Consider the following 72089-nt stretch of genomic DNA (forward strand, 5'->3'; position numbering starts at 1 on the left):
CATGTCCATCGAGGTGACTCCCACTCAGGGACAGAGTAGAACTGGCACATAGGGTTTCTAAGGAGCCGCTGGTGGATTCAAAATGTCGATCTTTCCTTTAGCAGCCGAACTCTTAACCACTGTGCCACCGGGACTCTCAACACCTTAAAAGCACCAAATAAATCCTGTCAAATAACCGTTTGAAGACTGGCCCCATTATTCGCTGAGAATCACTGAATTTTGTAGTCTTTTGAGGCTGTCAGGGGTTTGAATAAAATGGAAGAATAAAGTGGTTTTGATTTCCCCAATAAACTGCAAGCCTGTTTTATCCTTTATCTTCCTCACCATCTCATGAAGAAAACAGAACTTTCTCTCCCAGCTTCGGCTTTGATGGTGCCCAACCTGCACATGTCGGTGCAAGAAGTTTTCAAGTCATACATTCATTTATTCAGCCGACAAATATTTCTTGAGTACATATCTTGTGTCAGGGACTGTTCTGGGAGCAAGAATTTCAAGAGTGAGTAACCCACAAAAATCCCATCCATGTAGAAATCCATTGCCATCAAGTCGATTCCCACTGATAGCGAACCTATAAGACAGAGAAGAACTGCTCCATAGGGTTTTCAAGGAGTGGCAGGTAGATTCAAACAGCTGTTAGCACCCTGAGCTCTTAACCACTGCACCAAAGGGGCTACCCACCCTTGGTAGAGCTACATCCTAATTCACAGGGCAGGTGGCAGGTGGGGGGGGGAAATAGACAAGAACCAAGAAGAAAAATGCCTTCAAATGTGGTGAAGACATAAAAAAGTAAATAATAAGAAAATAAAGAGATTAGAAGTTCAAGGTGGTATACTCAGCTTGCAGAGGAAGCGACAGGAAATTTGTCACCTTGAAGATGCCATTTAGTCTTTTTTCCTCCAGCCAGGTCCTTTAACACTGTCATTAGAATGATTTTTACCTATCAAGGCAACTGGAGGTTATGAGAGCTTCTTTCTCTAAAGGTTTGTTGGCTTAGCTGGATGAATGGTGGTATAGGAGGCCTGAGGTGGAACTCCTTCACATGTTTCTTCATTTGGAAAATGAGGACTAGAAAACTCCCTGGGTGGATTAATACCTAGAGCATGACCACAGCAATAGGAGCTACTTCTGTATTAGGTGCCATTTCCCTGTACAACACTGGTCTCTGGCACAGACCTTGTAGCATAGGTGCTCATTAGGGACTAGACAAATGGATTTACAGATGAAGATTAGAATCCACCAGGGTTCCTGTTACAGACTAAATTAAGCTCACCACCTCCCAATACTTGTTGGAGTCCTGACCCCTATAGTTACGGATGTAATCCCATTTGGGAATAGGGTTTTCTTGGTTATGTTAATGACACCACATCAATGTAGGGTGTATCCTAAACCTAATTACTTCTGAGTGATGTAAAGAGTAACATAGACACATAGACAAGCCAGCACAAATGGGGGAAGACAGAAGCACATGTGAGGATCACCAAAGAACCAAGGAATGAGGAACGCAGAAGATATAGAACCCGAGACAAGGATCTTCCCCTAGAAGCAACAGAGAAAGAGCCTTCCCCTAGAGCTGATGCCCTGAATTCAGTCTTCTGGCCTCCTAAACTGAAAGACAATTATTTTACGTACTTTAAAGCCACCCACTTGTGGTATTTTGGTTACAGTAGCACCAGGTAACTAAGAAAGTTCTCTTCCCGGAAAGAACTGGCTTTCCTCTAAGGTTGCCGATATTCCCAGGTGAGGAAAGAATCCTAAATTGTCTTCAAAAATTGAGCATTTTCTGGAAAAATCAGGAAGCCCAACTATAAAAACCAAAGCCAAACTCAACAGAGTAGAATGGTCCAGGAGGTTTCCCAGGTGGCAGCTGGAGGATTCAAACTGCTGACATCTTGGTTAGCAGCTGAACAACTAATCACTGGGGCCACCAGTGCTCCAAGAAGCACTACTGAAAACAAACAAACAAAACCAAAACCATTACCATACCATACCATACCACGCAATTCATAGCGACCCTACTAAAAAACAAACAAACCTTTGTCCTCCATTCTATTCAGACTCATACCAACCCTACAGAAGGGTATAATTTGACCCCATAGAAAGAAAGGCCTTGGGAAAAAAAGATAATATCTAGGAAGATCAAGATTAAACTAGGAAAAGTTACCAGAATAAGATTTCTATGGTGGAGGGAAACAAGTGGTCAATATGGCAATTTTAGATCCAAAATTTGAAAGGCAGATTTGCCAGAATTCTTGTCTATTGATCCCAGAAAGAAAACGAACAAAAGAAACTTGTCCTACAATCCAGGAGAAAGAAAGACCTTCCCTTTGATTTTTGCCTAAAAATGGCTAACAGATAATTAGGATCAAAAGGGATTCCGACCTTGGAGTATCAGTGTTCTCTCTGTCAACCTTTCCTTCAAAACTAATTCTGAGGAAAAGCCATGATTTCCATAGCTTTAAGATGTCTTAAAATTCTCCTGACCCTCCCTCAACTTATCCTTCTCCCGTGACCTTAAGGTTTTCCTACCTTGATCCTGTCTTTCTCTGGAAAATAAGTCAACAGTTGAAGCCCTACCTATCCATCTTGGCCACACTGGGAAGGATGATTGTACAGATATGTGGGCCTGAGAGGCTGCCCATTTCCTCCTCCAGGGCTGTGACATTACCTAAATCAAGTGACAACCAAAACCTTCTTTTCTGAAACACAGTAACATAAGCTTTAAGAAAGCCGAGTAGTTCTGACTGAAGATCCCACCCAGCTAGAACTTGTCTCTTCCTTTATGCAAATCAAGAAAGTAAACTTGTAGTGGGCTCAAACCTTTCCGCAGCAAATTTTCTCACACCAACTTTTATTAGGTGTTCTTTTCTCCACATTCTCTGAGAGAAACAGTGGTGTTCATCCCATTTGTGTCTGAGGCTGTGTCTGAATTGCTCTGCCCTCACTTGGGTCCTGGTTCCTTTTTAGTGGGCTTGAGTTTCACTGTGGTCCATAGTAGACCCATGCAATTGTCAGGGCACATCACATCTAGAGTGATCACAGGTCAAAAAGAAAGCAAGAGGATGGCCAATGAAGTGAAAGGATGGAGTGTTTGCTTTGCACTCAGAGGTAATGGAATGGATGCCTGCTTTCTCTAGTTTTGCTCCTTCTTGGTAAAAAAAAAAAAAGTAAGCACCCACCAACTCAGAGCTTCTCTTCTGAACTCAAATCCAGGAAATACTGAACTTCTTTCAAAAGTGATCCTGGTTCTTTTATTTCACACACAGGACAGCTCAGGTACAATATTTGACCAACATCAACTGTCACTGGGATGTAGACAAAGAAGAACCCCTGAAAAGAGCTATGGAGAGGGAAAACGTCACCTGTGCTGGGCATTTTCACCTCAGGATATGGAGTGCTCTTTGGTATTGGAAGGGCCGGCTTTTTACTCCTGACCTCTCAACCCTGTTATTGGACAGAGAGAATCTGATTTTTCAGGTGAAAGGAAGACCTCTTCTCCACTTGGGATTGAGATTTATGGCGACCTTTGAAATATTTAAAGACATGAAGCAAGAAACAAGGAAAGCTGAGGAAACAAGGGAGGCTGATGAGGGACACCTAGAGAGACAGTACATACAAGACAGTTTGTGGATCTGAGATCTCAGAGTACAAGTTTCTCAGGAGAGGGACACCAAGTGCCAGAGAGTCAGAAAATGAAGTTATAACACCCAGAGGAATTCTTAGAGAAAACCCAGATCCCAAGAATGGCTCAGACAGCCAAACAAATCCTTACTGGCAGCCAATCAAAACCTTCAGAAACTTTAGCAAATTCCAAGGAACTTGTTTACAATGTCTATATTATTTTAGACATAATTTCATTTCCTGTGTACAAAGTATCACCCGTATATCTACAATGAAGAAATTGTGTGCACCAGAAATAAATTCTTTGAAAACTGAAAAAAAAAAAAGACCCTTCAGAAACATTTGCCACTTTTTTAAATAAATTCCACACACAACGGAAGATATGTTTTTCCTCTTTGCAGAAGCAGCTGAAATGTGATTCCAATATGGAAGAAAAAAAATCCCATTATCTCAAAACATTTTAAGTCTCCTTTAAGATGAAGCATATTCCGCCCCCCACCCCCACCCCCGAAAAAAAAACAAAAAACACAGAGCTCAGGGAGTGGAGAAGTTTTCACTTTAAATCAATTACAACTCATAAACCGTATCACAGGAGCTGAAAATTTTAATTTCTGGTGAGACTTTTATTTAGAGTGGGAGAAATCGCAGGACTGCCTAAAATGTCGCACTTGAAAAAGAGAAAAATTATTTCTATCAGAAGATTTATTAAAATTAATAAATTTTCTCCTTTTAGTGTCCCCATTCAGACTTCAGGGGCAGTCTGTGGCAGAGAAGAAACAGTAGTGCCACCTGAGGCTTTTTGTTGCCAGTTTCCAAAATCCATAGGGGAAATAGAAAGTTGCTGAAAAGTTAGGAAAGTAGAAAAGTTTTGTTAAAGAGGCAGACTGACTTAAGAAAGAGAGCCCAAGACTAGAATAAGGAAAATTCCTTTTTGTCTAAGGTAAAGGCAAAGAGGTCTGAGGACCTATAAGAATAAGAACATGTACATTTACTTGGTAGAACTTCCCTAAGTGGCCAAACAAGTGCTAACCCAGATGCAGGGCCACCGCCTCTGCAGATAAATGTGTGTCCCTGGCAGAACACAGCATGGAAGCTTCAGATCAGGATTTCTCAGTCTGCACACTATTGACATTTGGGGCCAGATTAATTCTATTTTAGGAGTCTGTCCTACACATTGGAGAATATTTAGCATCATCCTCGGCCTCTACCCACTAGATGCATGACCATCCCTGGGTGATCTGCTCTGGTGATGATTACAGCCTAGGAAACCCTGTGGGGTAGTTCTACTCTGTCTTACAGGCTCACTATGAGTTGGAATCGACTCAACTGCACACAGCAACAATTCCATGTCTCTACTCCCCTCCGAAATTCATTATATTTCTTCATATCAGGGGCTTATTGGTTCATTCTGATGGTAGAAGGATTATTAAGGTTAAACAGTATATGTTCAAAGTAGGCCTGGCAATACATAAAAAAAAATAACTAGGGGTAAATTTTAAAGGGTTGGTTCCCGAGTCCCACTTCCAATATTTTTATATAACCCAGTGCCCCCGTAAATAGGGAATAAAAATCTCCATACCTGGAATTCATATTTAAGAACCGCAAATCTAGATTACAAAACTGAAAAGAGAGCTGGTTTAAAGACTTTATATCCTAAATGTAACCCGGGATAAGCTCCAAAAACTGTTTTCAATGGAAGCGCATAGTTATTATACATATGAGTTTAGAGTGGTTCTAAAAAAGTTTAGCCCAGTTTAGGCCATTTCAAAATTGATTAATTCTGTACCTTAGATATTGTTTCACGCCAAAGCCTTGGATGTGATAGGAAGGGATGTGTTGGTTAGTATAAGGTCCAGGAAATACCCAAACCCTAGATACCAATGCTTATGTATCTGCTGTTCTCTCAGTGCACCCTCATTATTACAATAAGCCTTAATTAAGACTGAGATCATTTGAAGGAGGGCAGCTAATCATCTAGTTATGGAAGGAGGCAGTGAGAGAGGAAAGTTGTGCCTCAAGGGATAGATTTTCTGCACAGGGAGCCCTCTCTCCCGCCAAGCCTCAAAGTTACAGCAGCCTTGGCAGCAGACTACTTTTACCATGACATCTAGAAATCCAAAAGGTATAATTATGGCCTACGAAGCCCTGATGGAAAGACCAGTCTAGATCCATCTCCATGCTACTGCTAAGGTAAGCACCTGTGATAAATGTGGCGCTGACTTCCATACGGAAAGAGAGAGAGGCAAATAGAGAGAGACATCAGATGGCCTGAAACGTAGACAGCTGTGCAGACTCTTAAGCCTAAGGCCCCTCCCGGATGACCTGGCCTCAGGTGGCCAGCGATGTTTTGACACAGCTCAGGAGAGGCAGGAATGAGGTCTGATATAACTCTGGATGGTTAGGGGCAGAGAGTAATTGGCATAAAAGTGGCTGGTGACAAAGGGTGGAATGTGGAAAAGTGAGGCCAGGACCCACCTCCAGCTAGGAATTGGACTAATACTACTGACCTTTGCTATAGGGTTAGTGAAAAAGTTGTGTTTTGCTCACTTCGCCCCTTTGTTATGTAGCGTTGCATTCATATAATTGAGTAAACTTCAACACAATCTAATTTTAGAAGATTTTCATCATCCCAAAAAGAAACCCTGTACATATTAGCTGTCCTCCATATCCTCCACTCTGCCCCAGCTGTAAAAAGAACAAAACCGTTGCTCTAGAGTTGATTCCAACTCTCGAAGTGACCTTATAGGACAGAGTAGAACTGCCCCGTAGGGTTTTTAAGGAGCACCTGTTCCCTGAAACTACTGACCTTTTGCTTAGCAGCCATAGGTCTTACCCACTACACCACCAGGGTTTCCATTCCTGCTGTAGGCCAACACTAATCTACCTCTGTCTTTATAAATTTGCATATGCTGGACATTTCCTATAAATGGAATCATAAATACATTGTTTTTTGTAACTGCTAACTCACATTTCTCATAATGTTTTCAAGGTTTGTCCATGTTTCCTGAAAGGTGCATTTCTGGATACGTCACATTTTGTTTACCCATTCCTCAGCTGATGGACATATGGGCTGTTTATACATTTTGGCTATTATAAATAGCACTGCTATGAACATTTGTGTTCAAGTTTTTGTGTGAACCTATGTTTTTATCTCTCTTAGGTATGTGCCTAGGAGTGGAATTGCTGGGTCATATAGCTGATCTATGTTTAATGTTTTGAGGAACTGCCAGGTTGTTTTCCAAAGAAGCTACAACATTTACATTCCCACCAGCAGTGTATGATTGTTCCAAGTTCACATCCTCACCAACATTTGTTATTATCTGACATTTTCATTCTAGCCATCCTGGTCGGTATAAAGACTCCCTGTGTGATACAAGATGTTAATATGCACTGCTGTTAATGGAAAGGTTGGAGGTTCAAGTTCATCTAGAGTTTCTTTGAAAGAAAGACCTGGCAATCTACTTCCAAAAAATCAACTACTGAAAACCCTATCGAGCACAGTTCCACATTCAGACACATGGAATTTCCATGAGTTGGAATTGACTGTACCGCAACTGGCTTGGTTTTTGTTTCACTTTGTTTTTTAAGTGGGTGTGAAATGTTAGCTCAGTGTGGTTTTGATTTGTATTTCCCTGATGACTAATGATGTTGAGCATCTTTTCATGTGTTATTGGTCATTTGTATATCATTGTTGAAGAATATTTAGCTCATTTTAAAATAGCTTTTTAATATTTTGATTATTGATTTGCAAGTGTTCTTTATATATGCTAGGTACAAATTCCTGATCAAAGACATGATTTGCATTTCCTTCGGAAATAGTATCTGTTGTGTATATATTTACCTCAGCTAAATCTTCAAATAACATGTCCTATTATTTAAGCAGTGTTATAATGCAGTTGGATAAATAAATTTACTCTTGAAGTAAAGTATACTTGTTGCCTTTGAGTTGATTCCAACACATAAAACAGCCCCATACGGTTTCCAAGGCTGAAATCTTTACAGAGACAAACTGCCACATCTTTCTCCAGTGAAGTGGCTGCTGGGTTTGAATCACCAACCTTTAGGTTAGTAGCTGAGTGCTTAACCACTGGGCCCCCAGGGCTTCTTGAAGGAAAGTATAATAAGGTAAAAATGTTTGCAGACCCAGGATCTTCCTGGAGCAGAGAGAAGAGAGGCATCTGAGCCTGACTCACATGTCAGAAAAGCTTAGCCAAGTATGTGCTACCTGGCTAAATTTGAAACAATGAGTAAAAGTTTATTTGTTCAAAAAGGGAACAGGATAAGATAGCCTTCCAACCAGAAACACAAGCATGCGAAATCACACTGTCATGTGAAACAGAGTGATATATTTATTTTTAACAAAACGCTATGACAGTTAGTGTGCTCTTAGCCACGATGCTATCTATCTTGCACGCAGTTACATCGATTGAAGTGTATCCTTGTTTCCTAAATATGTAGTGTAGACATGAGAGTTTAAGGAGTTAGAAATGGGGCCATTAAACTATGGTCAAAGCATCCGCCCCATCTGATTTTTGTAGTCAACCTTATAAAGTGTAATTTAAAAAAAACCTACTGCCATGTATAATTTACATAGAGAAAATTTTACCCTTTCTAAGTGTCCAGTTTTATGAATTTCGACAAATGGTAACAGTTATGTAACAACTAAGAAGTCAAGTACCAGAGTATTTCCATTTTGTCCCAAATCTCTTTTCTGCTCCTTTGAGCTCAGTCTCCTCCATCCACTTCCAGCTCCTGGCAACCAATAATCTGATTTCTATGCCTCTAGTTTTAAAGTTTTCATAATATCATATAATTAGGGTCATGTACTTTGTAGCCTCTTTTACTTTGCATAATCCTTTTAAGATAATTCAAGTTGTTGCCCAAACCAATACTTCATTTCTTTTTATTGCTGAGTGGATTCTCATTGTATAGATATGCCACAATTTACTTATCCATTCACCAGTTGATAGGTATTTGTATTATTTCCAGGTATTGGCAACCATGGCTACATGTGCCATATATATCATCATACAGGTCTCTCTTTAGTAGATATATACATATATATATTTATTGGATAGTATATAGTTTTTTATATTTTTATTTCTTTTGGATAAATATGTAGGATGGAATTGCTATGTCATATGATAAATTATGTTTACCTGGTAAGAAACTGCCAAATCTTTTTTAGGAGTGGTTACACCATTTTCATTCGTACTAGCATCATATGAGAGTTTCTATTTTTCTGCACCCTCACCAGTACTTAGAATTGTCAAGTGTATTTTTGGTGTATTTGTTTTGTTTTGTTTGTTTTTCATTCTAACACGTGTGTGGTGGTATATCACGGTGGTTTTAATTTGCATTTTGCTAATGACTTATGATGTTACATGTCTTTTCATTTGCTTATTTGCAATCCATATTTCTTCTTTTTACAATGCCTGCTCAAGGCTCTTGTATGTTTCAGATCCTGTTGTCTGTTTCTTATCGTTGTAGTTTGGGGAACTTTTATATATTCTGGATTCAAGTATTTTATGAGCGATTTGGTTTGTAAATATTTTCTCCCAGCAGTTATCTTGTATTTTCATTTTCTTAAAGGGCAGGCGTTTTTAATTTTGGTGAAGTCCAATTTATGAATTTTTTTCTTTTAGTGTCTTAGGAAAGAAATCGTGTCATAATCCAACATGATGAATATTTTCCTCTACTATTTCTAGATATTTCATATTTTTAGGTTTTATATCTTGTCTGTAACCAAATTCATCTTAATCTTTTAAAACTTTTGCGTATGAATGGCCAATTGTTCCAAAACGGCTTGTTAAAAACACTAGTCTTTCTCTAACAGTTTACCTTTGTATCCTTGGAAAAACAAATCAACTGACTAAGCATATATGGGTTTACATCTGAGCTCTTCTGTTCCATTGATTCATATGTCACTCCTTTCACCAATACCACACTGTCTTGATTACTCTAACTTTATAAGTCTTAAAATCAGGTATTGCGGGTCCTCCATCTTTGCTTTTTATTTAAAAAATTGGTTCAGCTATTCCACATCTTTTGCTTTTCCATGTAAATTTCTGAGTCAATTTCTATTTCAAAACCTTCTTCTATTTTCATTAGGACGAATTAAGTATATATAGCAATTTGGGAAGAATTGACATATTAATAATATTGAGTCCTTCAATTCATGAACAACATATATCTCTCAATGAGTTTCATTTAATTTATCTCATTAATGTTTTATGGTTTTCATCATACAGTCTTGCAAATATTTTGTTAGTTTTATCCTTTTTTGTTTTTCAAGCTATTGTAAATGGTGTCGTGGTTTTTAAATTTGAATTTCCATTTGTTCACTGGTAGTGTATAGAAATACATCTAATTTATGTGCGTTGACCACGTATCTGTGATTCTTCTCAACTCTCCTATTAGCTCTAGTAACTTCTACAGATATTGGAATATAATGCGTAGACAATCATGTCATCCATCAATGTCGCTACTTTTGTGTGCCGTCGAATTGATTCTAACTCATAGTGACCCTATACGACAGAGTAGAAATGCCTCACAGGGTTTCCAAGACTGTAATTTTTACAGGAGCAGATTGCCAATTATTTTCTCCCACAGAGTGGCTGATGGGTTCGAACTGCCCACGTTTTTGTTAGCAGCTGAGCGATTAACCATTGCACCACCAGTTTTCCTTTGATCATCAATAAAGACAGCTAGTTTCTTCCTTTCCAATCTGTATGCCTCTATTTTTTTATCTTCTCTTATTGCATATCCTGTCTACTTTTCATTTTCTCTTCAATGAAGCCTAAATGACTTATAAGCTGATCTCCTTTCATGTCTCTTTATTTTCTACTTCCATGTCTTTGTTAATGTAACTCTTTAAGTCTCCCCTCTTGTGCCCTCCACATCCTACCCCTATTCCAGCAAACAAACTTCACCAAAAATCCTATATATACTTCAAGGCCCAGTGCAAATGTTACATTCTCTATGAAATACATCCTGATTTCCTATCTGAAAACACTCAATCTAAAGTGCACATGACTTTTTTTTCCATGTATGTATAATATACTCCAGTAGCACCCATTGAACCTGAATACTTTGAGACATATGACTTCTTTTTTTTATCATAATGTTGCCTACTGGTCCAGTTGTGAAAATTTTTATTTTTTTTATGTTGAGGTGCAATCCATATAGAAGGCTGTGGTCTATGATCTTCATCATTAAGTGCTTCAAGTCTTCTTCACTTTCAGCAATCTAAGTTGTGTCATCTGCATAACACAGGTTGTTAATGAGTTTTCCTCCAATCCTGACACCCTGTTCTTCTTCATATAGTCCAGCTTCTCGTATTATTTGCTCCGCGTACAGATCGAATAGGTACAGTGAAAGAATACAACCCTGATGCACACCTTTCCTGACTTTAAACCAACCAGTATCCCCTTGTTCTGTCCGAACAACTGCCTCTTGATCTGTGTAAAGTTTCCTCCTGAGCCCAACTAAGCATTCTGGAATTCCCATTCTTTGCAATGTTTTCCATATTTTGTTAAGATCCACACAGTCAAATGCCTTTGCACAGTCTATAAAACGCAGCTAAACATCCTTCTGGTATTCTCTGCTTTCAGACAGGATCAATCTGACATCAGCAGTGATATCCCTGGTTCCACGTCCTCTTCTGAAACCAGCCTTAATTCCTGGCAGCTCCCTGCTGATATATTGCTGTAGCCACTTTTGAATGATCTCCAGCAAAATTTTGCTTCCCTGTGATATTAATGATATTGTTCTATAATTTCTACATTCGGTTGGATCACCTTTCTTGGGAATAGGCATAAATATGGATCTCTTCCAGTCAGTTGGCCAGGAAGCTGTCTTCCATATTTCTTGGCATAGACGAGTGAGCACCTCCAGTGCTGCATCGGTTTGTTGAAACCAAAAGGGAAGAACACATTGGGCGTTTCTCAAGCTGAAAGAACTGAAGAAAAAATTCAAGCCACGAGTTGCAATAGTGAAGGATTCCATGGGGAAAATATTAAACGACGCAGGAAGCATGAAAAGAAGATGGAAGGAATACACAGAGTCATTATACCAAAAAGAATTATTCAATGTTGAACCATTTCAAGAAATGGCATATGATCAGGAACCGATGTTACTGAAGGAAGAAGTCCAAGCTGCTCTGAAAGCATTGGTGAAAAACAAGGCTCCAGGAATTGATGGAATATCAGTTGAGATGTTTCAACAAATGGATACAGTGCTGAAGTTGCTCTCTCTTGAAATTCCTATGTGAGGAGTCAATTCAGAGTGAAGAAAAGCATTTGTGAAAACATTTACTTAAAGCAGGAAATGAGGAAAATATAATTTATTTTGTGTTTTACCTCCACATAACTAGTCTTCAAAACTCTATGCTTGAATTATATCTCTAGTGTCTCAACATTCATCAAAATAAAAATCATAATTTTCACCTTTCATGTTGGGAAAAAAACACTTCAGGTTAGTAAGGCTGTGTTGAACCAGTTATTCTCCTGGGCAGCTTAAAACAGCAGAAATTTATTATCTCAGAGTTTTGGAATCTAGAAGTACAAAATGAAGGTGTTGGTAGGACCAAGTTCTCTCTGAGGGCTATAAAGGAATTCCTTGCACTAAGTAGATACTTTCTGGAAGCTTCTGGTAGTCCCAGAGATTCCTTGGCTTGTGGCAACATAATGTCTGTCTCCATCCTCACATAACTGTTTTCCCGCTGTATCTCTCTGTGTCTGTATTTCTTTTCTTCCTTTTATAAGGCCACCAATCATATTGGATTAGGTCCCACCCAACTCTAGTATGACTTCATGTTAAGTAATTACATTGCAAAGGCTCTATTTCCAAAGATGTTAACATTTGGTTATGGGGCTAGGACTTGACCATATCATTCTGGGGAACACAAATCAACCCCTAGCACTGGGAATAGGAAAATAGGGGAACAATCTAAACGCCCATTATTAGGGAACTGCTTAAATAAGCATGGTATTTTCTGTAACAGAATGTTCTACTCTTCATCTTTAAGAAGAACAAAGCATTCTATATTCTGATATGTAAAGATTTCTTTGATTACATTTGTTATAAGCTTATATGTACAATCAAACCTCATGGGATCTGGTTTACTGGTTTCGAAGTTTAGGGTCATGTTTTATGGGAATCCCAGTTAATTTGCGTAATTATGTGTTTAGCGCTTCTGTTCTGTCTCCAAGTTTTTGTGTTTTCTGAAGTCTTAAACATTTGTAAATGGCCATCGCAGTTATAACAATTGGTCTTCTTTTATCTGGAGGAACAGAAGAAGAATGTACCTCAGGAATAGGAGGAGGAAATGGAATGTGTGGCTAATTGCCCCATGAGCAACTGCCTCTTTTGCCATGAGACTAGGACTGGATGGTGCCTGCCTACAGTTACTGAATGTTTTGATCAAAGATTCTATAGAAGAATTGTGTTAAAAAAGAAGAAATTGCAGAAGAGAATTTCAAATTCTGATGGGATCCGGAATTTCTGGAGCCAGGGAGGCTAGATGAACCCCCGAAACTATTACCTTGAGGAAATGTTGAAACCTTAAACCAAAAATATCCCCTGAAGTCTTCTTAAAACCAAACAACATTTCAGTTTAACAAGTAAACAATGTCTACCTTGAGCATTGTTCTGTTTTAAGAACTATGTCTACGGGATCAAACTGACAACACCAACCTGAAAGATTAGATGGGAAACTTAGGGGGTTGTGGGTTTATGTTAATAGAGGAGGAACAATTCAGAAAAGGAGGGTGATAATTGTTCTATATCTTGAAGAATGTAATCAATTTCACTGAACTGTGCATGTAGAAATTGTTGAATAGGTGTACGTTCTGCTGTGTATATTCCCAACAAAATAAATAAATAAATTCCCCCCCCCCAAAAAAGTAAGGTGAAGAGTAAAAAAAAAAGGTGAAGAGTAGTCCATATAATATGGGACTCTTTTTACAAGTCACTTATTTTATAACAATGATGGCATGTGTGGAAAGCCAAAGTTCATTCGAACTGAAAAAAAATGGCCAAGGAGCTATTGAGAGACTTTCACCAGAAAGTATTCTCATCCAAACAAATGCAAAAGTCCAGGCAGCATTGTAAACCTAGATCAAGCCCAGCAAAAAATCTTAAAGAACTGCAAAGATTACAACCTGACAACAAGTACAAAGTAATGCCAAAATACCAAGGATTCTAAACAGAAATGGCAAATATTGCCAAATAAACAGATCATGGGTACACTAAAGACACAAAACAAGTGTAATAAAAAAATAACCTCCAGAAATTCACCCAGTACATCAAAATGCCAGACAGGTCTGGAAGAGTGGGAGTCGTCAAAAATGCCCTATACCTTTCAGAAACTCTAAGTATGCTAAGTTGGTGAGCAAAAGCCATATCCCCACTGACTGCTTATGGTATTTGCATATAATGCAATTTTCTGTAGCTATTCACCTGAGTAGAGCCCTCGTTGTGCATTGGTTAAGAACTCAACCCCTAAATGAAAGTTTGGCACTTCAAATCCGCCAGCTACTCCTTGGAAACCCTATGGGCAGTTCTACCCTGTAAGGTTGCTATGAGTTGGAATCAACTCCACGACAATGGGTTTTTTATTCATCTGAGTAAGGCAGATCTATATAGATTATTGGAAAATGTCCACGATGTATTAAGAAATGAATATGCATAATGATATGTATTATGATGCTATATAAGTTTTTTTTTTTAAAAAAGCATGTATTAAAAGCTTTATATGCTAATTTGTTAGTAAGTTCTATTATTTTGATGAAAAAGCACTTTATGGGTTAGAATCAATTTAGAATGAAGAGACGTACAGAAGAAAAAAGATACGAAAAGAGAATTTGAGGGGATTCTGTGTGAAAAACTGGGAGAAGATACACTTAAGAATAACAAAGTGGGTAAAGGGTTCCAGCTTTCCTGGAACATGGCATGCTGACTAGCAGGCATGTGGCCAGAGAAGAGAATGTAAGAAGCTTCCCATGACATAGACTTGACACAGGACCTTCCTGCTTCCTTTCTCACTAACAGGAAGAGTGTCAAGTGGGGACTCTGTAATGGCCCAAAAGAAGTTTCTCAGTCACTGTCTCTACATTCTTTTCTCCACACACAAACTGGCCCATGTTCTGTGTAAATCCATGAAGCTGATCAGTTTCTAAGATGGGACTCAGTTTGTCATAGTGGAGATCTGGTTTAGCCTGTTCTTCACCTTCTCCTGCCTCTTTAGCTTACTTGGAACCTGGTTTCATAGAAAAACTCCCACAGGGAGATCAGAGCTGCTCCTCATAACTGTTCTCAACAGAACCATAACAGCACTGGTATTACAGAAAAGAGCAAAGATGCCTTTCAAGAAGCCGAATGTTGTTTACCAACAACACAAGCTTAGCTTTTGGAACTTAATTTTATGGCTCATCGAGGATGAGACTGCTTTCCCTTGGACTTCTTCCTACATAGACCTTATCTATTTCTGTTGTTAATGTATGAATTCCATGTGAATGTGTTATTGGAGACACCTCCAGCCCGTACACAGAACACGGCAAAATTCAGTCCTTCTGTAGGCATTAGTTTTAAAAGAGCTTTTTTCAAAATAATTTTTTATTGTTTTTAAAGCAGAAATTTATACCACAAATTAGATTCCTGTTTAACATTTTCTGCACAAATTATTCAATGATATTGGTTACATTTTCCACAATGTGTCATTCTTCTCATTCATTCTGTTCAGGTTGTACTGTTTTTATTTCAGTTTCACTGCCACCTTACCCTATCATCTTTGCTTTACAATAATTTTTGACCGTTTGGTCTCATACACGTATTTTTTTTTTTTTTTTTTTTGAAAAAGAAACTCATTACTCTTGAGTGACGTTCTTTATTTTATGAGCCAATCTGTTATTTAACTAAAAGGTGACCTCACGGTTAATTTTTGTTTAAGGTTTAAAGATATCTCAGGGCCATAGTCTTGGAAATACTTTAGTCTCAACCAGTCCAGTAAATCTGAACTTTTTATTAATTTGACTTCTGTTCCACACTTTTGTCCCATTCTATCAAGATCCATCTATTGAGGCCTTGATCAGAACTGTTGATTGTGGTAGCCAGGCACCATCTAGTTTTTCTTGTCTCAGGATAGATGAGGCCATGGTTCATGAAGACTATTAGTTCTATAGAAAACTTTCTTCCCCAAGTATTTGGTTTTTTAATTCCTTTTTTGTTCCGAATGAGAGTGATAGCTGTATCTTATATGGTGTCTTGTAAGCTTTTTTTTTTTTTTTTGAATCATGCTTTAGGTGAAAATTTACAGCTCAATTTCTCACACAAATATTTATACACATATTGTTATGTGACAGTAGTTGCAATCCCTGTAATGTGAAAGCACACGCCCCTTTCCAACCCCAGTTTCCTGTGTCCATCCAGCCACCTCCTGTCCCTTTCTCCCTTCTCATTCTGCCTCTGGACAGCAGACACCCATTTAGTCTCATGTATCTGCTTGAACTAAGAAGCACGCTCTTCGTAAGTATTATTTTATGTTTTAGAGTTCGGTCTAATGTTTGTCTGAAGAGCTTACTTCTGGAATGGTTAGTTTTAAAAGTGTATTGAAAGGTAGATTTCTCTTGAGAAAGTCTATGAATTGGGGCAGGGTTACAACATGTTATTACCTGTTTTAATATTATAGGAAAAAAGTAATTCCATCTGGTTTGACATGGAACATAGTATTCTGATTTAAAATGTAACTAAGATCCTAATGGCATTTTTAAAAGTAACCTAAGGCTCCTGAATCCCCTCTGCTGAGCAATTCACTGCTAAAGTTGGGGTGTCACACAGAGAGAAAAGTCAAATGTATTCATTAGCTGTGACTGTTATTAGTAGTGTAAATATTAACTACTGTCATTTATTAAGAATATGTTATATGGTAGACATCTTAGAAACACAACCTGCATGATTGTCTTACGTTTGTTTAGACATGGGAAAGTATAAAACCAAGATTACCCGAAGTCAGAGAGGTTATTAGAGCCAGCTCAGGGATGAAAACTCAGTTACAATAAAGTTCAAAGTCCATGATATTTTTCTTGAATCACCCATCATCTCTAAACCTAACACCGTACCAGGTTCTCTTCCTGAAAAAAAAAAAAAAGTAAAAGGTATCAGTTGAAACTGTTGCTTTGAACAAAGACTAGTGGGTGTAACTATAAAATTGTTCCAGCCTGTCTTAGAAATCAGGGGCAGCATTGTAGAGGTGATCCCAGAATAAAAAAATGGTAGCTGAATTTAATTGATATTCTTGATTTACAGAATAAGAGGGTGGAGGAAGCAACATGGCAAGTGAGATTTTATGGTAAGGATCAGCGTGATAGAGTTTGGTTAGTGCACATGATTCAATATGGCTGGAACAGAAAGTGCTAATGGATGTTGTATACCCAAAGAAATTAAAGGACTTAGATATTTAGTTGCTAAATCTATCATGTATAAATTTTTATGTAAAGGGTTCAAGATGGGAATTGTTAAAGAACGTACGAGCCATTAGCTCACCATCTGCATGTCAAACTACTTCTGTTTCGTGTTTCACTAGAACAGAAATCTACCTGCTTATTCATTTCTGGGCCCTCATTTATTTATCTTCATGTCTTTGTTCACAAAGTTGCCTTCTCCCCACTCTCCATGTCCAAAATATTCATGTCAGAGCTCAGTATCTTATCTCTAAGTCTAGCAAAAATACCATTTATCCTAAAAAGTTTCCCTGGTTTCCTTAAAAAAAATAAATAAACTCTCATCTGAATCACATCCACTTCTCCTATGCATTATTAATGCATTAAATTAGGCATTCTTTAATTTAAGATGTATTAATTGACTGCTTACTCAGTGCCAGGTAAAAATTTAGGTTCTTAGGATTATCTAATGAACAATTGAAAAATAATACTCCTGGTGGTGCAGAGTTTAAGCGTTCGGCTGCCAATCACAAGGTCAGCAGTTTGAATCCATCAGCACTCCTTGGAAACCCTGTGGGGCAATTCTACTCTGTCCTATAAGGTCACTATGAGTCGGAAACATCTTGACGGCAAGCAACAGGTTTGCTTTTTGTTTCTTTGTTTTCATTTTCATAATAGAGCTTATTTTTCTAGTAGAAAAAGTAAGCAGAAATAAATCAGTAAAATAGAATATGTTGGATGATGCTGTCTGCTAGAGAGAAATATGAAGCAGTGAAAGGAGTTAGGGACAGCTGAGGGCTGGTAAACTTAAACAGGGTGATTGATTAGGTACAGCTCCACTTAGGAAGTAACCAACTTAAATGTGACGAAGATATCGGCTATTACATGTATTGAAGAAAAGAAGGCTATAAGTAAAAAGCGGATGCTAATCTGTGGCTATCATATATCAAGTGCACTCAGCATATAGATCTTTCTTCTAACCCACTAGCTTAAGCTGAAAATCAGTGTTGGGCATATTGGATAAATGCTTCATGTAAGCAAGGAATGGAATATATGTCACCTTTACATAAATTTCTGAGTAGCTAAGTCTCATGCCTATCTGTGACTCTGCTCATAGCTCAAATTATTTATAATGTCCCCTTACACTAAATAGGACTCTCAATGTTAATTAACGAGATAAGTCTACATTTTCATCTCTTCTGTACAGAAAATATGTGTAAGAGCAGATTTGATTTAGTCAACTTTGTGCTGAGCTTCCAAAACTAGAGAAAGCATGCAAAAAATCAACATAATATTCATGATTCCTCACACATCACTTGGAAGAGAACACAGCCTGCACCTCTATTGTAATAAAGCCAGGGGAGCTGGAAAAATTCCACGTTTCCCAAAAATTTTCAACCCCTGAATATAGAATGTCTTGAAATAAATGGATTTGTCAATTTTTTGAAAGATGTGGATATAATTCTGTAGAACCAGGACCATAATATGGAGCTCTGAGATTCCTCTGTAACTAATTTGAGAAGAACATTGAAGTCTTCTCATAGTCTGGAGCTCATAGCATCTATTCCTGCCTGTCTGAATAGGACACTGAATTTATCTCTCATCTTTCACCTACATCCTTACAAAACTACTCTCCTGCTTTAATTCTTTATTTATTGTTTGAAAAATTCCTAGAATAAGTCTGTGCTGGAGCCAGCTCAGACCAGTATATGAAAGCTGATTGTAAATATTCAGGAATTTTGGAAGCCTGTTCTTAAACCATTGGTAGTTTAAAATCCGCCATGGTAGGAGCATTTATACCACAGAACTGACAAATGCTACAAATCAGGTTGTGTTGTGGTGGTTCCAGTAACAGGTACACCCCTGAGAATAACCATTATGGACAAGACACTGTATTAGTGCTCATACTGATATGCTCCTTGGAAACTCTATGGGGCAGTTCTACTCCGTCCCATAGAGCCGCTATGAGTCGGAATTGATTCGATGGCACTGGGTTTGTTTTTTTTTTTAATACTGTTATGAATAAGAGAGTATTCTGTCACATGGGGTTGCTATGAGTCAAAATTGACTCGATAACACACAAAAGCCTGACAAACAAAAAAGGTATGGCTGTCTCCTAGAATGGCTAGACAAATGAGAGAATTTGTGAGGTTGGGGGGTCTCCCAGTTTGATGGACCTGGGGAAGGGGCATGAAGAGCTAGAGAGTCAGTGAAAGGAAGATTCTGCCACCCAGTGAAATCTTTAGAGAAAATTCGTGAGGGAAGAGTGGAAGCAAGGGAGTAATTGGAATACGTGGTCAACAGGGAAGTATAATGGTCTGTCTCAGGTCCCATCGTCAGTGACCCACATCACTACATTACAGGCCACTGTAATGACAGCACAGATTTATATCCTTAGAATGGCATCAAAAATTAAAAAAAGAAAATATAGATATGATCTTCCAGCATCAGTGCCAGAAGCTGAGGTGACATTTTTCCTCTAGTTTTAGAGGCAGAAATATGCAAAATATGCAAAAGCAAAAAACCCCAACCAAGAATCGTGAAAAGCAATTTTGTCCCAGTCAGTTCTCAGGTCCTGGTGAGTGTTAAGACAGTGAAGAGAAGGGAAGAGAGGCTTCTGGTTCTCCTATTGCAGAGCAGTGCGAGTCCTGGCATTTCCTCCCTAGCTCACAGCTTTCCTCTCCTTCAAATTGAGCTAAGCACCTGAGACCCAAGTCCTCGGGTCCTGAACCATCAAGAAGCTTCTTGATGATGCTCTGGACATGAAGGAGCCCCGGCAAAGGGCTGGTTCTTCAACAAAACTAGCACTCCTTAGGCCAGTGATGCAGTGTAGAGGATTGGGTTGAGAAAAGGCTTACAGTTGGCTCAGCTAGTACCACAGAGGTGGTCACTGGGCTTCTTTGAGGGCTCCTTTATAGACTGGTTGCTTATTGCAGAGACCCTTGCTCCAGCTGATAGCCTTCATTTGGAACTTGCCCAGACTTGCTCCAGAGTTGGCACTATGGCTTCCCTGTCAATCACTCAGGTTTCAACACAAATGGCACTTCTTCAGAGAGCCTTTTTCTGACCACTCTGACTAAATCAATACCCCCGTGGCTCCATCTTCTACATAAAATGTGTTCGTATTGAAGAGCTTCACTAAATACTGCTGTGGTGTCTATCTCCTCCCTATAATGTACGCTTCCTGAGCCTTGTCTGTTCTTGTTCTCTCAATGTATCCCCAGTGTCTACAGCTACATCAGCATATCTGGGGAAAGAAAGATTCTGGAAGAAAGAACAAAAAGGTGGGTAGGGAGAGACAGATATGAATTCAATAATGATTAGTTTAATAAGGAAAGGCTAAATTTTATTATGCTGTTTTCTCAATTTAATCCTAGGGCTAAGGGAGGAAAAAGAGTGAGCTAAAGGAATCTAATGTGTTTCAATTAATTACACTCAGGTAGGATAGCTAATCAATTCCAGGACAAATTCATTTTCCTTATGCCACATGGCAAATTGACAAGCCTGTTTTGTCCTCCAATAGTAAAATGATGGCTGAGAATATGGATTACACTTGAAATAATTTCACAGTGTGGCATCTCTCACACTTTGCACTATTCCATTTAAACATATGAGAAAACATTGAATAGGACATTAATAAACCAGTCAAGTTATATTCAGTATTTTGAATCTCAATATTATTTTCATTGCTTTGTTATGTAGCATAGTAATCTTTACAATTAACAATTAGCATTGTATTTTTATTCAGTACTACAGAATTAGATTTTCAAAATTAGTTTAATAATGAAAAAATGAAGGGTGGTAAATTCTATTCCTTTTTATGAAATTATATACATACATGTTAATTTATAAAATATAAAAAAGATGAAAATAGAAAATTGTATTAAGAAGAAACTTAAAAACTGAATTGTATATCAATAAAATATTAATTCCGAATGCATATGTTAAAAAATCATTAAAGTAAGTTATCAGGCTTCTTTGAAAAATAATGAAAATGATGTGCTGACAAATTTTATAGCATTATTCATAGTATTTCTTAGATTTTAGATTCTAGTCTTAACTACTTTTGAAATACAAATGATTAAATGAGCTGTCTATTCAACAAATGAAGTAAGAAAAAAGAAATCCAGAAGGAAGCAAGAAGAATAAACAGTAAAGATAAGTGGGGTAATTCATTAATTAGAAAATAACAATACTGGCTTGGTCTCTTGGGGAAAAAATTCAATCATCAGTCAAATAAAAAGATGGACTAAGCCCAAATTTCTTTGCTCCTTTGCTCTTTCAAGCAAAATGTATTATTAGTGGATGCTGAGGTACTGCATTAAAAAGTGTGCTAGGACAATTTATCGAAATGCTAAGTGATATTTAATCAGGCTGCTCCCCTGGGAGCAGAGAAGTAGGGACCAAGTCAAGGCTACTGCAAGGATAAAAGAGTTCTGGAAAGAAAGTGAAGGGAAGGCCCTTCTTCCTCTTTGTGCATTACAGCCTGGTTGGGGCTCCCTTCCCTTTGTTCTTCCCTGGTTTTTCTTCATGTATTATTAAGTTGGAGAGTCGGTCAAGACATTGCCAAGTCCTGTCAAATGTGGAACTACACGGGAGAGAAAAAAAAAAAGATGAAGTTTAGTATATTTCAAAGATGTCCAATGTTGTTCATAAAATTAAAAACAGAAAGATTAAAAAAAAAAAAAGGCAATGTTTTCTTTATCTGCATTCAAGCATAAAGCTCTGCGGTAGTCAATTAGAAGTCACTGTTACAGACCGAAAAGAACAGGGAGCAAAGCTGGAAAATTTTAAGCAAGCCAGGTACAATTTCGGCTGACTCCGGCACCATTAGATATTTTAGAAAACTGTTTATTTTGGGAATTAAAGTTTTATGCTTTTGCAGAATTGTGCAGGTGTCTGGGAGCTCCACCGCCACAGCCTCGGTGGAGCCAGAATGGGACTGAGGGTGGAGCTTCTCCTGAGCCTCTCAGGAAACATCCTCTGCAGAGCTGGCAGCTCTAGTCAAATGTGGACCTAGATAGAGGCTGTTAGCCTGGGAATGTTGTAGCCCTGACCCTTTCATTTTTTGATATTTCAGAAAAAAAGGCATCCATCCCAACTGTAAGTAAGTATAACTATCTAAGAATGGTCTGAATATTTTATCTCCAAAGGGAATTGTGATTATCTTCCACAGAAGTACCAGGAAAGAAGTATAAGGAACATAGAAAACTTGCTGTTGTTGTTAAGTGCCGGTGAGTCAGTTCGGACTCATAGCAACCTTATGCACAACAGAAAGAAACACTGCCAGATCCTGTACAATCCTTAAGATCATTGTTATGCTCAAGCCCTTTGTTGCAGCCACTCTGTCAGTCTACCTCTTTGAGGGTTTTCCTCTTTTCCGCTGACCCTGTACCTTACTGGGTTTTGTACTTTACCAAGCAAGATGTCCTTCTCCAGGGACTAATCCCTCCTGATAATATGTCCAAAGTACATGAGACACTGTCTTGCCATTCTTGCTTCCAAGGAGCATTCTGGTTGTACTTCTTCCAAGACAAATTTGTTTGTTATTTTGGCAGTCCATATTCTTTGCAAATACCACCATTCAAAGGTGTTAATTCTTCTTCGGTCTTTCTTATTCATTGCCCAGCTTTCACACGCATACCATGCAATTGAAAGTACCATGGTTTGGGTCAGATGCACCTTACTCTTCAAAGTGACATCTTTGCTTTTCAACACTTTAAAGAGGTCCTTTGCAGGAGGTTTGCTGGATACAACATGTCTTTTGATTTCTTGACTGCTGCTTCCATGGGTGTTGATTATGGATCCAAGTAAAATGAAATCCTTGACAACTTCAATCTTTTCTCCATTTATCATAATGTTGCTCATTGGTCCAGTTGTGAGGATTTTTGTTTTCTCTATGTTGAGGTGTAATCCACACTGAAGGCTGTGGTCTTTGATCTTTATTAGTATGGGCTTCAAGTCTTCTTGACTTTCAGCAAGCTAAGTTGTGTCATCTGCATAGCACAGGTTCTTAATCAGTCTTCCTCCAATCCTGATGCCCCATTCTTTTCCTGTAGTCCAGCTTCTCTGATTATTTGCTCAACATAGAGATTGAATAGGTACACTGAAAGGATACAGCCCAGAAGTACACCTTTCCTGACTTTAAACCACTCAGTATCTCCTTGTTCTGTCCAAACAACTGCCTCTTGATTTATGTACAAGTTCCTCATGAGCACAATTAAGTGTTCTGGGATTCCAATTTTTGCCATATTATCCATAATTTGTTATGGTCCACACAGTCGAATGCCCCTTCATAGTCAATAAAGCATAGGTAAACATCCTTCTGGTATTCTCTGCTTTCACCCAGGATCCATCTGACATGAGCAATGATATCCCTGGTTCCATGTCCTCTTCTGAATCCAGCCTGAATTTCTGGCCATTCCCTGTCGATATACTGCTGTAGCCACTTTTGAATGATCGTCAGCAAAATTTTGCTTGCATATGATTTTTTTTTATTATGATATTAATGATATTGTTCAATAATTTCCACATTCGGTTGGATCACCTTTCTTGGGAATAGGCATAAATATGGATCTCTTCCATCGGTTGGCCAACAAACCATCTTCCATATTTCTTGGCACAGGCAAGTGAGCACTTCCAGCACTGTATCCATTTGTTGAAACATCTCAATTGATATTCCGTCAATTCCTGGAGCCTTGTATTTCACCAAAGCTTTCAGCGTAACTTGGACTTCTTCCTTCAGTGCCATTGGTTCCTGGTAATGTGCTACTTCTTGAAATGGTTGAACGTCAACTAATTCCTTTGGGTAAAATGACTCTGCATATTCCTTCCATCTTCTTTGATGGTTCCTGTGTCTTTTACTATTTTCCCCATAGAATTCTTAACTATTGCATATTGAGGCTTGAATATTTTCTTCAGTTCTTTCAGCTTGAGAAAGGCCAAGTGTGTTTTTCCCTTTTCATTTTCTATCTCCAGCTCTTTACACATGTCATTACAATACTTACTTTGTCTTCTCCAGTCACCGATTGAAACCTTCCATTCGGTCTGTTTACTTCACCTTTTCTTCCTTTTGATTTAGCTGCTTAATGAACGAGAGCATGTTTCAGAGTCTTCTCCGACATCCATCTTGGTCTTTTCTTTCTTTCCTGTCTTTTCAATGACCTCTTGCTTTCTTCAGGTATGATGTCCTTGATGTCATTCCACAACTTATCTGATCTTAGACCATTAGTGTTCAACATGTCAAATCTATTCTTGAGATGATCTATGAATTCAGGCAGGATATGCTTAAGGTCGTATTTTGGCTTTTGTGGATTTACTTTGATATTCTTCAGTTTCAGCTTGAACTTGCATATGAGCAATGGATGGTCTGTTCCACAGTCGGCCCCTGGACTTGTTCTGACTGATGATATTGAGCTTTTCCATCCTCTCTTTCCACAGACGTAGTTGATTTGATTCCTGTATGTTCCATTTGGTGAGGTCCATGTATATAGTTGCTGTTTAAGATGGTGAAAAAGGTATTTCCAATGAAGAAGTTGCTGGTCTTGAAAAATTCTATCATTGTATCTCCAGCATTGTTTCTATCACCAAGGCCATGTTTTCCAATTACCGATCCTTCTTCTTTGTTTCCAACTTTCCCATTCTCATCACCAGTAATTATCAATGCATCCTGATTGCATATTCAATCAATTTCAGACTTCAGAAGTTGATAAAAATATTCAATCGCTTCATCTTTAGCCTTAGTGGTTGGTGCCTAAATTTGAATAATAGTCGCATTAACTGGTCTTCCTGTAGGTGTATGGATATTGTCCTGTCACTGACAGTGTTCTTCTTCAAGGTAGGCCTTGAGATGTTCTTTTTGAGGATGAATGCGACACCATTCATCTTCAAGTTGTCATTCCTAGCATAGTACACTATATGATTCTCAAATTCAAAATGGCCAGTACCAGTCCATTTCAGCTCACTAATGCCTAGGATATCTATGTTTATGCATTCCATTTCATTTTTGAAGATTTCCAATTTTCCTAGACTCATACTTTGTACATTCCAGGTTGTGAATATAATGGATGTTTGCACCTGTTTCTTCTCATTTTGATTCATGCCACATCAGCAAGCGAAGGTCCTGAAAGCTTTACTCCATCCATGTCATTAAGGTCAACGCTACTTTGAGGAGGAATCTCTTCCCCAGTTGTCTTTTGAGTGCCTTCCAACTGGGGGGCTCATCTTCCGGCACAATATGAGACAATGTTCTGCTGCTATTCATAAGATTTTCACTGGCTAATTCTTTTCAGAAGTAGACGGCCGGGTCCTTCTTCCTAGTCTTAGTCTAGAAGCTCAGCTGAGATCTGTCCTCCATGGGTGACCCTGCTGATATCTGAATACCAGTGGCATAGCTTCCAGCATCAAAGCGACACACAAGCCCCCACAGTACAACAAACTGACAAACATGTGTGAGGAGAAAAAAAAAAAAAAAACCTTGTAGAGCAAGAAAATAGACTGTTGTCTCTGAGGCTCATGACCTTCACATTATGAGATAGATGTGCTGCCCACTGAGCTAAGCAGAAATTCGGGTCAAAAAGAATTACATATATCAGTACCATTGAGAGAAGAGTGTTGAAGGTGTAGTATGTTCCATCGTACCCTCAACACAAAACCAGTTTCCATTCACATCTTCTCAGTTGTTACCCTGATTATCCCATATTCTTGCTCAGGTGTCTTTCGGTTTGATACAGTAATGCAGTACTTTTCCATTACAAGTTAGAGCTAAGGGCACAGCCATAGCTTTGGAGGCATACATGTTCCCAGGGAAACAAAGGCTTTGGTGGGTGGAGACTATGGGGGATGGCAGGTTTTTTAAATGACAGAGGCAGCAGGGTAGATCCCATGTTCCTGTTGTGGTGCTGGGTTGACATAATTATGATGTTATTAAATGCCCTTGCCAATGGGTAGACAAGAAGAGATCATAAAGTTCTAATTTGAGCAGACAGCTAGGAAGAGCCTCTGAGTGAAAAAGGCCTACAGAAAACAGAGTGTAATCAAAAGATGAAAGTTGAAAGGGAATACTCTTGGAAAGTGGAGAAGAAAGGGTTAAAAGAAAAAAAACAAGAGAAAAGGTAAGCTGCTTACTTTGAGAGTAGAAGACTAAGCGGGGTGGAGGGGTAGGGTGGGAAGGATGTGGTTTAAAGATATAGATGATCACGGGAATGCTGAGGCTTCAGAGCATATGAAAATTTTTACTTCACTTGACATCACCAAGGAATGTATTTAGCATGTTAAGCTTTTTGTTTAAAGCTTTTTTCTTTTCAGTTAAATAGAAACCAAAGATTATTAGTTCCAAGGATGGGAGAGAACTGGAAGGGGGGAGTTTTTGCTCAGGGGACACTGAGTTCATGTTAATGGTGGTGGGATATTTTAGAAAAGGATAGTGAAAATAGTTACAGAACTTGAAGAACATAATCAATATCCCTGAATTACACATGTAGAAATGTTGAATCCTTGTATGTCCTGTTGTGTAAATTTTCACCACAATTAAAAAGAAAAGAAACAATCAACAGAGGCCCAGGGGTCACTGCAGCCCCTTAAGCCAGTCCTGCCTGGAAATCTAGGACAGGTTGGATCAGGTGTCCTGTCCGCATTCCACCAAAGAGGAAGTGACACCCAGCGGGATCGCTGGTGGGTGCAGGTCCGGATACTGGGATCACCCATGTGGCTCATCTCTTATTTGGTGGGCACTTGAGAGCCAGAGTGGATCGACCAGCGAGAGTAGATCCGAGTTCTGACAAATATAGCCCGTGCCCCGGCGGCCACCCCCAGGGCGGACCTTCAGGAGTCGGGGGCAGACCTGATCCCCTCTCGGGCCAGGAGAACAAGGCCCTGGACCTCCTGGCCTTCATCTGAGGGGCAAGAGCTGAACCCTCTCAGGCTCCTTTCTGAGGGGACGGGGGAAGAGGAAGGTTTGTGAAAAGTCCCAGGGCCTCCGGGATGGGGGAGGGAAACGCCAGTAAGTCCAGGCCCTCAGGAAAAATGGTCTGTGCAGGCCCACGAGGACCCACCACGGGGTCCTTGCGGGGGTGGGGGTATGGGTGTGTGTGCCTGGGGAGAAATGGAGACTCTCCCAGGGATAAAATGATAATAATTTTTAGGAAAAGGCAATCAATGTTAAAGAGTCAGGTAGAAAAAGCCTTGTTTTGGGAAAATGTGATACTTATTTGGCAGTTATGAGGTTGACAGAGATGTCCACCATACATATAGTACAACTAATAGGCCAGGAGAGTGGTAGACAAGCCAAATGAAAAACATGTACAGCTTTATACAGATAGGTTAGGGAGAAAATAGGAGGGATTGAAATATGTTTATTCAAGGGACAACACTGATAGTAACGTAATCTCATAGAATTGATATATTTATTTCCACATGCTGAATCCGTGGCCCTTTATTCTCTGTTCCGCAAGGTCAAGCTCAAATGAAAAGTTGGTGTTTCCAACTCAACCAGCAGTGCCACAGAAGAAAAGCCCTGATGATTTGCTTCTGTAAAGATAACAGCCAAGAAAGCCCTATGGAGCAGTTCTACCCTGTAACGCATAGGGTTTCCATGACTCCGAGTAGACTCAACAGCAAGGTTTTTTTGGGGGGAGGAGGTGGGGGGTGCAAGTGAGTTCCCAAGGTTCAGCTCCAATGTGATGTTATGGAGACCTTCCTCTGACTTCCCCTCCAGAGTGACTTGCCATGCTTCTGTAGACTAGCAGGTTTTCTTATTTCTGAGTTAACACTTCTCTGTTATTGTGATCTATTAGTTTATATTTACCTTCTTTAAAATGTTAATTCCTTGAGGGTATCTCAAAGAAATTTGAATCTGTAGGGTATCACATTGTGTTTCTAAATGGATGATTAATAAATGTTTTTGAGTTATGAACGTTAACCTTTAGAAGGTTGGGAAGGAGGTGAACATTGTCATTAGTGATGATTACCTTTTATTGACAGTCTAGAACTCTGTCAGTTGCTTTACCTGCATTATCTTTTAATCCTCATGACCCTGAAATATGATCCTCATTTTGCAGAAAAGTTCTCAGTGGAGTGACTGAAAAGAGGTTTGTCCAAATTCACATAGCTAACAAAAGGCAGGGTTAACCTGGTTGGGTCCCAAAGTCTACTCTTTTCTCTTCATGTCAAGTTACTTTTATGTCAACAATGATAGGAACATTGAATGCAAGCTAAGGCAGAAAATTATGGTTATATTGGGGATGAACAAATTGTGGTTATTAAGGAATCTTCAAAAATAAGCCTGGAAACCACTGAAAGTTAGATCTTTTATAGACAAATTTGAGTGCACAAATGACTAATTTTCAGAGTAGGAATTTAAGACTATTGCCCTGATCTATAGACAAGGTTGAGGCAAATATTTCAGTTGAGCTTCAAGTCTCCACACCATCATGCACACGTTAGTATTCAGCACTTCTTTTTGAGAAGCCACAATGTCATTTTACCAAGTGATCCTAAAGATCTGACAAGTATGCTACCATATTACTAATAACTGGCTGCCGTCAAGTCCATTCTGACTCATGGTGACCCTATAGGACAGAGTAGAACTGCCCCCTAGGGTTTCTAAGGAGAAGCTGGTAAACTGGAAGTGACAACCTTTTGGTTAGCAGCCAAGGTTTTAAGCCACTGTGTCACCAGGGCTCTACTAAAATAGCAGAGGATGGTTTCGATCCATCGACCTCTGGGTTATGGGCCCAGCACGCTTCCGCTGCGCCACTCTGCTCCTTGGTTGTATTACTAATAGCCAAGCTTATACACTCCTGATGCATGTCAATATGTTAGCACATAGAATTGATGCCATTTTTTCCTATCATTAAAAATAAAAGTTCTAGATCAAATGATCAGATGGTTAGATCTGGAAATCTAGTTATGGCCTCATATGGTTTAATTAATGGAAGTCTCAAAATATTTTCAGAAAAAAAATCAAAACGAAACATTTTATTTCCAATGTGGAGATGGAGTAGGGCATAGCAGCCACTACTGCTTGTCTACACCACAGTCAGCCACTACCACCACCCACCATGCCCCCTTGAAAACAGAAAAATGACTTTATTCCCATAGCCCCATCTGTACTGCCCTGTGCTTGGAGGTGGTGGATACCATTCTCAGATCCAGAGCCTGAATTACGATCAAGCATGGTAATCATAGAAACCCTAGTGGTGTAGTGATTAAGAGCTCAGCTGCTACCAAAAGGTTGCCAGCTCAAATCTACCAGGCACTCCTTGGAAATCCTGTGGGGCAGTTCCTCTCTGTCCTTTAGGGTTGCTATGAGTTGGAATTGACTCCATGGCAATGGGCTTCAGGTTTTTGTTCTTGTTGTTAATCATAGAGGTTCCCATCTTTGTGGCAGTAAGTTTAGATAAGTGTATGTGATATAAATGTAGTAAATGAGACTGGGAAGCTTACAGAAGAAAAAAAAGGTTGTCCTCAAATTACGAAACACAGAGGTTTGTTTTCCTGCTAGACCATGTCTGAAATTGTGAAAGTTTGAAGTACTGCACAGGGACCAGCTGGAATATGAGACTCAGGTGTTGAAGATGGCAGAGTGCAAAGAGTCAAAGAACCTGAGTCCTGATGACATCATGGAGCTGCTGAATTAACCAGCCATGTAGCCTCCCTACCCTCTGGATTTATTCTTGTGTATGATATAAATCCACTTTTTTTTAACCCAGTCAAGTGTTGTTTTAATTGTTGTAGAGCTCTTGCTAAAAGCTTCCTGTTACTGGGGAAAGGTCTTTGGGTTAGACTTTTCATAAATATATTTTATAAGCCTTATGTTCCAAATCCTTCAGATTACTGGCAATGTGAAAAACTCAAATCCAACCATGTAAATAATATGAGAAATGTAAGTCTGTTGTGCACTTGGCTCACTAAGCTTTTTCTTTCATACTTGCAGACCAGGTGTTTTCTTTACTTGGGAGAGCTGTCAGCCACTAACTCTAGCCCAATCCTACTGTCCCACTGTCACTATCAGCCCAGCCCCATCTCCATCCAGCCCCCGGGAGTTTAAACAGCCACACTTCAAAGCTACATTCATGAAATTAGGATACAGCTACTATATATAGAAGGAATCCTGATGGTGAAAAACTCAAATGTCAGCAGTTCAAATCCACCAACCATTCAATGAGAGAAAGAAGTGGCAGTCTGCTTTCATACAGGCTTGGAAACTCTTTAAGTGACCCTGTCCTGCAGGATCACTATAAATTGAAATCAACTTGAGGGCAATGGGTTTGGTTCTTTGGTTTCCTGTATATAGAAGTTCACTGCTTTTCCCTTTATATATGTGAGTTTATGTGAGTTGGCATAGCGTGGGATCTCAGATCGGTGATAACCACCTAGATCACAAATTACACCCTTTCCTCATTCCTCATATATTTTTCTTATATAATCCACCACTCACGCATATAGAATTTTAATGTAAAATTAGTTATGGTAGACACTGAGGGTGCTGTCCTCAAGGAATTTACAATCTAGTGGGGAAGACAATTGAATAAGCAGTTGTTTACAACACAGGGTGATAAATACTACAATTGAGGTGTGTGCCTGGGCCCTGAGAGTACAGGAAGGAACACAACCCATACTGGAGAAAGAATTAATAGCTCATTCAGTTTGTGAGCCTTTCAGGTTTTCCATTTTGTTCACATTAGTCCCTGATAGCTGGTTTTTGGTTTACTCTTATTTTTGTTTGTTTTCCTTCCTAGGACAGCTGAACCTAAAATCTTTCTTCATTATCTGCTGTTTCCAGGGCCCTCACCATGAGGCTAAGGACCTGAGGTCAGAAGTAAATTGAATTAATGAGGCTCAAAGTTAGGCCACGGATTTTTACCTTCTCTTACACTGCACTGTTAATCGAAAGGAAAGGTCATTTGTTAGGCTCAAACCCACCAGCAACTCCTGGAGAAAAGACCTGGCAATTTGCTCCCTTAGAGATTGCAGCGGAGGAGCCCCTATGGGGCAGTTCTACTCTGTCCTACAGGGTCTCTGTGAGTTGGAGCCACTCTAAGGCACTCAACAACTTAGCTAGGAAGCCTGGGAGCAAATAGTGGGAGGGAGGCCAAGTGGACATCAGTCACAGCCTGAAATAGATGATAGAAAAGTACAAAACTCAAGAAATTTAAGTAACAATGCTGCTAAAGACACTGCCCTTCAAAGCCCTGGAGAAATGGATAAGGCATCTTACTAAAGATCAGAAGATTCCGGGTCCTACCTCTGGCTAGTCTGAGATTTTACCTTCTTGTTTTGCGGGGAAAGCAGGTTTTCCGAAGTGTTACATATGATACACATGCATTTTAAAAAAAAAAAATTCAGAAACCGCTTTTTTAACGAGGAGGCCCTCCTAGTTGTTGGGACTTCCTGTAGTTACCACTCCTCAGGAGAAGGGTCAGGAGCAGCAAGGGAGGCTGGTAAGGATTTACAAGGAATGAAATAAGAATCTCCTTCTATCACCACATACCTGGAGAGACAGGTTAGAGAAAAGTGAGGAAGGCTAAATAAGATTTACAGGAACAAAATTTGAATCTGGCACAAATCCACAAAAATAGTACCTTCTTTACCAGCCCATTTTGCATGAAAAAGTCTCCCATTTTGTGAATTCTTGGCTCTTTGTTTTAACTCTCTTTCCTGAGATTTAACACGGAATCCTCCGCAAATTGTGTGCCATTGCCTTCTAAATTCAACTGTCCAAGTTCACCCCAAAACGAGGTACAGCTACATAGCAAAAAAGACAGAAGCTCAAACCCCAAGGGCAAAGAGCACCACCCGTTGCGGTGCAGTTAGTTCTGACTCAGCGAACCTAAAGGATAGAGCAGAACTTCCCCATAGGGTTTCTAAGGCTGTAAACTTTAGGAAGCAGGTTGCCACATCTTTCTCCCCTGAGGCGCACAGGAGGTGGGGGGTGGGGTTTGAACCGACGCTAGACCGTGTGAAAATAACCTTGAAGTAGGAGAAGCAGGGGGTGAGCCGCGACTTCATCACCCAGAAACCGGTATGATCTTGATCCCATTTCTATCGAGTGACTGGTGTGTGCGTTGGGGGGGATGGGGGGCAGGAGGGAAGATCAACCAGGAAGAGGGAGCAGCAAAAGTTTAGGGAGACTTTCCACACTTATATCCACAGATAGTCAATCCCCCGCTGCGCTGATGTCCACCCTAAGCTCCCGGGCACCCAGAGGAGGTGACTTGAGGGCGGTCGCTGCCCAGATCCCTCCTTCTCCAGCAGGAAAATGCCTCCTGCGGCTCACAGGCACACCCAGGGGAGGAGCAGGGCCAGAGTCCTGGCTCCATGAATAGAGGAGTTTTTCTATCCTGGGGAACGGAGCAGGTCGCTGAGAGGCTGCAGAAAGAATCGAGTGACTTCGGAAAAGAGGGATACTTGGCCCCCGAGAGCCAGAGTTGGTCCTTTCATCTGCCCCTCCTCCCAGCCCGGCCATGCTTTAAGGAATTCAGTAGGCCATGTGGTGGTCCTGTGGGAGTATGAAGCTCAAAGTTTTCCTTTGAAATTTTGGAAGAGGTTATACACTGCTGGGCCGGAAGGACAGGTACAGTTCTCACTCTTTCTCACCGCCTTTCTGTTTACCCCGCCTCTGACAGTCACTATTAATGGCCACTGGGCGTCCTGCAGAGCCCTGGTGGTGCAGTGGTTAAGAGCTCAGACTGCTAACCAAAAGCAAGGCATTTAGACTCCACCAGCTGCTCTTGAAAACCTTGTAGAACAAACTTCTACTCTGTTCTATATAGTGTCAGTATGAGTCAGGATGAGGTCAAAGGGAACAGGGTTTTTGGTTTGTTGTGTCCTGCAGGAGCCCAGGTGCCACAGTGGTTGAAGCTCTGCTTGGCTAATCAAAAGGTCAACAGGTTATCACCTTAGCTGAAATGCAACCTACTGCCTGGCCTGTGTCTATTCCTATTTCCTGCTTTATCTGATTCCGTGGGCCTGGGCTCCCCTCACAGGCATTGACTGAAGAGAAAATTTCTTCTTCTTCTCCTAGACTGTCAAGCAACAAACAAACAAACCAACCAAAAAAACATTTAGCCCTTCAGCCCCCAGATCCTTGTGCAATTCCTAGTTTGAACTCACTCATTTATCAAAAGGGGAGTATTTCAATTCTCCAGAAATTTACACCAACTTCTGGTTGCCACTCCAAACCCACTATCTGTAAAAAGGGATTGTGAAAGTAGATGTTTTCTTAATGTCTCTGTTGGTTCAGCTTTCTTTTCTTCTGGAAACAGTAAGTCTATTGGCAATTTGTGCCAAGAAAACTAAACTCACCTTGAATCTTCACTTTAGGATCTTCATCAGATTGAGAGACAACCCCTCTGGCTGCTCCAGTGATAGCCCTGCCAGACAAGATGGTTAAATTCAGCATCAAAAGTAAGACTCAAGTCCTCTTTTGTGTGCTGTGCTGCTTGATGGAATGCTATTTCTCCTTGTACAGAAGCAGCAGTTCCTTAAGACTTCTCACATAACTCAACATGAGATCATCTTTGCAAAGTGCCTGCCACCCATGGCCATAGGATTAACGCTATTTTTTTTAGTGACCACTCAGGAGCTGAATGACCAGGGAGGCACTCAGTGCCCAGGGCATAGGTGTATACAGTATGCCCCCAAATGAGGATTTGTTAAATGATTGAAGGAGTTCGTCTCCACTGTCCTTCTCCATTAAAGATGTTCAGCATCTCTGCCTGAATTATTACGATAATAGCCTGATCCTTCTCCTGGCCTTTGCACTCAACTCTCAACTCTTTCCCCTGTTGGAATCGTCTGGAAATCCAGTTTAGTTATAGTACAACCTAAAATCACTGAAGAACAAACTTTTGGATACAGAGAGTATCAAACGCTTTATCATGACCCTCACAGTCCTTCATGAGAACAGCTGGCTTGTCTTCCAGCTTTATTCCTGGAAAATCCCCATGCACCCTCTGGACAAACAATGCCATTGCTAATTCACCTTCATTACTTATTGTTTCATTTTTCTTAAGAACTTGCACACTCCTGAAACACCCTTCAGTAAGGCAGCTGAACGTCTCCTCATCCTTAAAAATGTAATTGTGGGCATTGTCTTGAGTGGAGGTGGAAAGAGCTGTGGGAAGGAGACTGAAGGATAAAATATTGAGGAGACTCTTGCCTTCTTTCCCACTCTTGACTTGGTTGACAGTTGGTGCCCAGGAAAAAGGAACAGAAGAAGGTTTTCTTTATATCTCTTCTGAATAGAACAAGGCCTAACTTCCTGTTCAACCTTACAATCAGTGTCCAAGAGGGATGGATAGGGTGGCGTGGGTGGGAGAACAGAAATTTCTAGAGTGAGATGGCTTGAATTCAAAGTGAGTATGCTAATGCAAGATAGAGTAATAAGTACTATACAATCATGGAATGCCACTGTAAATAATTGACTACTTCTCTTTTTACATATTAGTTATGACAATTCCCTTTGTTTTAAACCAGTAAGAGCTCAAAATCACCTACTTCCTGACTTCAAAGCTGAGAATGAACTCCACTAAAATTTCATGAGTGGCTTAATCTTGCTTCCAGCTGTGGCAAGTTATCTTGTCCATTCCAGAAAACCAGAGAGCCTCACAGCTTGCCACCTTTCCTTAGCATAGTAATTATTTCTTCCTGAATTTACTCCATGAAGGAGCACAACACAGAGGAAAGTGTTTCCCCTCCATGTCACCAATTTCTGAACAGCCAGTAGCCACAAAGAGCATCATTCTAACCCGAGCCACTGGGGATAAACTGAGAGGATCTAGACTATGAATTTTATAAGAAACTTGCTGTAGGGGAGAAACAATAATTCAATATGCGTTCCCATACAGGATTTTATAAAGACGATGAAGAGAGAGACAGGTAGGGTATTGATTTAGCTGGTGAGGTCAGGGGAGGGCCCTATGAGAAACTGACATTTGAATTGTAGCCTGAGAGATGAGAGAGCCAAGGGTGCCAGGTCTGAAACAAGAGTAGAAGAGTTTGGAGTCTGACATCTGGGGCTGGGGTCTCTGTTGGCAGGCAGATGAGGATTCAGTGGAAGAGCCCAGCTCCGAAGCATACCGAAGTATAATAAATTTCTTTTTCTCAGTCTTTGAAACTGTACATCACAGGCTTAACAAGTCTTGAGTTCCTGAGGATGCATTCCATTTCCAGAGGACCCTTGTTGCTAGAGTCTCATCTTGGATCCTTGGTATCTGGAGCTTAGGCTGAAGGCTAATGTGGTTAGAGCATGGTGCTAGTAAAAACGAGCTTGTGGATTTAATCTCTGTGAGGTTTATTTTCTCTTTGGAGCGAAGGTTGCTGGCCCGACCCTCATGGACCCTGTATCTCTTTGACGTGCTGATGGCACCATGGTTGAGAGTTCCTTCGTTAACCAAAAGGTCCATGGTTCTAATCTACCAGCATCTCCCTTAGAAACTCTGTTGAGCAGTTCTTCGCTGTCTTATTGGGTTCTACCCTGTATTATAGGGTGACCAGAAGCCAAAAACAACTTGAGGGCAATGGGTTTTAGAATTGTTTTTGTTTCTGGTAGTGGCGCAATAGTTAAGTACTGTGCTGCTAACCAAAAGGTTGGAGGTTTTAACCCACCAGAAAAAAGACATAGGGATCTGTTCCCATAGAGATTACAGCATAGTAATCCCTATGGGGCAGTTCTACTCTGTTATATGGGGTTGCTAGAACTCCCTGGCAAACAACAGCAACAACATGGAGGATTTTGCTCTGGACTGCCATTCATTTAAAAAGATACAGGCACAATGGCCGGATTGGAGTGCATAGTCATAGCCGCAGTTAACTGCCACAGTGCCCACTGTTCTCACTCTGCCTGCCAGAATTTTGTACGTGAATTTTGTTTTGTTTCACAGCCTTACTTTCCCTGACTCTTTAGTTTTCTAAAATCCTTTTTCATGTGCTGCCCTGTGCATTCTCCCCTGCATCTGGCCCTTTTACCTGCCAGGCATTGGTCTTCCTTATTGGCTGGACTAAATCTCCACATAAATCTGTCTCACTTAGCAGAGATCCCTTCTCTTCACCATTGAAATTGGCTTCTCTCAGTATGGAGAATAGGGGTGATGTTCAAGCTCCTACCTTCTGAGATGTACCATTCGTCCTCCACGCAAAATGCCCAGCATAGCCTGGTGAATTTCTCCCTCTCCGAGGATCCCAGGCTGCTCAGGATTCCTTCCTCACTGCTTCTTCCTGGTTTCCTCCACTTTTTTCAGCCCCTAACTTGGAATTTTGATCGAGTCATTGTCAGCCGCATTCTCTATGTGCCTATAAAGAAAAAGCAAAAAGACCTATTGCCAATTGTTAGCAAGATTTGAACCTGCTGTCACAGGTGAGAAGCTCTGTGGTTCTCATCCGGAGAGCAGAGATCTCTACTACACGTAAGGGAAAGGAAGGCGGAAAGTGGAGAGAAGCCCTGTGTGTTACTTAAGTAGTGCTACTGTAACCGAAGTACCACAAGTGGATGGCTGTAACAAACAGAAATTTATTTTCTCACAGTTTATGAGGCTAGAAGTCTGAATTCAGAGCACCACCAGCTCTAGGGTCTCTCTCCATCTATTGGCTCTGAAGGAAGGTCCTGTCCCTTCTGACTTTTGCTACTGGGCCATCTTCAAGTGACACCTCTCTTCCCACATCTCTTGCTTGTTTAATCTCTTTTATATCTCTGAAGAGATTTCTTGTATATCTCGAAAGAGATTGATTTAAGACAAACCTTACACAACCCAGTAGGACAGAGTGGAGTGCTCCATAGGGTTTCCAAGGAGCAAATGATGGATTTGAACTGCCCACCTTTTGATTAGCAGCCATAGCTTGCTGTAGCTCTTAACCACTGTGCCACCAGGGCTCTAATTCTGTCTCATTAACTATCAAAGACAAAGACAACCCATTCCAAAGTGGGATTATAACCACAGTTATAGAGGTTAGGATTATAACACATAGTTTTGGGGGACACACTTCAATCTATAACAGCTGACCTACATGCCCCTACGTCTCTCAGGCAAAGTGCATGCACTGCCATTACACCCTGTCAGTCCATTTTTAGAGGCAAAGCCCTAAGTGCCACAGCCCTACTTCACTCTCCAGGCCATCCAGGCCTGCCAGGAAATTTCAAGTCTCAAAGATGTTTTCAGCACTGTAAACTCAGAGGAGTCAAATCATTTTCTTCAGGTCACATAAGTGTAAGGAGCAAAACTAGAAATGGAAAGCTGATTTTTCTTTTTTTAATTTAAAAAGCTTGGATGCAACAATTGTACTTCTAGGTATTTATGTACATGAGTTGAAAAATTATGTCCACACAAACTCTGCCGATGAATGTTTACAGAAGAGTTATTCATAATTTCCAACAATTGGAAGTAACAAAGATTCCCTTCAATAGGTGAATGGATAAACTGTGGCAAACCTATTCAATGGAACATTTTTCAGTGATAGAAGGAAGTGAGCTATCAAGCCATGAAAAGTTATGAAGGAGATTGAAATGCATATTACAAAGTGTATTAAGCGAGCCTTAAAAAAAAAAAATAAAACTACTTATTGTATGCTTCAAACTATAAGACATTCTAGAAAGGGCAAAACTGTAGAGACATAAAACAAAAACAAAAAACCCTTGGTTGACAGAGGTTCGGGGGAAGGAGGGAGTGATGAAAAGGTGGAGCCCAGGGGATTTTTAGGGCAATAAAACTATTCTGCATAATACTGTAATAATAGACACATGACATGCCTTTGTCAAAACCCATAGAACCGCACAACACAGACAGAACCCTAATTTAAACTACGGACTTTAGTTCATAATAATGTCTCAGTATTAGTTCATCAGTTGTAACAAACGTACCCCACTAATACAAAATGTAAATAATAGGAGAAACTGTGGGTGGACACGGAGTATATGGAAAGCTTTTGTAAGTTTCCAGTTATTTTTCTGTAAATTTAAAACTCTTCTGAAAATAAGACCTATTAAATTTTAAAAAATAAACAAATGTATGCCTTCCTTTAAACAAGCACACTATCTCTGCATATACATTTCACCACATCAGCTCATTCATGCATTCATTCATTTAACAAATCCTTATAAACGTGTAGATTTAGTCTTGCATTCATCAGACATGAATTCAGAGTCTATTCCATGTCCACCATTCCCATGCTCTTAACTCCTCCCTCAAATCTCTTCACCCAATGTCTTGACAAATACTGTAGGAACTTTCTGCACAACCTCTCTAGAATCTTGCTCTTTCTTCTCTTTCATGTATGTTCTCATTCCATCTACAATGTGTGGAGGATGCATTTTGGAACAGGCAGTGCAGTGGGTGCCGGAGATGCAGAAAGACTCATGCTACTATCTTCAGGAGGTGACGAGACAACAGAGGATAAACCTCAATCCTTAAATACTTTTAGAAGTTCCTTTCTTTTCTCCCAATTTCAGTTTCACTATTTTTAAACTTGTTAACATTTAGAGCTAAAACCCTTTTCCTAAAATGTTACTTTGAATTCTTCAAAGATTCTTAAACCCCCACAATATTCTCCCAACATAATTCCAAGTGTCCATGCTTTTCAATCACTGCTTCCCGACACGAGTATTTTAAATACGGATACACACAAATAAACAGGTATTCTTTTTTTTTTTTTTCACTTAGAGGATTTAAGTTTATTTTTAAGAACTCTTCAATATTGCCATTTGTTGCCTAAATTATGCAGATATTTGCACCAGTAGAAATAATTAGACTTCATTTTTGTAGAATTTAGAGTTTCACATCAATACGTTTGAAAGAGTTAACTAAGCAGACAGCTTTGATAACTCAAAGTGGTTGGTCTCATTTTTATTTCCTTTTGACATAAGACTTGGCACAAGCCTATTACAAGCAATGCTCATTTACTGCTGCACTTTTTAGTAATAAATCTGGTTTACATCTATGGAAAATATAGTGTAGAATTGAAGACATGTCCCATTATCTGGGCAATTTGTTTTATAAACTTATACCAAAATAAATAGAAAGCATTGCCAGTATTTCTTCTTCCTCTGTGGGCAGCAGATCAGTAGGAAAAAAAACAAAACAAAACAAAAACCTGCTTCAACAGGGACATTGAAAGTTCTAGCTTTTCAGCCTGTTTCCTGAATGTGCTCTGATTAAAAGAGGATCTGAAAGTCTGATAGTCTCTATTTCCTTTCTCAGTGTCACAAATGCGTTCAGAATGTTGACTCCAGTTAAAGAAGAGCTGGATTGCATTACCTTAAGCATTTCTTCATATTGGTTAGAGGAAGTGATTTGGGTAAGGACTTAAGTCATAGATATGCAAGACTGGTTTTCTCAGGAAACAGTTATTGAAAGGGATTTTTTGAGATGAAATAAAACTCAGCATAGAGAGTGGAGCCAAGATGGCGGAATAGACAGAGGCTTCTGACTTTTTTTTTTTTTTTCCATCTAGACCTCTTAGAACAAAGACCCCAAAAAACAAGTGAAAGGAGTATATTTGTGACAAGCTGGGAGCCCTGACCATCAAACGCAAGCTTAGACAATGAACTGAGGGGCGGGGGGATGAAGAGGCTGTTCAGAAGCAGAGAGGAGTTACCGGACCTGAATCGCCAGGAGCCCTCAAGCAGCATTCCCGGATCGGCAGGGGCAGCGGGGTGGTCCTAGTGTTTGGCCGGAGTTTCCTCAGGAAGAAGCAGCCAGCCACACAGCCCACTCACACCTCCGGAACCTGAAGAGAAGGGCGCTCTCGGCAAAAGCTAAGTACTTGCGTATATTTTCCCGTGCCCGCCCACCCCCAACCGGGCCTCAGCGGCTGAATCTCTAGGCCTAAGATAGGCCCAGGTGAACACCTAGAGCCATCCTTCCAGCCTTGGGGAACAGAAAAATTTGTAATTGGGGGGAAAAGATAATTTGCTAGCTCCATTAACCGGGGGAGCTCAGGACAGAAACGGTTCCTGTTCAGGCATAAACCATCCGAGGAACCTGAACACCTTTCCCTTCTGCATTGACCTGTGTGGGCCTGTTTCGGGAGAATAGGCCCTTGTTGGCAAACTTCAACCATTTCAGCTGTGCGGTGGAGAGGTGGGTTTTTGACGTTTGATATTGCTTTGCCTATTAAACAAGGTCCTCACCTACCCACATCAGGGACCTAAGGACTGGTAGCTCCACTCAGGTCACCCAGCCACCCACGACAGGGGTCCAAAGATAACTGGTACCTCCCAGTCCTTACAACCAAAAACTTTGGGTGCCCATGGTCCCTCTGCAGAACCCATGCACTAGCATGCTCTAGGGAACAGGGACACATCTTCCTCAGAGACACTTGTGGGTTGGTTCTCAGCCCCCTGCCTTGTTCAGAGTGTGTCCACCTGCTGCAATCAGGTACTGGTATATACACCAATCACCCCTGGCCCTCTAAGACTGTAGGACAGAGCCTGTACCACACACTTGATGATCAGCTACCTGGAAACCTCAGCTGAATTCATACAAGAAAACTGAATGGACTCCTAGACTGATATACCTGACAACAGCTCTAGCCAGCTGGGGACAGGACACCAGAGCTCCAAAGGTGAAAATAATCAAGCTAGCTCACTCAAGCAACCCATAGGGGTATACCAAAACAAAACAAAGCGAGCAGCTACAACACAGCAAGCAAAAAATAATACAATAACTTATAGATGGCTCGGAGACTCCAGTCAGCATCAAGTCACATAAAGAAACAGACCATAATCACCTCAACAGGCTCTCAAAACAAAGAATCCAGGAATCTTCTAGATAAAGGTGCATTCCTGGAATTACCAGAAGGACAATACAAATGTTTAATATACAAAACCCTTCAAGACATCAGGAAGGACCTTAGGTAATATGAAGAACAAGCCAAGAAACACACAGATAAAACAATTAAAGAAATTAGAAAGATTATTCAGGAACATAATGAAAAGTTTAATAAGCTGCAAAAATCCATAGACAGACAGAAATCAGAAATTCAGAAGATTAACAATAAAATTATAGAATTAGACAACTCAGTAGAAAGTCAAAGGAGCTGAATTGAGCAACTAGAAGCTAGAATTTCTGAACTCGAAGATAAATCACATAGCACTAATATACTTGAAGAAAAATCAGATAAAAGAATTTAAAAAATGAAGAAACCTTAAGAATCATGTGGGACTCTATCAAGAGAAATAACCTGCGAGTGATTGGAGTATCAGAACAGGGAGGGATAACAGAAAATACAGAGAAAACTGTTGAAGATTTGTCGGCAGCAAACTTCCCTGATATTGTGAAAGATGTGAAGATTTCTATCCAAGATGCTCATCAAACTCCACATAAGGTAGATCTTAAAATAAAATCACCGAGACATATTATAATCAAGCTTGCCAAAACCAAAGATAAAGAGACAATTATAAGAGCAGCAAGGGATAAATGAAAAGTCACCTACAAAGGAGAGCCAATAAGAATAAGCTCAGCCAACAGATACATGAGAAAATGCTCTCGATCATTAGCCATTAGAGAAATGCAAATTAAAACTACGATGAGATTCCATCTCACACCAGCAAGGCTGGCATTAATCCAAAAAACACAAAATAATAAATGTTGGAGAGGCTGCGGAGAGATTGGAACTCTCATACACTGCTGGTGGGAATGTAAAATGGTACAACCACTTTGGAAATCTATCTGGCGTTATCTTAAACACTTAGAAATAGAACTACCATACAACCCAGAAATCCCACTCCTGGGAATATACCCTAGAGATACAAGAGCCTTCATACAAACAGATATATGCACACCCATGTTTATTGCAGCTCTGTTTACAATAGCAAAAAGTTGGAAGCAACCAAGGTGTCCACCAACGGATGAATGGGTAAATAAATTGTGGTATATTCACACAATGGAATACTACGCATCGATAAAGAACAGTGACGAATCTGTGAAACATTTCATAACATGGAGGAACCTGGAAGGCATTATGCTGAGCGAAATGAGTCAGAGGCAAAAGGACAAATATTGTATAAGACCACTATTATAAGATCTTGAGAAAGAGTATAAACTGAGAAGAACACATACTTTTGTGGTTACGAGGTGGGGAGGGAGGGAGAGTGGGAGAGGGTTTTTTACTGATTAATTAGTAGATAAGAACTACTTTAGGTGAAGGGAAGGACAATACTCAATACATGGAAGGTCAGCTCAACTGGACTGGACCAAAAGCAAAGAAGTTTCCGGGATAAACTGAATGCTTCAAAGGTCAGCGGAGCAAGGGCGGGGGTTTGGGGACCATGGTTTAAGCGGACTTCTAACTCAATTGGAAAAGTAATTCTATTATGAAAACATTCTGCATCCCACTTTGAAATGTGGCGTCTGGGGTCTTAAATGCTAACAAGCGGCCATCTAAGATGCATCAATTGGTCTCATCCCACCTGGAGCAAAGGAAAATGAAGAACACCAAGGTCACATGATAACTGAGAGCCCAAGAGACAGAAAGGGCCACATGAACCAGAGACCTACATCATTCTGAGACCAGAAGAACTAGTTGGTGCCCGGCCACAATCGATGACTGCCCTGACAGGGAGCACAACAGAGAACCCCTGAGGGAGCAGGAGATCAGTGGGATGTACACCCCAAGTTCTCATAAAAAGGCCATACTTAATGGTCTCACTGAGACTAGAGGAATCCCGGCAGTCATGGTCCCCAAACCTTCTGTTGGCACAGGACAGGAACCATTCCCGAAGACAACTCATCAGACATGAAAGGGACTGGACAGTGGGTAGGAGAGAGATGCTGATGAAGAGTGAGCTAATTATATCAGGTAGACACTTGAGACTGTGTTGGCATCTCCTGTCTGGAGGGGGGATGGGAGGATAGAGAGAGTTGGAAGCTGGCAAAATTGTCACAAAAGGAGAGACTGGAAGGGCTGACCCATTAGGGGGAGAGGAAGTGGGAGTACGGAGTAAGGTGTATATAAACTTATATGTGAAAGTCTGACTTGATTTGTAAACATTCACTTGAAGCTCAATAAAAGTTATTAAAAAAAAAACTGAACTACAAAAAGACAAATAACCCTATTAAAAAATGGGCAAAAGTTATGAATAGACATTTCATTAATGAAGGTATTCAGGTAGCTAACAGATATATGAGGAAACGTTCACAATCATTAGCCATTAGAGAATTGCAGATCAAAACTACAATGAGATTTCATCTCACTCCAACAAGGCTGGCATTAATCCAAAAAACACAAAATAATAAATGTTGGAGAGACTGTGTAGAGATTGGAACACTTATACACTGCTGGTGGGAATGTCGAATGGTACAACCACTTTGCAAATCCATTTGGCGCTTCCTTAAAAAGCTAGAAATAGAACTACCATACCATTCAACAATTCCACTCCTCAGAATATATCCTAGGGAAAAAAGAGCCTATACATGAACAGATATATGCACACCCATGTTTCTTGCAGCACTGTTTACAATAGCAAAAAGATAGAAGCAACCAAGCTGCCCATCACGGGTTGAAGGGATAAATTATGGTCTATTCACACAATGGAATATTACGCATCGATAAAGAACAGTGAGGAATCTGTGAAACATTTCATAACATGGAGGAACCTGGAAGGCATTATGCAGAGTGAAATTAGTCGTTTTCAAAAGGATAAATATTGTATAAGACCGCTATTATAAGAACTGGAAAAATAGTTTAAACTGAGAAGAAAACATTCTTTTGTGTTTACCAGATGGGGGAGGGAGGAAGGGTGGAAGAGAGGTATTCACTAATTAGAGAGTAGATAGGAACTACTTTAGGCTAAGGAAGTCACAGCACACAATACAGGGGAGGTCAGCACAACTGGACTAAGCCAAAAGCAAAGAAGTTTCCTGAATAAAATGAATGCTTCGAAGGCCAGTGTAGCAGGGGCAGGGGTCTGGGGACCATGGTTTCAGTGGACATCTAAGTCAACTGGCACAATAAACTCTATTAAAAAAACATTCTCCATCCCACTTTGAAAAGTGTTGGCTGCGGTCTTCAAACCTAGCAAGCAGCCATCTAAGATGCATCAATTGGTCTCAACGCACCTGGATCAAAGGAGAATGAAGAACACCAAGGACACGAGGCGATTACGAGCCAAAGAGACAGAAGGGGCCACACGAACCAGAGACTACATCATCCTGAGACCAGAAGAACTAGTTGGTGCTTGGGTACAACTGATGACTGCCCTGACAGGGAACACAACAGAGAACCCCGAGGGAGCAGGAGAGCACTAGGATGCAGACCCCAAATTCTCATAAGACCAGACTTAATGGTCTGACTGAGACTAGAAAGACCTTGGTGGTCATGACCCCCAGATCTTCTGTTTCCCCAGGACAGGAACGATTCCTGAAGCCAACTCTTCAGACATGGTTTGGACTGGACAATGGGTTGGAGAGGGATCCTGGTGAGGAGTGAGCTTCTCTGATCAGGTGGACACTTGAGACTATGTTGACATCTCCTGTCTGTAGGGGAGATGAGAGGGTAGAGGGGGTTAGAAGCTGGCCAAAAGGACATAAAAAGAGAGAGTGGAGGGAGAGAGCGGTCTGTCTCATTAGGGGGAGAGTAATTGGGAGTGTGTAGGAAGGTGTATATGGGTTTTTGTGTGAGAGGCTGACTTGATTTGTAAACTTTCACTTAAGGCACAGTAAAATTTATTTAAAAAAAATTCAGCCTAGGATGGGCAATCAAGACTTAATATTATATGTATATGCTTTTGGACCTTTACAAATCAAGTGATTCAATATCTGGACCCAGCATGCTATGTTAAGGTGAATTGTCAAGTGTTTGGCTACAGATAATAAAAAGTGGGTAGTTGAAATCTACTCCATGGCAATGGGTTTAATGTGTTACCACAGGGATGCAAGACTAAGATGTCACTGGGGGTGGATAGTGGGAAGCTTTCTGTTCTACATTTGTGTTTCTACTGTATTTTGGAGATGGAGATTATTGAAGCAAAAAAAAAAAAAAAAAATCAAAGAGGAGAGGACTTAAACCCCTGAAAACTTGTGAAACTTTCTGGGTTAAGACTAAGCCATTTTTAAAGAATAAAATATATGATGATTTGGAGGTGGTCTTGGATTTTATCCCTTTTATTGGGGGGTTGTACATTCTTCAATATTATAACAGTTTATTCCTGTTGTATAGAAGAAATAGTCTCTGTCATCTTTCTAGGAATACCATACTTACTTTAAAATCTTGTTCTAATTGTTTTATCAGGTCTGTTTACTCAGATGTAAATAATCGTTTGCTGAGTTTGCATCTCTTTCACTGTGTTGCTTTACTTAATTGTTTGGTGATGTCATTCTTTTTCTTTTTTAATAATTTTTATTGTGATTTAAGTGAAAGTTTACAAATCAACTCAGTCTCTCACAGAAAAACTTATACACACCTTGCTACACACTCCCAATTACTCTCCCCCAAATGAGACAGCCCACTCTCTCCCTCCACTCTCTCTTTTTGTGTCCACTTCATCTGCTTCTAACCCCTTCTACCCTCTCATCTCCCCTACGGACAGGAGATGCCAACATAGTCTCAGGTGTCCACCTGATCCAAGAAGCTGACTCCTCACCAGCATTCCTCTCCAATCCATTGTCCTCTCTAATCCACGTCTGAAGAGTTGGCTTCGGGAATGGTTCCTGTCCCCTGGGCCGACAGAAGCTCTGGGGGTCATAACCACCGGGGTCCTTGTAGTCTCAGTCAGACCATTAAGTCTGGTCTTATGAAAATTTGGGGTGTGCATCCTGCTGTTCTCCTGCTCCCTCAGGAGTTCTCTGTTGTGTTCCCTGTCAGGGCAGTCATCGATTGTAGCCAGGAGCCATCTAGTTCTTCTGGTCTAAGGATGATATAGTCTCTGGTTTACGTGGCCCTTTCTGTCTCTTGGGCTAATAATTACCTTGTGTCCTTGGTGTTCTTCATTCTCCTTTGATCCAGGTGGGTTCAGACCAATTGATGCATATTAGACGGCTGCTTGCTAGCGTTTAAGACCCCAGACACCACTCTTCAAAGTGGGATGGAGAATGTTTTCTTAATAGAGTTTATTATGCCAATTGACTTAGATGTCCACTGAAATTATGGTCCCCAATCCCCTGCCCCTGCTACACTGGCCTTCGAAGCATTTATTTTATTCAGGAAACTTCTTTGCTTTTGGCTTAGTCCAGTTGTGCTGACCTCCCCTGTATTGTGTGCTGTCTTTCCCTTCACCTAAAGCAGTTCTTATCTGCCAACTAATTGGTGAATACTCCTCTCCCACCCCCCCCACCCACCCCCTTTTGTAATCAGAAAACAATGTTTTCTTCTCAGTTTAAACTATTTGTCAAGTTCTCATACTGGTGGTCTTATACAATATTTGTCCTTTTGCATCTGACTAATTTCACTCTGCATAATGCCTTCCAGGTTCCTCCATGTTATGAAATGTTTCAAAGATTTCTCACTGTTCTTTATCGATGTGTAATATTCCATTGTGTGAATAGACCATAATTTATTTATCCATTTGTCCCTTGATGGGCACCTTGGTTGCTTCCATGTTTTTGCTATTGTAAACAGTGCTGCAAGGAACATGGGTGCGCATATATCTGTTCGTGTAAAGGCTCTTATTTCTCTAGGATATATTCCAAGGAGTGGGATTGCTGGATCCTATGGTAGTGCTATTTCTAGCTTTTTAAGGAAGCGCCAAATACATTTCCAAAGTGGTTGTATCAGTCTACATTGCCACCAGCAGTGTATAAGTGTTCCAATCTCCCCACAGTCTCTCCAACATTTATTATTTTCTGTTTTTTGGATTAATGCCACCCTTGTTGGAGTAAGATGAAATCTCATTGTCATTTTGATCTCCAATTCTCTAATGGCTAATGATCGTGAATATTTCCTAGCTACCTGAATATCTTCTTTAGTGAAGTGTCTCTTCATATCTTTTCCCTATTTTTTAATAGGGTTATTTGTCTTTTTGAAGTTGAGTTTTTGCAGTATCATGTAGATTTCAGAGATCAGACGCTGATCAGAAATGTCAAACAGGTATTCTCACAAAAAAATGTTCTCTCAGCCCTGTATTCCCTCCTCACCGCCATTTCTCAAGGTCCACTCTTGAATCCTTCAGTCTAGTATGATCTTGCCTCAGGACCCCCATAGCTCCTTTCTTTAATAATGTGAAGACTTTTGCTGTTCTCTCATATGATGGGGATATATGATTTCTACATCACACATTTCAATGGGAATTGAGCCCAAATCTCTCAGAAAATAGAAAGAAAGGAAACTCACAAATCAAGGAGTTTCCGGATGCTAGTGGTTATCAAGCACGCATAACAAATGTAAAATCTTGGTTCGAAATCCAGCAGACATTCTTGGAGCTGCATGCGTTCCGGAAGCCCTGATGGCGTAGTGGTTAAATGCTATGGTTGCTAGCCAAAAGATCAGCAGTTCGAATCCACCAGGTGCTCTTTGCAAAGTCCATGGGCCAGTTCTATTCTGCCCCATAGGGTCACTATGAGTCGGAATCGACTGGACCGCAGTATGTTTTGTTTTTTGATTTGCCTTCCAGAATTAGGGAGAGTCTGTCCCGTTGCCTACTCATGGATGGTCACAGCTGCGGGGAGCAAATGACAATCACGCCTTTCAAAGAGTCAGATGGTCATCCTAAGACAGCTGTGCCACATAGCTAGACCGTTCTGGCTTGATCCCCTCTAGTTGGGACTTCCTCTCTTCTCGAAAATCAAAAGCATAAAATGTTGGCGGAGCCTGAGCTTTGCCATCGCGTCCTTTTCTTCTCCCTATCGGGACAGCTGACTGAGCAGTCAAGACGCTCTTGCCCCAGGCCCTTTCGGGCTGAGTCCGGGTTTCATTGTAATCTACTGAAAACCAAACCCATTCGCGTACAGTGGATTCCTACTCTTGGAGACCCTATAGGACAGAGTAGAACCGCCCCCACAGGATTTCCAAGGTTGTAAATCTTTGCGGAAGCAGGCTGCCACATCATTCTCCTGCGGAGCCGCTGGTGTGTTCAAAACTTTCGGTTATCAGCGGACCACTTAAGCACTGTACCACCAAGGATCCCTACAGTTCCGGTATAATGACCTGGAAAAGACTGGTACTCTGAACTGCTGGAGATAATGCATACTGGAGTGTGGACTGGCAGATGGATTCCTGAATTAAGGTAGCATAAAGCAATTTAGCGAAGTGGGGAATTAGCTCAAGTGGTAGAGCGCTCGCTTAGCATGCGAGAGGTAGTGGGATCGACACCCGCATTCTCCAACTTTTGCATTTCAGACTTTGACCTTTGAAAAACGAGAAAATACTGAACTCTTTGAAATTAGATGTCTAAGTGCATGCTTCTTCAGTTTTATTACTTATGGGCACTTAAAATACATAGATCTAGAGTTTTATAATTTGTTTTTTCACAGAGGCTGTGATTTCAAGAGGGCGTTGCATGTCCAGTTCCTATTTTTCTCCCTGTTCTTCCTGCCTCTTGGCCCTAAATGCAGTCACAGACCTGAGGAGTGCAGGGCAGAGACCAGAAATAAAGCCCCAGCTTCTTGGCTAGAGGATTGAAATGGGGAACCCCAAGCAACAAGAAAGTACCTCTGAGACTGTGGAGGATAGGAGTTCAAGAACTGTAACCCATAGAGTTGTCTGAACCTATAAAGTTGTCTGAACTCCAGGATGCTTTTCAGAGCTATGAATATGTGTCTCCCATCCTAAGCAACACTCCATGAACTTTGAGACTGAACTAAGAAATAGACTACTGCCCAAGTCTATACTGGATACTCTCCAACCTGCCTTTAAGTGGTAAGTGTAGATTATGATGCATAGTTGTGTTCCCAAAATTCAACTGGACTGAATACAATCATTATAGATCTCTTAGCAGAATCAATGATATGTAATCTTGAAAAAAAAAACACGGAAGACAGCATTATAAGTTCAGTTTGGGGTGTTAAAAAGGACATGTGGCTAGTCACATAAATGCAAGTGGAGGTAGAGAGTAAAAGAGGAAGTTTGGACTGGAGATAAAGTTGGGAACTATTTATTCTTTCTCTCAGTCAGTCAGTCAGTCAGTGAGTCAGCTAATGCTAACAGAGCTCCTCTTATGTTTCATGTCAAACAAAGGAGACTGTGGAAGGTGAAAGTGGAATTGAGATCTCTGAGGGTGTAAGATCCAGGTCATTGGAACATCAGAGTAAAAAGGCAGACACAATTGTCCCAGGTCGCGCAGCCCATAGGGTCCTATCACCTGGTGTGGACTTCACACCACCTGGTTGTGGAATTCTTCCAGCTATCATTGGCTTAGATGGAGTGACTTTATATAGAAATGATTATGATTTTAGAAAACTGGAAATTGGCCAAACAGTCTCTTGGAGACTAAGATTGTATATCTCAGTTCCTCAGTGAGCGTTCCTCAAAGAGGTGCACTATTGGTGAAGCCAGCAGCATCTCAAGCTCATAATCTGAAGGTCCTGAGTTCAAGACTCTGAAGGGGCATGTATTCCTCTTTTCACACTCCACAGAAAAATGCACCACAGTAAAAACAAAAAATAAAAAAACATTTCCATTGAGGTGACTCCCACTCAGGGACAGAGTAGAACTGGCACATAGGGTTTCCAAGGAGCTGATGGTGGATTCACAATGTCGACCTTTCCTTTAGCAGCCGAACTCTTAACCACTGCGCCACCGGGACTCCCAACACCATAAAAGCATCAGACAAATCCTGTCAAATAATGATTTGAAGACTGGCCCCATTATTCGCTGAGAAATGCTGAATTTTGTAGTCTTTTGAGGCTGTCAGGGGTTTGAATAAAATGGAAGAATAAAGTGGTTTCGATTTCCCCAATAAACTGCAAGCCGGGTTTTATCCTTCATCTTCCTCACCATCTCATGAAGAAAACAGAACTTTCTCTCCCAACTTTGGCTTTGATGGTGCCCAACCTGCAGATGTGGGTGCAAGAAGTTTTAAAGTCATTCATTCATTTATTCAGCTGACAAATATTTCTTGAGTACATATCCTGTGTCAGGGAGTATTGTGGGAGCAAGAATTTCAAGAGTGAGTAACACACAAAAATCCCACACATGTAGAAATCCATTGCCATCCAGTCGATTCCCACTCATAGCAACCCTACAAGACAGAGAAGAACTGCTCCATAGGGTTTTCAAGGAGTGGCAGGTAGATTCAAACAGCTGTTAGCAGCCTGAGCTCTTAACCACTGCACCACTGGGGCTCCCCACCCTTGGTAGAGCTACATCCTAATTCACAGTGCGGGGGATGGGGGAGAAATAGACAAGAACCAAGAAGAAAAATGCTTCCAAATGTGGTGAAGATATAAGAAAGTAACTAATAAGAAAATAAAGAGATTAGAAATTGAAGGTGGTGTGTTCAGCTTGCAAAGGAAGAGACAAGAAATTTGTCACCTTGAAGATGCCATTTCATCTTTTCTTCCTCAAGCCAGGTCCTCTAACACTGTCATTAGAATGATTTTTACCTATGAAGGCAACTGGAGGTTATGAGAGATTCTTTCTCTAAAGTTTTGTTGGCTTAGTTCGATGAATGGTGGTATAGGAGGCCTGAGGTGGAACTCCTTCACATGTTTCTTCATTTAGAAAATGAGGACTAGAAAATGCCCTGGGTAGATTAATACCTAGAGGATGACCACAGCAATAGGAGCTACTTCTGTATTAGGTGCCATTTCCCTGTACAACACTGGTCTCTGGCACAGAGCTTGTAGCATAGGTGCTCATTAGGGACTAGACAAATGGATTTACAGATGAAGATTAGAATCCACCAGGGTTGTTGTTACAGACTAAATTAAGCTCACCACCTCCCAATACTTGTTGGAGTCCTGACCCCTATAGCTATGGATGTAATCCCATTTGGGAATAGGGTTTTCTTGGTTATGTTAATGACGCCACATCAATGTAGGGTGTATCCTAAACCTAATTTCTTCTGAGTGATGTAAAGAGTAACATAGACACATGAACAAGTCAGCACAAATGGGGGAAGACAGAAGCACATGTGAGGATCACCAAAGCACCAAGGAATATGAAACCCAGAAGGTATAGAACCTGAGACAAGGATCTTCCCCTAAAGGCAACAGAGAAAGAATCTTCCCCTAGAGCTGGTGCCCTGAATTCAGACTTCTAGCCTCCTAAACTGAAAGACAATAATTTTATGTTCTTTAAAGCCACCCACTTGTGGTATTTTAGTTACAGTAGCACTAGATAACTTAGACAGTTCTCTTCCCGGAAAGAACTGGCTTTCCTCTAAGGTTCCCGATATTCCCAGGTAAGGAAAGAATCTTAAGTTGTCTTCAAAAATTAAGCATTTTCTGGAAAAAGCAGGAAGCCCAACTATAAAAACCAAAGGGAAACCCAACAGAGTAGAATGGTCCAGGAGGGTTCCCAAGTAGCAGCTGGAGGATTCAAACTGCTGACATCTTGGTTAGCAGCTGAACAACTAACCACTGGGGCCACCAGTGCTCTAAGAAGCACTACTGAAAACAAACAAACAAAACCAAAACCATTAGCATACCATACCATGCAATTCATAGCGACCCTACTAAAAAACAAACAACCCCTTTGTCCTCCATTCTATTCAGACTCATACCAGCCCTATAGAAGGGCATAATTTGACCCCATAGAAAGGCCTCAGGAAAAAAGATAATATCTAGGAAAATCAGGATTAAAGTAGCAAATGGGTTACCAGAACAAGATTTCTATGGTGGAGGGAAACAAGTGCTCAATATGGCAATTTTAGATCCAAAATTTGCAGGGCAGATTTGCCAGAATTTTTCTCTGTTGATCTGAGAAAGAAAAGGAAGAAAAGAAACTTGTCCTACAATCCAGGAGAAAGAAAGACCTTTCCTGTGATTTTTGCCTAAAAATCCTAACAGATAATTAGGATCAAAAGGGATTCTGACCTTGGAGTATCAGTGTTCTCTCTGTCAACCTTTCCTTCAAAACTAACTCTGAGGAAAAGCCCTGATTTCCATATCTTTGAGATGTCTTAAAATTCTCCTGCCCCTCCCTCAGCTTATCCCTGTCCCACGATCTTAAGGTTTTCCTACCTTGATCCTGTCTTTGTCTGGAAAATAGGTCAACAGATGAAGCCCTACCTATCCATCTCTGCCACACTGGGAAGGATGATTGTACAGATATGTGGGCCTGAGAGGCTGCCCATTTCCTCCTCCAGGGCTGTGACATTTGCTAAATCAAGTGACAATCAAAACCTTCTTTTCTGAAACACAGTAACATAAGCTCTAAGAATGCCAAGTAGTTCTGACTGAAGATCCCACCCAGCTAGAACTTGTCTCTTCCTTTATGCAAATCAAGAAAGTAAACTTGTAGTGGGCTCAAACCTTTCCGCAGCAAATTTTCTCACACCAACTTTTATTAGGTGTCCCTTTCTCCACATTCTCTGAGAGAAACAGTGATGTTCCTCCCATTTGTGTCTGAATTGCTCTGCCCTCACTTGGGTCCTGGTTCCTTTTTAGTGGGCTTGAGTTTCACTGTGGTCCATAGTAGACCCATGCAATTGTCAGGGCACATCACATCTAGAGTGATCACAGGTCAAAAAGAAAGCAAGAGGATGGCCAGTGAAGTGAAACGATGGAGTGTTTGCTTTGCACTCAGAGGTAATGGAATGAATGCCTGCTTTCCCTAGTTTTGCTCCTCCTTGGTAAGCACCCACCAACTCAGAGCTTCTCTTCTGATCTCAAGTCCAGGAAATACTGAACTTCTTTCAAAAGTGATCTTATTTCACACACAGGACAGCTCAGGTACAATCTTTGACCAACATTAACTGTCACTGGGATGTAGACAAAGAAAAGAAGAACCCCTGAAAAGAGATAGGAAGAGGGAAAACGTCACCTGTGCTGGGCATTTTCACCTCAGGATATGGAGTGCTCTTTGGTATTGGAAGGGCTGACTTGTTACTCCTGATTTCCCAACCCTGTTCTTGGACACAGAGAATCTGATTTTTCAGGTGAAAGGAAGACCTCTCCTCTACTTGGGATTGAGATTTACGGAGACCTTTGAAATATTTGAAGAGATGAAGCAAGAAACAAGGAAACCTGAGGAAACAAGGTGGGCTAATGAGGGACACCTAGAGAGATAGTACATACAAGACAGTTTGTGGATCTGAGATCTCAGAGTACAAGTTTCTCAGGAGAGGGACACCAAGTGCCAGAGAGTCAGAAAAGGAGGTTGTAACACCCAGAGGAATTCTTAGAGAAAACCCAGACCACAAGAATGGCTCAGGCAGCCAAACAAACCCTTACTGGCAGCCAAATCAAAACCTTCAGAAACTTTAGCAACTTCCAAGGAACTTGTTTACAATGTCTATATTATTTTGGACATAATTTCATTTCCTGTGTACAAAGTATCACGCATATATCTACAATGAAGAAATTGTGTGCACCAGAAATAAATCCTTTGAAAACTGAAAAAAAGAAAAAAACCCTTCGGAAACACTTACCACTTTTTTAAACAAATTCCACAGACAATGGAAGATACGTTTTTCCTCTTTGCAGAAGCAGCTGAAATGTGATTCCAATATGGAAGAAAAAAAAAATTACATTATCTTGAAACATTTTAAATCTCCTTTAAGGTGAAGCATACATGGATCCACCCGCCCACCCGAAAAAAAAACCACAGAGCTCAGGGAGTGGAGAAGTTTTAACTTTAAATCATTTTCAACGCATAAACCGTATCATAGGAGCTGAAAATTTTAGTTTCTGGTGAGACTTTTACTTAGAGTGGGAGAAATAGCAGCACTGCCTAAAATGTTGCACAGGAAGAAGAGAAAAATTATTTCTATCAGATTCATTAAAATTAATAAATTTCCTCCTTTTAGTGTCCCCATTCAGACTTAAGGGGCAGTCTGTGGCAGAGAAGAATAAGTAGTGCCATCTGAGGCTTTTTGTTGCCAGTTTCCAAAATCTATACGGGAAATAGAAATTTTGCTGAAAAAGTTAGAAAAGTAGAAAAGTTTTGTTAAAGAGGCAGATTGACTTAAGAAAGAGAGGCCAAGACTAGAATAAGGAAAATTCCTTTTTGTCTAAGGTAAAGGCAAAGAGGTCTGAGGACCTATAAGAATAAGAACATGTACATTTACTTGGTAGAACTTCCCTGAGTGGCCAAACAAGTGCTAACCCAGATGCAGGGCCACCGCCTCTGCAGATAAATGTGTGTCCCTGGCAGAACACAGCATGGAAGCTTCAGATCAGGATTTCTCAGTCTGCACACTATTGACATTTGGGGCCAGATTAATTCTACTTTAGGAGTCTGTCCTACACATTGGAGAATATTTAGCATCATTCTTGGCCTCTACCCACTAGATGCATGACCATCCCTGGGTGATCTGCTCTGGTGATGATTACAGCCTAGGAAACCCTGTGGGGTAGTTCTACTCTGTCTTACAGGCTCACTATGAGTTGGAATCAACTCAACTGCACACAGCAACAATTCTATGTCTCTACTCCCCTCTGAAATTGATTATATTTCTTCATATCAGGGGCTTGATGGTTCATTCTGATGGTAGAAGGATTATTAAGGTTAAACATTATATGTTCAAAGTAGGTCTGGCAATACGTACTAGGGGTGAATTTTAAAGGGTTGCTTCCCGAGTCCCACTTACAATACTTTTTATATAGGGAATAAAAATCTCCATACCTGGAATTCATATTTAAGAACCACAAATCTAGATTACAAAACTGAAAAGAGAGTTGGTTCAAAGACTTTATATCCTAACTGTAACCAGGGATAAGCTCCAAAAACTGTTTTCAATGGAAGGTTATATTTATTATACATATGAGTTTAGAGTGGTTCTAAAAAAGTTTAACCTAGTTGAGGCCTTTTAAAAATTGATTAATTCTGCACCTTAGATATTGTTTCACGCCAAAGCCTTTGATGTGATAGCAAGGGATGTGCTGGTTAGTACAAGGTCCAGGAAATACCCAAACCCTAGATACTAACGCTTATGTATCTGCTGTTCTCTCAGTGCACCCTCATTATTACAATAACCTTAATTAAGACTGAGATCATTTCAAGGAGGGCAGGTAATCATCTAGTTATGGAAGGAGGCAGTGAGAGAGGAAAGTTGTGCCTCAAGGGATAGATTTTCTGCACAGGGAGCCCTCTCCCCTGCCAAGCCTCAAGGTTACAGCAGCCTTGGCAGCACACTAATTTTACCATGACATCTGGAAATCCAAAAGGTATAAATATGGCCAGGAAGCCCTGATGGAAAGACCAGTCTAGATCCATCTCCATGCTACTGCTAAGGTAAGCACCTGTGATAAATGTGGCGCTGAGGTCCATGGGGTGAGGACGGAATGGCTGTCTGGGCTTGTGGGTTTGACTCTATTCTGGAGGAAGAAGTGGGGAGAGGTGAGGCAGCAAAAATGAGTGCATTCAGCTCTTTTTTATTACCTATGAGGAAACAATGCTCAGGATCAATAGAGATGTTAAGATTTCCAAGTGAAATTGCAGAAATGTTTGTCATTGAGTTCAAGATCTGTCTCCAGAATAAGGAATTGTCTGTTTGCTGCACTTGTAAACTAAGCTGCCCTCTTTGTTCTTTTCCAGAAAGCAATGCCCAGTAAAAATGATCATAGTTGCTTTTTAAACCAATATAACCAAAAAAAAAAAAAAAAACTCATTGCCCTCAAGTTGATTCCGACTCATGGCGTCCCTATAGGACAGAGTAGACCTGCCACATAGGGTTTCCAAGGAGCAGGTGGTGGATTTGAACTGTGGATCTTTGATTAGCAGGCTAAAGCTTAACCACTGGGCACCCAGGGCCCCAGCTGCTTTTGCAGTAAACGCCAAATATTTATTCTTATCCTATTTGGCAGAGGGCAATGTAGAAGCAAATGAATCAAAGAAAAACAAACCCATTGCCATCGAGTTGATTGCAAGTCAGAGTGACCCTGTAGGACAGAAGAGAACTGCCCCGTTACCAAGAAGCACCTGGTGAATTAGAACTGCAGACCTTTTGGTTAGCAGTCGTAGCTCTTAACCACTATATCACCAGCAAATGGAAGGTAGATAAATTGCCAAAACTCACACAGAGTTAGCTCAGACTAGGAATACAAATCAGTTTGTCAGATTTGAAAGCCCACTGTCCTATGGATCTTCATCTGCCTTGTGACTGACACTGTCCTGGATTGTCTGGTTTATAATTTAAAACAAAATCATAACAAAATAAAACCGGAATTTTGAATACTCAGGATCCATGAGTGTAGCTATAAAAGGAATTCTGTTTCTTTTCAGTTTTGCAATGGGCCAAGATTAAATTCAGGATGTTCAATAACTTTTCTGTTTATTCTTAGTCCATACAAAAATTCTACCATCACGTTAAGTTGTAAACCATCTTCACTGAGAAATTCGGTATTTCCCTTTTCTTGCTAATGAAAATCAGTGAACAGATAGAGGATGTGTCCTTTTCATAACTCTCCCTCCACTCTCTAGCTGTAGTTTCTGCCATTCCTGGTTTGTGAGGGTGGGATGGACAGGTAAGGAGCCTAGAAGTTACTTAGTTGCCTGAAACTCTTGAAGTACTACTTCATTCTCTCTGGGCCTAGTATGTGTTGAAAGCTCACACTTTTTGTGGTGGATATTTTTATAAGTTTTCTAGAAATTACTTTTCAATTATGAATACAGCTAAGCCAGCTTTCTCAAGCTTAGTATTTGTTTGGTATATTCTTTCCCATCCCCTTTTGTTCAACTTGTGTCTTTATGTCTCAAGTGTGTTTCTTATTATCAGCAAGAAGTCAGGATCTGATTTTTAATCTATTCTGAAGATCTCTGTTATTAAATGGGTACTTGGTTCATTGAAACTTAATATGATTTTTATACACTGAGATTTAAATCTCCTGTTTTAATTTTTCTTTTCTATTTATCCTATCTGTTCCTCTGTTCTTTCTTTACTGCTGTGTGTGTCTGCCTGAACGGACTATTTCATGAACTCCATTTTAACTCCTCCACTGACTTTTTATTTTTAATGGCTTTAATGAAGTATATCATACACTGTAGAATTCATCCATATAAAGTGTACAATTCAAAGGTTTTACTGTATTCCTTGTGGAATGAAAAAACTTGGTTTGGCCCTTTGACTCTGGTTTTTTGAAAATAACCCCAAGAAATTAAGATGCTTTTGTTTTCTAAAATAGCCAAGCAAGGAGGGACTACAGAAGCCCCACGCCGTCAGGAAGGTTGGGGCCTGATGCAGTCATGCACGTTTATTGATCGAATCTATCATAATTATGCATTAAGGCTGAAGTCATGCATATTTATCGAGGTCCCAATGATTAGGGAACCCAGGACATTGGAGGGTTCTTTTTGAGGTCTCCCAGATCATCCATGTATGGGAGAAGGAGAAGCACATCCTGGGGTTCCTTGCTGGGAACTCTCCCAGGTCTTACCTGATGTGTCTCTATACTTGTATCCTTTATGATCATTATAAATGGGTAACTGTAAGTTCAGGTCAGTCTCCATTACAGAGAATTAAAGGAGTACTGGTTTCCCAGTGGTTAGTAGCTTGGCTGCTAACTGAAATGTTGGTGGTTCGAACCCACCAGCTGTTCCATGGGAGAAAAATGTAGCAGTATGCTTCCTTAGAGATTACAGCCTAGGAAACCCTGTAGGGCAGCTCACTGTCACTTAGGGTTGACAGCAATGGGTTTGGATATGGAGAATGAACAGATCCACAGGGTCCATGAGCAGCAGGGACTGGCAGTACACAGTTGATTTGTGTAGCTCTTGGTAGCTGGGTGATAAGAAAAGGCTGCATGGGCAGATGATGAAGAAGATTAGTGTCCTTCTAGACTGTGATCTAGTACCAAAGGATTAGAGAGAGAGACAGGCAAATAGAGAGAGACATCAGATGGCCTGAAACGTAGATAGCTGTGCAGACTCTTAAGCCTAAGGCCCCTCCCTGATGACCTGGCCTCAGGTGGCCAGCGATGTTTTGACACAGCTCAGGAGAGGCAGGAATGAGGTCTGATATAACTCTGGGTGGTTAGGGGCAGAGAGTAGTTGCCACAAAAGTGGCTGGTGACAAAGAGTGGAATGTGGAAAAGTGAGGCCAGGATCCACCTCCAGCTGGGAATTGGACTCATACTACTGACCTTTGCTATAGGGTTCGTGACAAAGGTGTGGTTTTCTCACTTCGCCCCTTTGTTATGTAGCCTTACATTCATATAATTGAGTAAACATCACCACAATCCAATTTTAGAAGATTTTCATCACCCCAAAAAGAAACCCTGTACATATTAGCTGTCCTCCATATCCTCCACTCTGCCCCAGCTGTAAAAAGAACAAAACCGTTGCCCTAGAGTTGATTCCAACTATGGTAGTGACCTTATAGAACAGAGTAGAACTGCCCCATAGGGCTTCCAAGGAGCACCTGTTCCCTGAAACTGCTGACCTTTTGCTTAGCAGCTGTAGGTCTTACCCACTACACCACCAGGGTTTCCACTCCTGCTGTAGGCCAACACTAATCTACCTCTGTCTTTATATATTTGCATATGTTGGACATTTCCTATAAATGGAATCATAAATACATCATTTTTTGTAACTGCTAACTTACATTTCTCATAATGTTTTCAAGGTTCATCCATGTTTGCTGAAAGTTGCATTTCTGCATACTTCACATTTTGTTTATCCATTCCTCAGCTGATGGACATATGGGCCGCTTACACATTTTGGCTATTATAAATAGCACTGCTATGAACATTTGTGTTCAAGTTTTTGTGTGAACCTATGTTTTTATCTCTCTTAGGTATGTACCTAGGAGTGGAATTGCCAGGTCATATAGCTGATCTATGTTTAATGTTTTGAGGAACTGCCAGGTTGTTTTCCAAAGAAGCTACAACATTTACATTCCCACCAGCAGTGTATGGTTGTTCCAAGTTCACATCCTCACCAACATTTGTTATTATCTGACATTTTCATTCTAGCCATCCTGGTCGGTATAAAGACTCCCTGTGTGATACAAGATGTTAATATGCACTGCTGTTAATGGAAAGGTTGGAGGTTCAAGTTCATCTAGAGTTTCCTTGAAAGAAAGACCTGGCAATCTACTTCCAAAAAATCAACCACTGAAAACCCTACGGAGCACAGTTCCACTGTAAGAAACATGAAATTTCCATGAGTTGGAATTGGCTCCACAGCAACTGGCTTGGTTTTTGTTTTGCTTTGTTTTATAAGTGGGTATAAAATGTTAGCTCAGTATGGGTTTGGTTTGTATTTCCCTGATGACTAATGATGTTGAGCATCTTTTCATGTGTTTATTGGTCATTTGTATATCATCTTTGAAGAATGCTTAGCTCATTTTAAAATAGCTGTTAATATTTTGATTACTGATTTGCAAGTGTTCTTTATATACGCTAGGTACAAATTCCGGATCAAATACATGATTTACATTTCCTTTGCAAATAGTATCTGTTGTGTATATATTTACCTCAGCTAAATCTTCAAATAACATGTCCTATTTTTAAGCAGTGTTATAATGCAGTTGGATAAGTAAATTTACTCTTGAAGTAAAGTATACTTGTTGCCTTTGAGTTGATTCCAACACATAAAACAGCCCCATACGGTTTCCAAGGCTGAAATCTTTACAGAGATGAACTGCCACATCTTTCTCCAGTGAAGTGGCTGCTGGGTTTGAATCACCAACCTTTAGGTTAGCAGCTGAGTGCTTAACCACTGGGCCCCCAGGGCTTCTTGAAGGAAAGTATAATAAGGTAAAAATGTTTGCAGACCCAGGATCTTCCTGGAGCAGAGAGAAGAGAGGCATCTGAGCCTGACTCACATGTCAGAAAAGCTTAGCCAGGTATGTGCTACCTGGCTCAATTTGAAACAATGAGTAAAAGTTTATTTGTTCAAAAAGAGAACAGGATAAGATAGCCTTCCAACCAGAAACACAAGCATGCGAAATCACACTGTCATGTGAAACAGAGTGATATATTTACTTTTAACAAAAACCTATGACAGTTAGTGTGCTCTTAGCCACGATGCTATCTATCTTGCACGCAGTTACATTGATTGAAGTGTATCCTTGTTTCCTAAATATGTAGTGTAGACATGAGAGTTTAAGGAGTTAGAAATGGGGCCATTAAACTATGGTCAAAGCATCTGCCCCATCTGATTTTTGTAGTCAACCTTATAAGGTATAATTTACATAGAGAAAATTTTACCCTTTCTAAGTGTCCAGTTTTATGAATTTCGACAAATGGTAACAGTTATGTAACAACTAAGAAGTCAAGTACCAGAGTATTTCCATTTTGTCCCAAATTTCTTTTCTGCTCCTTTGAGGTGAGTCTCCTCCATCCACTTCCAGCTCCTGGCAACCAGTAATCTGATTTCTATGCCTCTAGTTTTAAAGTTTTCATAATATCATACAGTTAGGGTCATGTACTTTGTAGCCTCTTTTACTTCGCATAATCATTTTGAGATAATTCAAGTTGTTGCACATACTACTAGTTCATTTCTTTTTACTGCTGAGTAGATTCTCATTGTGTATATATGCCACTATTTACTTATCCATTCACCAGTTGATAGGCATTTGTATTATTTCCAGGTATTGGCAACCATGGGTACATGTGCCATATATATCATCATACAAGTATCTCTTTAGTGGAGATATATGTATACATATATTTAGTGGATAGTATATTTTTATTTCACTTGGATAAATACATAGGATGGAATTGCTGTGTCATACGATAAACTGTGTTTAACTGGTCAGAAACTGCCAAATCTTTTTTAGGAGTGGTTACACCATTTTGCCTTCATACTAGCATTGTATGAGAATTTCTATTTTTCTGCATCCTTATCAGTACTTAGAATTGTCAAGTGTATTTTTGGTTTATTTGCTTTTTTTGTTTTTTTTTATTTTGTTTTTCATTCTAATATGTCTGTGGTGGTATATCATTGTGGTTTTAATTTGCAGTATGCTCATGGCTCATGATGTTATATATCTTTTCATTTCCTTATTTGCAATCCATATTTCTTCTTTATAAGATGTCTGCTCAAGGCTTTTGTACCTTTCAGATTGTGTTGCCTGTTAGTTATTATTATAGCCAGGAGAGTTTTTATATTTTTCTGGATCCAAGTCACTTATCACATATATGGCTTGTAAATATTTTCTCCCAGTATTTGCCTTATATTTTCATTTTCTTAAAGACGTCTTTCGAAGGGCAGGCATTTTTAATTTTGGTAAAGTCTAATTTATCGATTTCTTTCCTTTAGTGTCTTATCAAAGAAATCTTGGCATAATCCAATATGATGAAGATTTTCCTTTACTATTCCTAGAGGTTTTATAGTTTTGGGTTTTATATCTTGTCTATGACCAAATTCATCTTAATTTTTTAATATGGTGCAAGGAGGGCTCAAGGTTCTTTTTAAATTTTTGTGTATGAATGGCCAGTTGTTCTAAAACCATTTGTTAAAAACACTAGTCTTTCTCCAACAGTTTACCTTTGTATCATTGTAAAAGCAAATCAACTGACCATGTATATATGGGATTCCATCTGAGCTGTTCTGTTCCATTGATTTATATGTCAGTCCTTTCACCAATACCACATTGTTTTGATTACTCGAACTTCATATGTCTTAAAATCAGGTATTCTGAGTCCTCCATCTTTGTTCTTCATTTGAAAAATTGTTTGAGCCATTCCACATCTTTCGCTTTTCCGTGTAGATTTCTAAGTCAATTTCTATATCAAAGCCTGCTCCCATTTTGATTAGGATGAATTAAGTATATATATCAATTTGGGAAGAGTTGACATATTAGCAATAACGAATCCTTCAATCCATGAACACAGTATATCTCTCAATTTAATAGGCTTCATTTAATTTATCTCATTAATATTTTGTGGTTTTCATCATACAAATCTTGCGTGCATTTTATTAGTTTTATCCTTATTTTGTTTTTCAAGCTATTGTAAATTGTGTTGTCATTTTTAAATTTGAATTTCCATTTGTTCATTGGTAGTGTATAGAAATACATCTAATTTATGTACAGGGACCAAGTATCTGCGATTTTTCTCAACTCTCATATTAGATCTAGTAACTTCTACAGATATTGGAATATTATGCCAAGAAAATCATGTCATCCATCAGCTTTGCTGCTGTTGTTGTGTGCCATTGAATTGATTCCAACTCATAGCAACCCTATAGGACAGAGCAGAAATGCCCCATAACGTTTCCAAGAGTGTAATTTTTACAGGAGCAGATTGCCAGTTATTTTCTCCCACCGAGTGGCTGATGGGTTTGAACTGCCCACATTTCTGTTAGCAGATGAGTGATTAACCATTGCACCACCAATTTTCCTTTGTCTATCAATAAAGACAGCTAGTTTCTTCCTTTCCAATCTGTATGCCTCTATTTTTTTATCTTGTCTTGTCTTATTGCAAATCCCGTCTACTTTTCATTTACTCTTCGATGAAGCCTAAATGATCTGTAAGCTGATCTCCTTTCATGTCTCTTTATTTTCTACTTTCACATCTGTTAATGAAATACCTTAAGTCTTCCTTCTCATGTTCTCCACATCCTACCCCAATTGCAGCATACAAATTTCACCAGAAAAATCCTATATATCCTTCAAGGCCCAGTGCAAATGTTACATTCTCTATGAAATACATCCCGGTTTCTTATCTGAAAATACCCACTCTAAAGTTCACATGACTTTGTTTTTGTATGTATAATATGCTCCAAAGCACCCGTTGAACCTGTATACTTTGAGACATATGAATACTTTTTTTTTTCTTTAGGCCCTTTTCTGCAAGATTGTAAATTCCTTGAAAGAATGGACCACGTTTTATTTTTCTATTTTTCTGTCTTATCTAGTGCAATTCTAAGAATAACAATTGTTTTTTAATGTTATTATATATAAATACTATTATTATATAATACTTTGGAGCCCTGGTAGCAAAGTAGTTAAGAGTTCAGGCTGCTAACCAAAAGGTCAGCAGCTCAAATCCACCAGCCACTCCTTGGAAACCTTACCAGGTGGTTCTACTCTGTCTTATAGGGTTGCTATGAGTCAGAATTGACTTGACTGGCAATTGGTTTATAGAATTATGATATAATATTTATCATACATACATAATATTTTCACCCCAGGATTCTAATGTCTTAATGGATATCCCCAGTAACTGGTTGATTTATGTAAACTATTAATTATATAACAATGCTTTTCAAAAAAATTTAATAAACTGATATCTGTAGAGTAAATGTGGGCTTTAATTCAGAAGTTGAACTCAAGTTAATGTTATACTTTATCAGAAGCTTTGGCATGTATGTCTTCATTCTGATCCAACAAACTGATTCTCAAACACTTTCCTGTGCTAGGGACATTTGAAAGTGGTTTTACTTATGAATTATACAAAGATATACAAATTTGAGAACTTTATATTTTATAATTTACCACCTTTTTTACACTAATGGCACATATGGGACCTTTTCAGCTCTTAAATGGAGTATGGAAATAACTTTATAAGAGCCTCAACAATTTTCAACAGAAAATAGTGACATTGCCTACTATTTTGTTGCTTTTCTAAATCTAAAAGAAATGTGTATGGTCTTAACATTAGATTATTATTAAAATATAATGTTCCATTACTAAAAAAAAAAACAGCTATGCAAAAACTTAGTCCTAAAATCTGGTGGCTTAAAACACAATTTTAATTTCTTCAAGATTTTTTAAATGAGGAATTTAAAAGTGTTCAGATGGGTTGTTCTCCCTTGTGATCTTTCATACAGTTGAAGTCAGACATTGCCTGGAACTACAGTCATCTGAAGGCTCAGTTTGGACTGGACATCCAATATAGGGTACCCATTTGGCTTGCAATAAAGACTGGATGTCAGCTGGACCACAGCTGGGCTGTCAAAGTGAATACACATTGCCTCTCCAGCACCATGGTCTCAAGATAGTTGGAATTCTTACATAATGGTTGACTTCTCCCTGAACAAGTGTCTCAAAGGAAAATACAGAAGCTGCATCACCTTCTTGAAACCTAGCCTCAGAAGTTATAGACCATCACTTCTGCTGCATTTTATTGATTATAAGTGGGTCATTAGGTCACCCTAGATTCAGGGGGAGGGGACATAGAACTGCCTTCTCCATAAAAAGAATGTCAAAGAACATAGACATTTTGCACAACTGCCATTGGTGGTATTTCATTTTACGTCAAGTCAAGAAAGGAGAGTAGCCTAATCCATTGTGATGCTCCCTTGGTAAACAGAAAAGCATTCCTCAAACTAAGCATTGCCACTTGTTAAGAGTGCCAATATTTGTATCAGGGAAAGGTCCATTAGCATTTCAGAAGAAGGTCGGGGCAGAGAACTCATCATTGCTTATTTTTTTCCAGGTATATGCATATTAATTTTCATGCTGGCATCATTAGTGACTCCTTTGGTGTTCAGACCTAGCTGTTAATCTGGAAGAAGAAAAAAACAAAGAAGCAAAAAAAGTAACCTAAAATAATGTAATTCCCATCTATGACAACCAACCAGAATTAAGTTGAAATTTCTAAATTTTCTGGTGTGATTTAAACCAACAAATATTCAACCTCCTGTTAAATTTGTCCAAACAGCCTCTGTGCTCACTTCTATTAGTAATATCAACCCTTTAATTCTTTTATGCATCCTAATTTTTTTCTGTATTCAATGCATATTTATGGAGTGCCTCTTATGTGTCAGACTGTGAGCTAGGTAGCATTCCCAGAAGGATGGTCCATATCCTTAAGGAGTAGAGGAGGCAAATAGTTAAATAAAGAAATGCAATCCATCCTGTTAATGGTTATAGGTAAATGCAGATATCAAAGGAATGGTATAGAAGGTTTTTGAATAGGGGATATGTAAACACTGAAAAATCTGAGCTGGTTCTTAAAGAATACATACAGGTTAGCTTTAACATAGGAAGAGAAGAAAACAGGGCAGTGGAGGAAGTCATTCTAGGCAGAAAAGCTAAAGCAATGTCCCATGAGTAAGATGAAGCACCTTGACTTCATGTATTTGGTGGACATTAAAATATTTTAGAATGTGCTCATGGAGGAAAAGAAATGGGTTTTAGGAATAAGCAAGGGAAAAAGTACAAAGGACTTAAAGTTTCAACTTAGTGCTAACAAAAGGGGAAAACCACCAAAGTCTGTAAGTAGATAGCAGCTGTGCGATGAAAATGAGTTGATCAAGTTTGTAGAGGTTAACGTGAACAGACTGAACAAGATATGTTATCTGACTGATTGTGGGGTGAGGGAGATGGAGAAGTCAAGAATAACTCCTGGAACTCCTCCTTGGGACTTTGTAGGGCAGGACTTTCATTAGTTGATATATATGTTATTCAGGAGAAGGAATTTTGGCAGAGATAAAGATATCAGTTTTGGACATTTTTAGTTAGACGAGCCTATGGGACACAGAAACAGATGACGAAAAAGCATTCCATATATTGATGTGAAACTCAGGTAAGAGAACTAGGCTGGAGATGTATATTTGGAAGTCCACTCCAGATATATGATACTGAAGCCAAAGAAATGAATGCAAAAGCAAGGAGTGGAAAGAAAAGAGAACACAGGACATAACAGTATGTATTCCCTGACTTAGGTATCCAACTTCTTTTTAATGTCTTTATCCCTGAAGGGATCCACAGATATTTAAAAAAAAAAAAAAAAAAAAAAAACCTTTTGAGGAGCATGTGATACTTTGCTTAAAGTTTATTTTCCCTATTCTACAGTTCTTATGCTCATAAACTAAGATGCTCTGGAGTAACATTTCACAAGGAAAAGCCTGCTTTGTGGGAAACTCTTTTATATTTGTGGAACACATGTACACATTCATCATGAGTCTTGAGAAGATACAGATTGACTTTATTCTCAGCCATCTGGCTTTGACAAATACCATGATACTTTTTACCAGAGACAATAGCTACGTTTGGCTTAATGAACTTTCTTGGTGCTGTTGGTTGTAAAATTGTTATTTATCTTTGGAGAGTGTCCCGGGGTCTTTCCATCTGCACCACCAGCCTCCTGAGTGTGGTCCAGGCCACCACCATCAGGGCCAGAGATGCTTCATGGATGCATGACCTTCACCAGTTTCTGTGCTTTTGGATCTTCAATTCGCTGGTGAATACTAACTTGCTCTACTCCATCAAAATCGTCAGCAACATAACCATGTCTACAATTTAGACATTTAGATATTAGCACTTCTCCTTCATGAACACCACAAACATGTTCTGTACCTTAAAAACTCTAGATGTAGCCAAAAAACCACTCCTGAGATCAAAGCCATTCAAAGTATTCTTCTGCTGATGTTTTGTTTTCTTTCCTTTTATTGGACAGATTGTATTTTGTCCTTCTATGTAGCTTCTTTATCAGGAAGACATTCTATAGCATTAAACATTGAAATATTACTAACACTTGGATATGCCGTTGTCAGTCCTTTCTTATTAATTATCAGAAACAGCTGCCTAACTACATGCTGGCAATATGCTTTGTGCTTGCATGAAATACCTGTGGACATAGATCTCTTCAGGAACTAATGCTGTAGCCTTTCAGGATTGTGTGGGTATACATTTAACAGTTGCCTAACCAAGTAAAGGTTTATTTATTCACTAAAAAAGAAAACAAGTCTCTGGCAGTACAATGCTTCCACAGATGCCAGCATTTATAAAAGGAATGAGACTCCTAGCTTCCTTTTGGGGCTGAATGTTATCTTCATCTTATACAATGACTGATCCACTCTTAATCTACTCTCAGCAATCTAGGCAAGAATGAGAAAGAAACAACAAGGAAAAAGGAGTAACATCTGTACCAGGGTAAGAAAACTTTTCCAGCATCTCTATCGGATTTAATCATATTCTATCTCACTAGCAAATTCTATATGACATGAAGGCCCTTATACAAAAGAACTGGGGAAATGCAGGGTTTTCTTTTTACTAATGGCAATCACCTACAATATCAGGGGTCTTTTAATAAGGAAAAAAAGGAGGATAAATATTTGGGAGATAACTTGCCACAAAGTAGATATTAAAATATTTCTCCTGAATTTAAAATCTGGTATGAGGGGTCAATTCAGAGTGAAGAAACATTTGTGAAAATATTTACTTAAAGCAGAAAAGGAAGAAAATATATTTTATATTTTACCTCCCCATCACTATTCTTCAAAACTGCATACTTGAATTATATCTCTGGTATCTTGAAATTTATCAGAATAAAAATCATGATTTTAACCTTTCATTTGGGAAAAAAGACTTCAGGTTTGAACTAGCTATTCTCATATATTGCCAATGGAAGTATAAACTTTTATATTTTCTGTGGTCACCTTGGTAATATCTATCAAAATAAAAAATCACATACCCTTGGATCCAGCAATTTAATTTCTGTAGAACTTTAGCCAATATATATTCTTGTAGGTATATGTGTATATTGAAATGTATACACGATAATCGGCTCTACTATTACTGATTGTTTTCATTTCCTAGGGATTCAGTAATAAATAGTCACAAACTGGATAGCTTAAAAGAAGAGAAATTTATTCTCGCATAGTTTCAGAGTCTAGAAGTGCAAAATCAAGGTGTTGACAGGACCACATTCTCTCTGAAGGCTCTAGAGAAAGTTCCTTGCAAAAAGTAGATATTTTCTGGTAGCTTCTGGTAGTCCCAGAGATACCTTGGCTTGTGGCAACATAATTCCAATATCTGCCTCCATCTTCACATAGCCGTTTTCCCTGCGTATCTGTCTGTGTCTATGTACCTTGTCTTTTTATAAGGACACAAATTGTTTGGATTAGGGCCCATCCTTCTCCAGTATGACCTCATGTTAACTAATTATGTCTGCAGAGACTCTGTTTCCAAATATGGTAACATTCAGTTATGGGGGTTAGGACTTGAACATATCTTTTTGGGGGCCACAAATCAATCCCTAACACTGGGAATAAGAAAACATAGGAACAATCTAAATGCCCATTATTAGGGAGCTGATTAAATAAATATAGTATTTTCTTTAATGGAATGTTCTTCTACTCTTTACCATCTTTAAGAAGAATGAAACATTCAATATATTGATATGAAAAGATCTCTTTGATTACATTTGTTATGAGCTTATAGACAATCAAACCTCATGGGATTTGGCTTATTGGTTTAGAAGTTTAGGGTCATGGTTTTATGGAAATCCAATTAATTGGCCTAATATTGTGTTTAGTGCTTCTGTTCTGCCTCCTAGTTTGTTGGGATCTAAATAAGCTTGCAAATGGCCATCCCAGGTACAATAATTGGTCTCCGTTTATCTGGAACTATGGAGGGAGAAGGTGAGTCAGAAATAGGAGGAAGAAATGGAATGTGTGGCTAATTGCCCCATAAGCAACTGCCTCTTTTGCCTTGACACTAGGATGGTGCCTCCCTACCATTACTGTATGTTTTGATCAAAGATTTTATAGAAGAGTCCTGGTAAAAATGAAGAAACTGCAGAGTAGAATTTCAAATTCTGATGGAATCCAGAATTTCTGGAGCCAGGGAGGCTAGATGAACCCCTGAAATTTTACTATGAGGTAATCTTGAAAACTTAAACCACAAATATCCCCTGAAATCTTCTTAAAACCGAACAACGATTTAGCTTAACTAATAATGAATGTCTGCCTTGAGCATTGTTCTCTTTTAAGAAGTATTTATATGGGATCAAATTGGCAACAGCAGCTTGAAAAATTAGATAGGAAACTTAGGAGGTAAAGAGTTTATGGTAATGGGGGAGGCACAATTCAGAAAAGGAGGGTGCAAATGGTTGCATAACTTAAAAAATATAATCAATGTCACTGAACTGTACATGTAGAAATTGTTGAATTGATGTACAATCTGCCATGTATATTCTCAACAAAATAAGTAAATAATTTCTAAAAAATCTAATATGAAGAGTAGTCCATATAATACATGACCGTTTTTACACAATTACTTATTTTATAAGAATGGTAGCCTGTGTAAAAAAAATTGTGGGAACTGAAAAAAAGTGGCCAAGGAGCTACTGAGAGACTTTCACCAGAAAGTATTATCATGCAAACAAATACAAAAGTCCAGCCAGACTACTAAACCTAGATAAGCCCAGCAGAAAAGCTTAAAGAACTACAAAGATTACAACTTGGTAACCAGGCCAAAATAATGCCAAAATACCAAGGACTCTAAAGAGAAACAGCAAATATTGCCAGATAAAGAGATCATGGATACACTAAAGACACAAAACAAACTTAATCAAAAATAACCTCCAGAAATTCACCAGACATCAAAATCCGAGAAACGTCTGGAAGAGTAGGCATCATCAAAAATGACCTACATCATTCAGAAGCTGTAAGTATGCTAAGTTGGTGAGCAAAAGCCATATTCCTGCTGACTGCTCTTGGTACATGTGCAGAATGAAATTATCTGCAGTTATTCACCTGAGTGGAGCCTTGGTGGTGCACTGGTTAAGAACTCCACTGCTAACCAAAAGGTTGGCACTTTGAATTCACCAGTTACTCTTCGGAAATTCTATGGGCAGTTCTAACCTATAAGGTTGCTATGAGTCGGAATCTACTCCATGGGTACAGGTTTGGTTTTGGTTTTTTATTCATCTGAGTGAGGCAGATCTATATAGATAGATTATTGGAAGACGTCCAGGATGTATTATGTAAGAAAGGGATATGGATAATGGTTTGTATTATGAAATCATACACATATTTTAAAGAAAAAATACAAAGGCATGTATTAAAATCTATATGCTAATTTGTTAATAAGATCTATTACTTTGATTAAAAAGCACTTTATGGGTAGGAATCACTTCAGAGTGAAGAAATGTTCATAAAAAGAAGTGTATGACGAGAGAATCTTAGGAGATTATGTGTGAAAAACTGGGAGAACAGACAGGCATGAATAACAAAGTGGGGAAAGTGTTTCAGCGTCCCTGGAACATGGCATGTTGACTAGCAGGCATGTGGCCAGAGAAGATAAGGTAAGAAGCTTCCCATGGTATAGACTTGACACAGTACATTCCTGCTTCCTTTCTCACTAACAGGAAGGGTGTCAAATGGGGACTCTCTAATGGCCCAAAAGAAGTTTCTCAGTCACTATCTCTACATTGTTTTTTCCATACACAAACTCACCCAGCTTTTGTATAAATTCATGAAGCCAAGCAGTTTCTAAGATGCGACCCAGTTTGTTATAGTGGAGACCTGGATAAGCCTGTTCTTAACCTCCTCCTGCCTCTTTAGCTTACATGGAATCTGGTTTCATAGAAAAACTCTCACACACAGCTCAGAGCTGTTCCTCGTCACTCTTCTCAACAGAACCATAAAAGCATTGGTATTACACAAAAGATCAAAGATGCCTTTCAAGAAGCTGATCATATTTTCTTTGCCAACAACACAAGCTTAGGTTTTGGAACTAAATTTTGTGGCTCATTCAGGATGACACTGCTTTTCCTTGGACTTCTTCCTAGATAGACCTTTCCATTCCTGTTGTTAATGAATGAATTTCAAGTGAATGTGTTATTGGAGTCACCTCCTGCCTGTAGACAGAATGGGGCAAAATTCAGTCCTTCTGTAGGCATTAGTTTTAAAAGGGTTTTTTTTTTTTTAATAATAATTTATTGTTTTTAAAGTGAAAATCTACACAGCAAATGAGATTCCCATTTAACAATTTCAACACAAATTATTCAGTGATATTGGCTACATTTCCACAATGTGTCATCCTTCTCATTCATTCCATTCTGATTGTACCATTTTCATTTCAGTTTCGCTACCATCTTACCCAATCATCTTTGCTTTAGAATACTTTTTGACCATTTGGTCTCATATAGGTGATTTTTTTTAGGGAAGCTTATTCCTCCCATGCCCCACTGCCATCGAGGTGATTCCGACTCATAGCGACCCTGTAGGACCGAGTAGAACTGCCCCACAGAGCTTCCAAGGAGTGCCTGGTGGATTCAAACTGCCAACCCTTTGATTAGCAGCTGTAGCACTCAACCACTACGCCACCAGGGTTTCCAAGAAGCTCATTACTCATGAGGATATTCTTTATTTTATAAGCCAATCTGTTACTTAACTAAAAGGTGACCTCAGGGGTTTATTTTGGTTTAATGTTTAAAGATATCTCAGGGCGATAGTCTTGGGGAGTACCCTAGCCTCAATCAGTCCAGTAAATCTGAACTTTTTAAGAATTTGACTTCTGTTCCACATTTCTCTCCCATTCTATCAAGATTAATCAATTGTGGCCCTCATCAAAACTATTGATTGTGATAGCCTGGCACCATCTAGTTCTTCTGGTGTCAGGATAGATGAGGCCATGGTTCATGCAGTCTATTAGTCCTATAGACAACTTTTTCTGTGAACCTTTGGTTTATGTCTTCCTCTTTTATTCTGAATGAGTAGAGACTGAAAGCTGTGTCTTAGATGGCTGCCTGTAAGCTTTTTTTTGTTTTGTTTTACATGAATGGTTACAGCTCAAATTAATTTCTCATACAAAAATTTATCCACATATTGTTATGTGACACTAGTTGCAATCCCTATAATGTGACAGCACACTCCCCCTTTCCACCACAGGTTTCCCATGTCCATCCAACCAGCTCCTGTCCCTTTCTGCCTTCTTATCCTGCCTCTGAACAGGAGCTACCCATTTAGTTTTGTGTATCTGCTTGAACTAAGTACACTCTTCACAAATATTATTTTATAATTTATAGTTAATCAATGAGATAAGTCTACTTTTTCATCTATTTTGTAGAGAAAATATGTATAGCACCAGATTTTGTTTAGTCTACTTTGTGCTGAGCTTCCAAAACTAGACAAGGCATGGAAAAAGTCAATGTGATATCCATGATTCCTCAAACCTCATTTGGATAAGAACACAGCCTGCACCTCTATCTTAATAAAGCCAGGGGAGCTGGAAAAATTCTCCTTTTCTCAAAAGTTTCCAATTCCTGAATATAAAATATCTTGAAATGAATGGATTTGTCAATTTTTTGAAAGACGTGGATATAATTCTGTAGAACCAGCATCATAATTTGAAGCTCTGTGATTCCTGTCTAACTAATTTAA

General features: G+C 39.7%; 2 non-coding genes across 2 annotated transcripts; one reads left to right on the forward strand and one right to left on the reverse strand.

The window, feature by feature from the left end:
• Nucleotides 1-28746: 28746 nt before the first annotated feature.
• TRNAM-CAU (transfer RNA methionine (anticodon CAU)) lies at nucleotides 28747-28818 on the reverse strand. Its single transcript has one exon. It is a non-coding gene; the product is annotated as a tRNA-Met (tRNA).
• Nucleotides 28819-48232: 19414 nt separating this feature from the next.
• Nucleotides 48233-48305, forward strand: TRNAA-AGC (transfer RNA alanine (anticodon AGC)). Its single transcript has one exon. It is a non-coding gene; the product is annotated as a tRNA-Ala (tRNA).
• The last annotated feature ends 23784 nt before the right edge of the window (nucleotides 48306-72089 follow it).

The sequence above is a fragment of the Elephas maximus genome, chromosome 1 (assembly GCF_024166365.1).
Source record: "Elephas maximus indicus isolate mEleMax1 chromosome 1, mEleMax1 primary haplotype, whole genome shotgun sequence".
NCBI classification, from domain to species: Eukaryota; Metazoa; Chordata; class Mammalia; order Proboscidea; family Elephantidae; genus Elephas; species Elephas maximus.